The sequence below is a fragment of the Phyllopteryx taeniolatus genome, chromosome 18, assembly GCF_024500385.1.
Source record: "Phyllopteryx taeniolatus isolate TA_2022b chromosome 18, UOR_Ptae_1.2, whole genome shotgun sequence".
Taxonomy (NCBI): domain Eukaryota; kingdom Metazoa; phylum Chordata; class Actinopteri; order Syngnathiformes; family Syngnathidae; genus Phyllopteryx; species Phyllopteryx taeniolatus.
In genome coordinates, this window is record NC_084519.1 from 10,893,283 (window position 1) to 10,965,371 (window position 72,089).

The 72,089-nt window shown below is 40.3% G+C and overlaps 4 protein-coding genes across 7 annotated transcripts in view; 3 read left to right on the forward strand and 1 right to left on the reverse strand.

Moving 5' to 3' along the window:
- Positions 1–88, reverse strand: part of enpp1 (ectonucleotide pyrophosphatase/phosphodiesterase 1) — a 23,804-nt gene extending 23,716 nt beyond the window's left edge. For 2 of the 3 annotated variants that reach the window (XM_061753478.1, XM_061753477.1), the window contains exon 1: positions 1–88. This exon is cut by the window's left edge and continues 96 nt beyond it. In XM_061753478.1, the coding sequence (XP_061609462.1) occupies positions 1–24 (24 nt within the window). In that variant the 5' untranslated portion in view covers positions 25–88. The other variant, XM_061753480.1, reaches the window with a different exon arrangement.
- Positions 89–7,911: 7,823 nt separating this feature from the next.
- On the forward strand, positions 7,912–31,538 carry kcnk3a (potassium channel, subfamily K, member 3a). Its single transcript, XM_061754643.1, has 2 exons — positions 7,912–8,312; positions 28,085–31,538. The coding sequence occupies exons 1-2, from the start codon at positions 8,030–8,032 to the stop codon at positions 29,002–29,004; spliced, it is 1,203 nt and encodes a 400-aa protein (XP_061610627.1). The 5' UTR covers positions 7,912–8,029; the 3' UTR covers positions 29,005–31,538.
- A 9,792-nt stretch (positions 31,539–41,330) lies between these two features.
- On the forward strand, positions 41,331–49,371 carry slc35f6 (solute carrier family 35 member F6). Its single transcript, XM_061754637.1, has 6 exons — positions 41,331–41,530; positions 43,868–43,940; positions 44,089–44,260; positions 45,873–46,088; positions 46,874–46,984; positions 47,914–49,371. The coding sequence occupies exons 1-6, from the start codon at positions 41,454–41,456 to the stop codon at positions 48,399–48,401; spliced, it is 1,137 nt and encodes a 378-aa protein (XP_061610621.1). The 5' UTR covers positions 41,331–41,453; the 3' UTR covers positions 48,402–49,371.
- Positions 49,372–58,373: 9,002 nt separating this feature from the next.
- On the forward strand, positions 58,374–62,860 carry hlx1 (H2.0-like homeo box 1 (Drosophila)). Of its 2 annotated transcripts, XM_061754676.1 has the most exons (4): positions 58,374–58,903; positions 59,795–59,974; positions 60,096–60,280; positions 62,154–62,860. In XM_061754676.1, the coding sequence occupies exons 1-4, from the start codon at positions 58,465–58,467 to the stop codon at positions 62,496–62,498; spliced, it is 1,149 nt and encodes a 382-aa protein (XP_061610660.1). In that variant the 5' UTR covers positions 58,374–58,464; the 3' UTR covers positions 62,499–62,860. The 2 variants fall into 2 exon arrangements, with proteins under 2 accessions (XP_061610660.1, XP_061610661.1); XM_061754677.1 differs by lacking the exon at positions 59,795–59,974.
- The last annotated feature ends 9,229 nt before the right edge of the window (positions 62,861–72,089 follow it).

A 72,089-nucleotide genomic window follows, 5' to 3' on the forward strand; every position in this document is an offset into this window, starting at 1 on the left:
TTCCTGCTTTGACGCTTCTTCCATGGTGCTCGGCTGCTCCACGCACACGCGCTCCACACGAGTAGGAGACAGAGAGTGAGTGTGTGTAAAAGGGGTGATTAAAAAAAGGGGGGGGGGGGGGGCGGACGTGGCCCTCGGTGCGCGAGCGTAGCACCGCCTCTTTTCTTTTACTGACGTCTGCAAGGCTTTTCAGAGTTGAATGGGAACTTCCATTATTTGGATTTTGGAAAAAATAAAAAAAAGGGCATGTCACGCGAGAAGTTGTCTTAATTTGGAATTTGAACAGGCTATTTCTACGTTTCTGTTCCGACCAGCAAAAATGAACTAACAAGGCGTTTGAGTGTGGTCGCCCCCTTGCGGTCAATCTGGAGTACTGAGATCCCTTCGATGCAGATACAATTTTTATTGTTATTATTATAAGAGTAGAAGAAAGTGACCCCTCCAAAACTGTTCAATTGTTAGGGGGTGTTAAATTAAAATATATAAAATTGTTTGAGAATATTGTGTTAAGATGCGAAACAGAAAAGGGGGAACTGAAACTTTTCCTTTATTTTATTTTTCTGAAACTAAGCACAATATTTGAACTTGTGCACTTTTTACTTTTCATTTACTTACTCTTTTTTTTAATTATTTTTTAAATGCAGCCCTACTTTTATTAAAAGAGACAATATTACAGATTGCCTGATTGAGTTTGATTACTCTGGCAGCATTTCGAACGTGTACATCGCTTGCTCATGTTTAAAATCTGTTAAACTAACATATATTATTTTAATATTTTCGAGGACAAGAGTGGACAATTACATCCGTTTGCTACTACATTTTAATCATGTCATGCGCAACCCAAAATTAAGTATAAACTATAAGGCATTTCAGAAAAGGACAATCATTAAGCAAAACATAGCAATAAAGAAAATAATGAGATGTTCCCTGTTCAGTAATCAGTGCGATTTTTAAAGCAAAATTGCCAATATTTAGCAAATTCTACCAGGGTGTGTAAACTTATCAACACAACTGTACATATCGGAAGTCATACATATATTTTCAATTCTGTGCTTGGCACTTGACAATAAAGAAAAAGGTTTTTGAATTATACCTTTTGAATTTGATTTGTTACATTGTGACGATAATATCATGTGAATTGGAGCATCCACAAGATGGCAATATGGCCTCACTGATACGCGTGGGACTAAACTTATTTCCTACTCTTCGTGCATTCACGGTGAGCAAGAACCCTCAGTAAAAAAAATAAAATAAATAAAAAAGAGGACATTACATGATTGCTGAAGTCACAAGCAGAATCCTGTCAGTCTCCTTCCCATCCAGCCGCACCACGTGATAACGTGATAATGTGCTGGAACTTCTGATCTCTGACCTCCTCCTTTTCTTGACTTCACACAAACATCCCCTGCTCATCTGCTCTCACTGGATGTTTATCTGTGCCCCGCTGCAAATGCGTGTGTGTAGATGTGTCGATGTGTGTTTTCCTGCGATAGCCATATAGTGCAAACCATATGGCCGACCACCCGCTGTTTGGCATGCAGCGCTCCTCTCACAGCTGTCCACAGCCCAGCCGAGCAACATACAGTACGACCTTCCATGTGGCAAGTGCACAGTACAGCACTTACTGTTCTCACCTCGTGTTCTTCCCAGCTCATTATAACCTTTTGTTAAAAGACCCTTTCAAGTGAATTCAGAGATTTGTTTCTAAATACATTATCCATGTTTGAAGATAATTGCTGAAAACATGCAAAGACTGAGTGCTATGTAGCACGTAATTGTGGAGGTCTTGTGCCAAACTGTTTTTCACCATTTCAGTTTTCCTGATTTTTGGGGCCCTGAAAAAAACCAAATGTCTTTGTTTATCTACAGAAGGGGTCACCAACCAGCACGGTGCCCGCGGGCACCAGGTAGCCTGCAAGGACCACATTAGTAGCCTACGGGCCTGTTCTAAAAATAGCTCACCAGTGAGATGTGTCTACTTTTTATGTTGCTATCCTAAAAAAAAAAAAAAATGTGCCACTTAACAGTGAGCTACATGTAACTTTTTTTTGGTTGCTATTCTTTTTCAAATCATGGTTGCCTTGGCTTAAATTTGGCAATTACAAGTATAGTTTAAAAGTAAGTATTGTAGCATAGTGTATGGCCAAACCATCATAGTTGTGAATAGAAGCTAACGGGCACAACAACGATTGGATGATTTACCTCCAAATAATTTGAGCAAATTTGTTATTTCAGAAGTGGATCAAACTGGTAGCCCTTTGTATTATTCAGTATTCAAGAAGTAGCATTTTTATTTTATTTTTTTCAAATTTGACCTTTGAGCTTAAAATGTTTACACCCTGCTCTATTCTATCAGCATGTGATAGCAACAATTTATGAAGCTTGTTACAGTAGCTTAAGTCTTTAAAGTTGATTGGCCTCTTCAGAGAGACAAGCAGAGATGCTTGGACCCTGACTGAAACCCGACTTTTAAATAATACACCTGCGTGAGCAGCCGAAAGGTGTGTTTAAAGAATTCATCAGCTGACAGTTATAGTCGCGTCCTCCCCAAGAGACTCAGTGTAGTCACTTGTAAATCTGCCGTGAATTATTCAATCGACGCGTCGCAATCCTCAGCACACTGTATTGAATGCTTCTGCCAGCTTTGGATTCATAGGTTAGCACTTCTGTTTGTTTAGGTTGTTGTCCCCAAATATATACAGCATAATAGTAAGTGCAATGCAACGATTTTCATATAAACCTTTCCACAACTGGAACATACTGTAAATATGTTTTAGCACTACTGATTTGCACACGTGCCGCTTTGGAACCAAACAATGACAGTAAACATATAGTCACATATAACACCTGTACTGTTACTCTGGAAGTTTTGTATTATAATGAAAAAAGTGGCACTTGAATGACACAATTACTACTGCGAACAAGGTATGCTTTATCTTTAATACAATTGCATCAAATGTTGCCTATGTATGCTTCCCAGGGGATATCTGCTGCATTTCTTGGGGAAACATGGCTCCATTATCAGGTCAAAATGTCACATTTAAATCCATCAGTCCTTTTTCTTCAGCGTTTGTCCGCAATAGGGTCATGGGTCATCATTCATCACATCAATATATTTTACATGGATGAATGGTCATCATTTTGGAGACATCAATACTCCCCAGAGCATGTAAGCATGTAAAAATGTCAATTATTTCTGTCTGTTTTCAAATTGACATGATCTTAAAGCTAATATTTAATGTTTTTTTATGTATTTATTCAGTGACAGCTTTAAGCATCTGTACATTCTGTCCAATGTAAATAATAATTTGTGATAAAAAATAGTAGCAATAGCAATAAAGTGCCTATAGTTTATGTAATTTTACGTTTGTACTCTACTGCAACTGAGAGACGGAGAGAGAGAGAAACAAGTAGAAATTTGAACAGAGCTTGGTGCATCATGGGAAATTCCATGCCGGTCTTCGAGGCCTGTGGAAGCATACGTAGGTAATGATTCACGACATACTGAAGACTTAGCCAGACCTGAACACATAAACTTTAAAGTCTGCTATTGTATAGCGATATTGTGATGGCTACCAGATATAAAGAGCTGCAATAAAATAAAAAGACACTTTGTAATATAATAAACATCCTTTTTGTAGTCTGTTCCAGAGCAACTGATAGTCATTAAACTTGTATCTAATAATTATAATTGTATCTGAGGGAGTGATGGGAAGTAAAAAGTACAAACACTTAGTTACTGTACTTATGTAGATTTTTCAGCTGTCAGTGCTTTTTACTTTTACTCTTTACATTTGAAAACAGATTTTCTGTACTTTCTACACTTTACTTTGTCAAAACAGGCTCGATACTTTTTTTTTTATCCTCTGCGGATGATATCACGACTTAAAAAAGATGTAAATAGGGTCACAGCTCTATTTTGACTGATTGATTGAGAGCTAGAGGATTTAGAAGGTGAAAAAACAAGGACAGCGGCGACATGGAAGAACCAGCGAGCATTAATAACGATGATGCAACAACTTCGGAGAAGCAAGATATTCCCCAACCATAGAATTGTTTAATGTTGTCCGCTCCAAGAATGATTCACGGTGAATGTGTTTTATCTTGTGAGAGCCTAAAAAACTCCAGCTTCCGGTGTTCAACAATTGTCCGTCTGTTCTCAAAAAACACATACAAGTAAATTGTATTTTGTCAGTTATTATTAGCTAATTTAGCATTTTTTCATTAGTCAATTCACAACGTTAGCAAAGCTATGGGAACACATTGTTTTGATGACGGAAAAGCTAACGCTAGCTAGCTCTCGTTTTAAAAACAAAAACATGTATCATGTTTTTTTTTTTTTTTAAAAAGAGGGAAACTATTGTGTGATGCGAAGAAGGTTTATTTGTCATTGTGCCATATTTGGAAAACAGTTATTGTAAAATATTGACTGTAAAAAGGCAATATTATACTTTTACTAAAGCACAGAGTGTAATTCTGCCGCTGTTGGTAAGATTAAGAATGGAAAATAGGTCGAGATAGGTGTCATGCTTGTTGGAAGTGTAAACATTTCTGAAAGAGAAAGAGAGTGACTGAGTGGGACACACACGCACAGCCTGAACGCTTCCAACACCTCTTAAGAAATGTACACACACTGTGCAGAATTGTAAATTTATCTTTGCAGGAGTTATAGGCTGTGTCTGCGGCTGCAAACACAGTCAACGCAGGTATACATTGTATCATGAGGCCTGCCAGCCACACTCATAGTCATCCAGTGTTTTTTGTTTTTAACCAGTCTGCTCTCTTTGTTCTGAAATAGGCTCATGCAATGACAATGACAATCAGTTGATTTTTGATGAAGTATTGTTGCTGAAACACACACACACACGCACACACACACACACACACGGACGCACACACACACACACACAGACACACACACACACACACACATTATGTGACAATCAACATTGAACTACAAGAACTCTCTTGGAAGTGAAACATTTGTGAAGGGTAGGTTAGAAAATAAACAAAGAGTATTGAGACCATTTATAAAGGGAGGTACACAGATACCGACCGATAATCCTGTTCAATATTTACGATCGCAAATCGTTATGCGCCTGGTTAACACCACGATTGTGACATCGAACGGACCGATAGCCATTTAGGAAGCAACTTGAAGGACAGGCTGTTGCCAGAAACACATTGAGGAGCAATTGGTTGTGTTGAATGTTTGTTTGCATGACAAAGTGAAGAGTTTGAACCTGAGATTAAGTTACCAAATAAGATAACAGTTAGCCTAGCTTCCTCTATTTCTTCTTCTTACTACTGTATTTTCTGGCAGTAGCAGGCCTATGGCACCACAGTGCCTCTCACAGGTCAGTCTTGGCACTACGGCAGACATCTGGTTTGGAGGAGGAGACTTGTAGGAATATGGTTATGCATGCAGTGTCCTGTTCATCTGTTTGTTTATCTCGAATACACCAAATATCATATTCTTCATGTGTGGGGTCTCTCACATTTAAAAACATCAATTAAAATATTAAAAATTGGAATGCGTACCAGCTTAAGCTTTATGAAAGTGGCATATGGCAATTTTTTTATTACTTTCTTCAAAGTCAGAAGTTCACATACAATAAGATTACTGTGCCTTTAAACAATTTGGTGAAAAACAGATGATATAATTTCTTTGGAAGCTTCTGATAGGTTTATTGACAACATTTGAGTTAATTAGAGACACACTTGCGGCTGTTTTTTAATTGGGCACGCATGAAACACGCTGCTTCTTTTTGTAAGATCATGGGAAACTCAAAAGAAATTAGCCAAGACATCAGGAAGAGAATCACAGACTTTCACAAGTCTAGTTCATCCTTGGGTGCAATTTCCAGATGGCCGAATGTGCCATGTTTATCTGTGCAAACAATTATATGCAAGTACAAACACCATGAGAATGTCCAGCCATCATACTGCTCAGGTGTACCTGACCCATTGGGGTGCCAATAAACAAGGCTTATAAGTAGAATTAGCCAGAATTGGATGTATGTTAGAAATAATTATCAGCTGACAGCAGCAGCAGAGGCAGAGTCATGAAGGCAGAGCAAATGAGAGTGTTTAATTAAATGTCAGCAGGAAGCTGTGGGCTATGTTGAAGTTCATATAATGAGATGTAGGAAGCTGAAGGGCACCCCTCCCAGGATGCTTTGCTACTTGGGAGTGGGCGGGGTTAAGACTCATGGCGGGATGGAGTGAGAGACTTTGATGGCTCCTGTCTCAGTGGCTTTGTCTTAAGGACGTCCTCATATTATGTCATTACATCGTGTTCTCTGCAGCCATATTTGAGTCAGCCTTAGAAACCTCGAGCACTGATGACGCCTACAAAAAGTAGCGTGGAGTGCACTTTGTGTCTATAGCACTCAATATACTTCATGTCTAACCAGTCCAGCAGCAGAAATAGGCGACAAGAAAAGAAAAAAAATAAAAATAAATTATTGGCCTTAAGGAGTAAGTAAATGAGTTCATTTACTGTAAATGTAGCTTTATAGTATTTTGAGATGTCCTGATCCTTCCACACACATCGTACTTAGAAATGAGGCCAAATGGTTCAATGCTGGGTTATTAATGCAAGTTGCTATTGGAGAAAGGCTTCACGTTGGCCACTTTTTCAGAAAGCCGAAATCGGTGGAGAGCTTCATTAATTAAGTGTTGTCCCGCAACGATCCAATTTCTTCGCAGCTGGCGTGACCATCTGCTTCTTGGTCACATCTCTCATCGATGATCTGTCTGATTACTCACTTCGGTCGGATGGCTGCCTCTGGAAAGACTCCTCCTCATCTCAGAATTCTCCTTCGATGATAATGAAGGCCACTGTACTCTTAAGCACACACACTGAATGAAAAACATTGCCCTAATCAAATCTCTGAAGTCTTAAGGCAGTTCATTGTGCATTGTTTTTGGCTCAGATATGATATGTCAGCAATGGCAACAATTAGAAACTGTGATTTATGGTGGTCCTCCACTCTGAACACCCACAGGTTCAAAGAGCATCCAAGTGCCACCACGTTCACTGTTGACATTGCTGCCTCTCCAAAATCGCAGTAATGAGGGCCCAAGCTTTATTCCCTGTTCCGGGGGTCAGAACCTGTCACTGGAAAATTCTGTTCTGATGCTTCAGCGATTGCACAAAGTGCTCTTGTTCATGAGAGTCAACTAGTGATTACGCAGTGAAGGATACACAGGGCTGGCTGGCCTGCAGCTGATGTCCTGCAGGTCTGCATGATATGCTGCACGCACTCGACACTGCGCTCCCCTTTTTGTAGTTTTGGGCTCTGGGTTCTAACTGAAGAAATGGTGGGAGATTTGGGGGTTCATAGAGAAATGAAGATGCCGATGCTATTTGCTAAAATAACAACAACATTGCAGTGTAATGAGATACATTCTCAGAAAGCAACTGGCAATGTACAGTATCTGCACATAAGTAAAGGAAAAGCTTAACCGTATGGGCGCTTTCAAAGCTTCTGTTGTGATCAAAGCGTCATGGATTAATCAAAGTATTGATTGGGCTTGTGCCTGCAGAACTCCAGGATGTGATTGGAGGATTTAGGCGGGCTCAGTCACAGTTGACTTAACTGACCCGGTTATTAAAGGGGGAGCTATTTCTGGCACGGCTCATGGTGTGGAAGTTAAGATTAGTATTTTAATTTCTAATGACATTTTTTTTTATACAATAGAAAATCCTGGTGTAAAAAATAAATAAATAAAAAAATACACCAGTGCACGCAGTGTTTTGAAATGAGGATATGTTTTTTTGCTTTCTGGTCACATGTGCCATTGGGGGTGGGGAGTCCGTGGAGGCAGGGCCGGGATGCAAGGTGGGCTGGGGGTGGAGGAGTGGTGCTGAACGGACAGCTCCCGCCTTATAAAGTCCACGCGACGCTCTCCCCCCTCCAAGAAGAGCAGCACAGCCATGAGCCAGCCCAGCTCACCGTCGTCCAGACCCGCGCTCGCTCTTTGTCCGTCCCCCTGACACGTAGTAGCAGCAGCAGCAGCAGCCATGAAGAGGCAAAACGTGCGGACCCTGGCCCTCATCATCTGCACCTTCACCTACCTGATCGTGGGCGCGAAGATTTTCGACACCTTGGAGTCGCAGATGGAGACGAGCCAGAAGCGGGATGTGTCCCTGCGCCGGGCCGAGCTGCTCCACACCTTCAACTTGTCCACGGTGGACTTTGACAAGCTGGAGAAGGTGGTGCTGCAGCTCAAGCCTCACAATGCCGGCGTGCAGTGGGAATTCGCCGGCTCCTTTTATTTCGCCATCACTGTGATCACCACTATAGGTACGTCAACCGTCCTTTTGGGAGGAGAAACAAAACAAAACAAACAAAAAAGTAGTCGCCATATGGTAGGTTGAAACCGGTTTTCAAAACACGTGAGCTTAAAAACTCTTGAAATGAATACTACGCACCACAGGTGTCCTCTTGCAGCACATCATGTGACCACCACAGTGATTCAAGAAGTAGGGAAGAAGTCATCTTTATAGGAATTTTTTTTTTTTTTTATCTACTGTCAATAGAAATAATAATTAGGACAAATACAATTTTACATGTAGAATTAAAACAGACAGAATATTCAATCATAATTATATATAATAAATATGAAATGATTGCTTAAACTTTGCATTTAACATGCAGCTCTGGAAAAAATAAGAAGACTGCTGTATCAGGGTATCTGAGTTTGCTATTTATAGTTCTGTATGTTTTTTATGTTTATGTATGTTGGATTGAAAGGACATTTTTAATAAACTCCTAACAACATAATTCCCAAATTCAAAATATTGTCATTCAGAGCATGTATTTGCAAAAGAGCAAAAAAAAGGTCCTCTCTCTCTCTCTCTCTCTTGCTCGCTCCAATATTTAATGTATGTATGTTTGTAACTGTCAAAAACAACACAGAACTTTATCCAATGCCTCAAAATCAAATGAAATCGACATTTTCTTGGAGTAAAAATGATGATGAAATGATGAAATAGTGTCCTTGTATCAACATAATAGCAACATGTTAACAATAGCATCAAATATACTTGAACTCCAGGGCAGCCATGCAAACATGTTGTGTCTGGCCTCACAAAAACAGAGATGAGAGGACACCTTTATAAATAGACAACATTGTTCCACATCAGAGCTTATTGAGCTTGGAGCATTTGGATGAATTACAGCAATGGGGGTCACCTTAAAGTCAAAAATGTCCTGCAGCTACAATGCCTCTTTAAATACAAACGCACCCAAATAAGAAATTATGCTGCTCAGGATTTCTAAAATGTGATTAGGAGACGCTCACATGTTGGTGCGTCTTCTCTTTTTCATGTGTTATTCCAGCTCAAAAAAGCCCTGCAGACATTTTTATTGAGCTTGCTTCTTTATATATTGAGCCTTCTCCTTTGGTGACTTAGCCTCTTTTAGTTGTTTTGCATCACATTACCCTCAAAACGAATTTTACTGCTAGGGCCGTTTATTATAAATGAAACCAGAAGGCGCATCATTTGTTTCGTCTTCATTTCATGACTTACTTACTTTTTTAAAGCGATTGTAAAACCTTCCAGCAGAGAATTTGTGCTTATGTGCTTAATCTTTCATCTTCAGCACCGTCTTATCGGCGAGTCGTCTTGTGTTGAGGGGCCAAGGCAGGGCTGACCTGTGACCTGTGGCCTGTAACCCAATCAGACGCAGGCGGCTAATTGCATACAAACCAACCGCGAGTCTTCTGTGACTGCGAAGCCCGCGGGTGCTGCGAACACACAGCGATTGGTGTTCCAAGCTTCCATTACATATTAATGAGAACACCGGAGCCCGACTGTTCCGTTGGCCTTGTTGCGCACAGTGTTGATGCTGTACTCACTGTACTCACTCAAGATCAAGCCGCAATGCCCAACTGTCAAGCGGGTCACATCTAAGCACTGTACACCGGTCCTCCTGAGCAGAACACAGAACCAACATATAAAAAATAGAACCTCATTTTCCTTTGGATATTCTTTGAAGTTCAAATAATCATTTCAGAAATGAGGTCTTACGCATTAGAGTCTCCCCTGAGGTGTCACAGTTGATGCGAGGACTGTGTGATAATCGCACAAAATCTTGCATCCATCCATCCATTTCCGATACCTATTTTATATTTTCTATACCAATTGTCCTCCTTAGGGTCCCGGCGGGTATGCTGGATCCTATCCCAGCTGGAATCAATCACAAGACGCGTGGACTAACAGCCACTCGCACTCACATTCGCACCGATGGACAATTTAGAGTAACCTAAAATTCATGGTTTTGGAATGTGGGAAGGAGTCGGAGTACCTGAAGAAAAACAATGCGAGCATAGGAAGACCTGAGACAAGAGTCGCACCTAGAACCTTAGAACTGTAAGGGAGACGTGCTAACCCCTTGGTAGCTGGCATTGGTTGTGATCTACTATGCACTTAACATGCTGTACATAAGTGAAGACAAGACAAGACAAGACAAGACAAGACGATCATTCATCATGTTCCTGGTGTCCTTTGTGTCCTTTTACATGCAAAGGGTTGAGGCCACGCGAGCAGGAAGACAAATGAGTTTTGCGCGGGGAAACGATCCCAAGATTGCAGGAGATTGGGCCAGCGACGTGTGTGTTGGAGAGCTTTGTGTGGTAAACATGGAAGCTTAGGGGGAATTGCCTGTGTAAGGAAACCGGCAAAATTACATACGTGTACATGGTAACTTCTGTGCAAATATTTTGTATCCAAACAGGGCTTCACTGAATGCATTCGTCACTGGAAAGATAAATTACTGATAATGCTTTTGGCTGCATGCTGTGCAAACTGAATTGCATTATCTATATGGCATGTTAGCGTCAGTGATAAAATATACATTTGTGAGTTTGTTGAAATGACACTTTAACTGCTGCTTAATGTGCTCGGTTGTTTCATACACCACTGAGGGAAGGACCTTTCTCTGATATTCCAAGTCATTAAAGCACTTCTCATACATTTTATTAGCATGGGCAGTGACTAAAAAAAAAATAATAATAACGAATACAATAAAATAATAATAAATCCCTACAATCTATCCATCTCCCTACATTTGAAAACAGAAACACATTTGTACGTTCTACTCCTTACTGTGTCAAAATACTTTTTCAACTTTTTTCAACCTCTGTGGATAATGACAAAACGTAAAAAAATAATTAAAAAAAAATCGCGGTTGAGATGTTGATTGATTGAGATCTTATAAAAACAAAGGACAGCGGTGACATTGAGGAGCATTAACAAGGACGGCAACAGATTCTGAAAGGGAAGATATTCCCATCCATGCCCTTATTCAAAACAATTGTTTGATGTTGTCGGCTACAAGAATTATTTGTGGCAAATGTGATGTGTCTGCCATTCAAAAATTCCCTGTCCAGTCGGAATAAACACTTTTACCAGAGTATTTGTTTTACAGCGCTTGAGTACTTTGGCCACCTCTGTGAAGGTTCAGCTGTGAATAAATGCGAAGCGTGCTGAAAAAGAACAGACACGTGCGGCAGCGAGCGCTCTTTCGGTCACGTAATTGAATGTTTCTACACGCCGAATCATCGATGAATAAAAAATGTTAACTTTGTCCCTCCTCTATTATCATTAGCTGTGATTCAGGCGCAAAAAAACATTGCTAGCGATTGCATATTTAGAGGGGCCAGCTATGCATTTTTAATGGTAATTGCTTACATTAGTATCATCGTTATTATTCACTCATCAATGGTGGTTAGTGCAGTACGTGGTTGAGTGCACAGAGACTCTTAACTATTCCTCCCCCAAATTCGTGCAGAAGGTAATGGTTATCAGATGTTAAGCTAGCTACGGCTCGCCGGTGTTTGCGGGAAAGGTTCTGAGAATTGCTAATTGTGTGTAACTGTTGACCACGAAAAATAGAGGACGACGGGAGGTTCGTACATCACAGCACGTCACACAAACTACTATTACCCCGATATCATGCAAATATCCTTCCCACGAGGTTGTGAGCGAGTTCGGAATTACAGCGGTGCCTTGACTTAAAAGAGGTTTTAGATACAATTATACCCTTTCATTCATTGATTTGTTTTTCGTAGCGCTTATCCTCACTAGGGTCACGGGCGTGCTGGAGCTTTTCCCAGCTAACTCTGGACGAGAAGCGGGGTACACCCTGAACTGGTCGCCAGCCAATCGCAGACAATTATATACAATTCAATTAATTAATTCAAACGAGCCTGACAGGCAATCGTAGCATTGGGGTGAATGCTTGTCTCTTCGTTTTCATGACAGCACATCCACAATTTTTGTGCACTTACAATTATTTACATTTACATTGTATTTCTGTGGCAATAATAGTTTGTATGATTTCATACCGCTGTGTTAAATGTCAAGTTGCATTATTGAGGTTGATAAACTCCGTACTGAACACTAATGGTAATTATAACACACAACACAAATGATTGATTCATTTATTGATTGAACATACGTATCAACCTGTATGTATGTTTCCATTATAATTGTATTTAAAGGAAAACAGTACTGTATTAGCTGACCGTTTTCTTTTTTTAAATTTTCTACAATGCTTGCCCTCATTCGGGTTGCAGGTGCGCTGGAATGTATCCCAGCTGACGTTGGGCAAAAGGCAAACAACCATTCACACAAATGGACATTTTACAGTTTTCAAGGAAACTAACATGCATGCTTTTGGAATGCTGGCCAAAAAAAAAGAAAAAGAAAAGAAAGGGTACAAAAGCACAGGAAGAACATTGAAATTCCCTATAGGAGGGGCCTGACCGGAGACAAGCGATATGAATAATAGATGGATTATTAGTACTATTAGTAGTAGTTTTATTGTTGCTACTGTTGTTTTATGGGCTGGTATTGTTCCCTTTTATACAAGTAGTTTGGTGAGATGAAAAGGGTCAAAATAGATTTTAACATGGAAAATGTGTTTTAAGATTTAGACACATTCGTATATCACTGCAAAAAGCTTGTAATTTGCTGTTTGTATTGGATTTCACAAATCTAATGCATTTTGATTCAAGTTTACTTTGACTTAAAGTTCTGCTTTGATGTTTTTCAGGTGGTTTGGGACTTCATTTCACTTTATACCTTCAATGTCCTTGGAAAGTATGACGTAATGGAAATTGTTACTCTTGTGTTGTGAATCATAGGTGCTGTATATCAAAGTTGATCATGTAGATGGGAGTGACTCTCCTCGCTGCTGCTGCTCACTTCACGTGACTCACATGAGTGGCGATTGTTTACCTCTTGCACGTCTGCTTTATGCTCTGCTGCCTCAATGGAAAGTTGCCTGACTCGCTAAACAAAACATTTGTATTTATTAGACTCCGCAGTCCGGCCAGATCGTCGTGATTGGAATTTAACCAAACCAAATAGTGCGCGGTAGTGAGAGCTGAGTGTGTTTAACTTGAAGCTCCCTTCTGACCTTATTCCCGGTTATAAATATACACCTCATGACGGACATGAAGAATAAGCTTTAACTAACTGGCTCCTCTGAACTCTTATTTTTTCTTTTTCATGTGAAAGGAAGGAATCTCATGCCCTGGAATATGACTCAAGTGCCTCCACACAACCAAGAGCTTTTAGCTTTAATGTCCTAATCTTGCCAGTGGACATTTTAAATCAATTATAAAGCCATGTCATCGCGCCCCAAGAAGAAGCTGACAATTTTGCAGCCATAAACATAGCAGATTAATGTTCTGCTCACGCCAAATATTATTATTATTATTATTATTATTATTATTATTATTATTATTAGTAGTAGTAGTAGTAGTAGTAGTAGTAGTAGTATTGTGGCGGCACGGTGACCGACTGGTTAGAGCGTCAGCCTCACAGTTCTGAGGACCCGGGTTCAATCCCCGGCCCCGCCTGTGTGGAGTTTGCATGTTCTCCCCGTGCCTGTGTGGGTTTTCTCCGGGCACTCCGGTTTCCTCCCACATCCCAAAAACATGCATGAATTGGAGACTCTAAATTGCCCGTAGGCATGACTGTGAGTGAGAATGGTTGTTTGTTCCTATGTGCCCTGCGGTTGGCTGGCAACCAGTTCAGGGTGTACCCCGCCTCCTGCCCAATGACAGCTGGGATAGGCTCCAGCACGCCCGCGACCCTAGTGAGGAGAAGCGGCTCAGAAAATGGATGGATGGATAGTAGTATTGTTGATGTAATTTGCCCTCAGAAAAATTTAACTCAGTCTCAACTTTCACCATTTCTCTTGTCGTTCCCAAAGAAAGATAAGCTCATCACTCCAGGCATGTAACATGAAGCTATGTGCATAGAAGCCTCCCTCTGCGTTCACATGGCTGTCTGTCTCCCGCCGTTCTCCTCTCGTGGCCCGAAAAGGAAAGGTATTGGGAACGTGAGTTGTGCGTAGACACTTTGGTTATGATTCCCAGAACAATGATTGGATTAAAGCTGCAGTTACTGGTTGCTGTAAGAAAACGTTTACAAGAAAAGTTTAGGGTTCATAGAAACATTTAGGTCTCGTTCACAATGGAATAATTGCAGGGGAAATGTTTTATATGTTATACAAGATGAACAAAAGTAATAAAATAAACAAACAATAAGAGGCAGGAAGTGCTAGGAAATCTGTGTTTAAGGAGCCTTAAAAGCACAGGATGTAAATTTGGATGCTCTTCTAAAACAATAATAAAAGACATTTGCTCGTGGAGTGAAATTGCATGAGTTGTTAGCTCCATAAAACAAACACACCTGCCAATAAATTTAACAAAAGAGAGTCTTTTAAGCAGGCTTTGTTTTATATGTGTACAAAGCCATTACTTTTCACAGCGCTCTTATTTCTGGTCAAAACAATCATACAATTTTTTTATTTTATGAGCATGTAGGTTATGGGTGTGCAAACGTTTTCCACCATGGGTTGCATACAGGAACAAAATGAAGCAAAGGGGGCCACTTTGATGATGTTTCATCTTTTGTTTATTAAACATGTTAAAACAACATTGTACTGTAGGTCAAGATATGCAAAAAAAAGGGAAGAAAAAAAACAGCTTACATCTCAGCTTTGGTAAACCAAGGAATTATCAGCAGCATTATTTTAATTATATTTGATTAGCATTTAAAATTTTCACTTTTTCTGATAACATGACACATTTTTAAAAAAATACCAAAATGCTCCCTGGGCCAGACTTTGGACACACTACGTGTAAAGCATTGTTGTACAGAGTTAAACTACAATATGCATTCACTTATTTTCTACCAGTAGCTGATGTTATATAACCAAAGCTATAATTATTAAGATCAATAAACCTTCCCAGAGCGCCTCTCAAAATACAGTCGATGAAAAAATACAAACCCCAATTCCAATATAATTGTGTAAAATATAAATAAATACAGAATACAATGATTATCAAACCCTTTTCAACCTACGTATATTCAAATGAATACATTAAAAAGACAAGCTATTTAATGTTCAAACTGAAAAATGTAGTTTTTCTTTTTTTCTTCTTTTTTTTGGCAAATATTCATATTTAATATTTGATGCTTGCAACGCGTTCCAAAACAGCTGAGACCCCTCAACGAAAAACATCAACAAACATCTGTTTGGAACATTCCACAGGCGAACAGGTTAAGTGGAAACAGGTGAGTGTCATGATTGGCTAGAAAATGGTCGGTACACATGTTGCACACACAATCGTGAGCTGTTTCACATGAGCTGCCACTTATGTTTTGCAAATTTTGTAAGAAATGTGTGTCTGAAAGGCTAAGATTCCCTTTTCATTTTAGTGACTGATGCTTCCCAGATGCAATCATGATCAACCTTAGTTTGAAATGTCTTATATTCCACTGAGGAAATGTTTGAATACTAACGGGAAATGGATGTGTATCGTTTGTTTCAATGTGTTTGATAAAGCTTTTTTGTAGCGATAAAAGATAGATTATCAACTATACATAGACTATACACCCACTTTTTGAAAGTAACATTTTATTTTCTCATGTTCAAATGCATGCAAACACACAAGTGAAAAAATAAAATAACTACTCAATACTAAAATGGAAAAACAAAACACTTTAAAAATAAATGATGAAGGCAGAGAACTATTTTAACAAATGTAGTTGGCGCAAAAGTGTAAAATGAGTTTTAATTTTTTGTTTTACTTTGCTACCAATTGTATGTACCATCTGTATGTTGTTGCTGGAGTCTCACTGCTTTGTGAGCCTGCCCAATTTGCGTCACTTGCAATATGCAGTATATTCCTCATCTATTTAACAGTCCTTGTTGAGGTTGCCTCCCCAAAGAGCCAAAGAAAAATAAAACCACACATACAGACTTAATGCGAAGGACCTGAATTTGAATCCAGAAGCTACTTGCTCCACTGGACCACTGTGCTACTGCTGAGAGGATCAATAACTTTGCTATCTAGTTTATAAGCAGCGGGACAGGATCATAATGAGGCAGGCAACACGTTGGACACACCGCACTTTATTTCTCAACTCAATTTTATCTATAGAGCACTACAAACAACTGCACCTGAAACAAAGTCCTGTACAATAAACAAAAAGCAAACATACATGATAAGACAATTGAATATACAGTAGATAATTTAAAACCAATAACAACAATAATAATAAAAAAGTAAACAAATACACCAAAACAAGGGCAGAGTCTCATTCTGTGTTGAAATGAATACAAATGGGATACCTATTTCATTTTCCAATTAACAAGGGAGCAGCAGCATTTTAAACCAACTGGAGATGTTTGAAGGACAACTGGCTGACTCCAAAGTCCAGTGCATTACAATAATCCAGTCAAGATGTGATAAAGCCATGGATTACTGTTTTAAAGTGCTGCTGGGTAAGAAAATACTTTTTTTCATGTGAAAACACTAAGTATAGCTGCATATAAATGTATATTAAACACAACTTCCTCTAAATACAAAACTGTGTTCTGTTGTGGAACACATGAAGGTTTCCCTTTACAATGGGAGGCTTAAAACATAAATACGAGTCTCTGTGTGATATAAAAAGCAAATACCAAGTCGCACGACCACCGTAGAGAATTCCTCTCTGGGGAATGCACGGTATCATGAACTGCAGCTCTCACACACATTTTTTTATGGTATGGGTGGGTGGGGGGTTCCATATTAGCTGACTGTTTTGATATGTTGCCCGAGGCACTGAGCTCTGTCTCCAAACTATTTCAATGATGGGAGAAGCACGGTTACAGTAGCTTTTACGCCTCCCAACCCAAATATCACATTTCCACACAAAACCTTGTAGGTGCTACAGTCGCGTCAGAGGTGAAACAGACAAACAACAACAACAAACCAAAGAACAAACTATTCTTTCAAGTGACATTTGTTTTATTATTATTGTTGTCACGACCACATTGAGTCATACCTCAAATCAAAGGTTTTGATGAGGGCTTTCCAAATATCTATTTATTTTGTCAACGTTCTCTGATGAGGTAATACTCCCCAAACCTGCTTTTTTTTTGCTTGAAAAGTTTACCATCACGATCACAACTGGTTATGAACCTCACATTTTCATCAATACAAAAACCATCGGTATTCACCGTATAGTTTATTTGGCTATGACGCAGTCTGTTGACAGTGTGATGCACTTTGAAAAGGGTGATGTTACTCGTTTGTTAGCAGGGTTAAGCAAAAACTGCACAACAGGTTTCTGAGAGTAAATGTGGCACATGGGCAGAGAGCCAATAAATTGTGGTGAGGACCGGATATACATAGGAATCTATACAATCATCGAGTTTCAACGTTACAGTGCACCTGCATTGGGTCCAAAGCACCTACAAGGCTGATGTGGAAAAGTATAGAATTGCATGTCAGTCAGACCGAAATGTTTTAGATTGCTTGGCCTTGTGGGTGTTCTGCACTCTACTGAGAACTATTCTAGGTCTGTGAGTTTATTGTTTAGCAGTTCATTGCCATCCCACTGATGACAACTTGTGTTTCAACCTAGTCAACTTTAGACGATAACATTCTCCTATAGTACTAGACTAAGTTCAGTACTCGGGTAAACTTCCTTCTCTATTATCACCACATGATGAGCTTTGCTCCAAAATATGATAAATTCTACATTGAAAAAATAAATAAACTAACCTAACCACACCTTCCTATTGTGGACAGACTAAATGATCATTTTTTGAACATGTTTAGAGTGAGTGAGTCAATTACGTATCTTACCATGCTAAAATAAAATGTTTGTCAAATTTGTAGGTCTGCATAAATGATTGTAATTTTCTCAGAATAATCCAAATGGATAAGAATTGAACAAGACTACATCATGTCTAGTCCAAGTTGCTCACAGCACCGGAGTGGTCTGGTCTGACTGCAGTGAGCGGCTGCAGTTCGCCATCTTATATACTGTCTCCAAGGGGAATTTGTTTTCCAATTTGTCTTCAGCATCTGCTTAATATCGCAGCAAGCCAACCTGAATGAAGCGGACTGTCACACGCAGGGGCCTAATGATAATAACAATAGCAGTCACAGGTGAGTTGTGTTTACCCTTGAGCGCTGCCATTGTAGTGCAAGCTTATGAGTGCACATAAAGTCGGTGGGAAAATAGTCCTTGGGCTATAACAACAGACTGTGAGCCTTTTCTTTCCTCATTCTTGTCTAGGGGGGAATTGGTGACAGAGTGCGCATGGCATTTAAAACAGCGGGTTTTAAAACAATAATTGCTCAAAAATCCATGCATTTTCTCTATCGACCGGCAGAGTAACAATCCACGCTTGCCTCAGTTAATTACCCATACAAAAGGTGAAACGCACTAGTGCATTCTGAGGATTGCGTCATTATGAAATGCGTTTTCAGTTGACAGGATTACGCCAACACTAAATAACCAAATCTACAGAAATTTTTACAGAGGTGATGTATAGGCCAAGGGGCAAGGCATGACATTTTGGAGCAGATTTGAATAAAGGTGCAGATTGAGCAATTTAATTTCAGTGACCCACTGTCCAACAGGTGGAGTCAGAAAAGTGGAGTGAGAAAAGCTAGCTATGTGTGAAGTTGACACCTGCTTTGTAATGTGCTTCACTGCCACCTACAGGAGTGGAGGGGAACAGATGAGCTTAGGCTGTGAATTTTACTTTACTTTCTTTTGGGGGTTGAGGAGTGGATGTTGGGTCTTTAATTATGAGTTTTAATTAATAATAATAGACTGAAACTAGTAAAGAAGTAAATTCACGATACCCTCATTTTTTTTCATTATTTCTGTTGTTTACTAGCCTGTCTAGTTCCAACTGATGCATTCAGTAGGGCTTCTTTTTTTTTTTTTCAGTTTCCCTTGCAGGAAATGTAAATGATATGATTTGTAAAGATTTTACTAAGAAGATAATTGAATTATTCATTAGTTCTTCAGACTTATTATAACATACTGTATATCATGATACAGAATACTCTTTGCATGAGCCTCTCCTCAGGTGTAACATTAATGATGTATTAAAGAAAAAGGCTATGTCCAATATGTCAACTTGTCCATTTGTATGAAGTCTTGCCACAGATGGATATTCAGTTCCTGTGACCCAGTCTGGTCAGGTGACGCTGCAGATTGAGAGGAGGTGGAGCAGTTCCGCTCCCCGTCTGCCAGCACTCGCCATCTGGGCCGCCCAAGGCAGTGGTCGTCCCACAAAAAGTTGTCAAGACGACCTGGCACACACAGTTCAAACTGGATGCATGCATTTGTTACTTGTATCTAATTTTTTTCTCCTAAAATATTATATTGTTGCGATTGGCTGGCAACCAGTTCAGGGTGTACCGGGCACTCCGGTTTCCTCCCACATCCCAAAAACATGCATTAATTGGAGACTCTAAATTGCCCGTAGGCATGACTGTGAGTGCGAATGGTTGTTTGTTTCTCTGTGCTCTGCGATTGGCTGGCAACCAGTTCAGGGTGTACCCCGCCTCCTGCCCGATGATAGCTGGGATAGGCTCCAGCACGCCCGCGAGCCTAGTGAGGAGAAGCAGCTCAGAAAATGGATGGATGGATATTATATTGTAGGCGGCACGGTGGACGACTTGTTAGAGCGTCTGCCTCACAGTTCTGAGGAGCAGGGTTCAATGCCCGGCCCCGCCTATGTGGAGTTTGCATGTTCTCCGCGTGCCTGCGTGGGTTTTCTCCGGGCACTCCGGTTTCCTCCCACATCCCCAAAACAGGCATGGTAGGTTGATTGACAACTCTAAATTGCCCGTAGGTGTGAATGTGAGTGTGAATGGTAGTTTATTTGTATGTGCCCTGCGATTGTCTGGCAACCAGTTCAGGATGTACCCCACCTCCTGCCCGATGATAGCTGGGATAGGCTCCAGCACGCCCGCGACCCTAGTGAGGAAAATGGATGGATGGAATATTATATTGTATTGGTGACAGTCCAGAATGCCACCCAGTACGCATTCGGTTGGACAAAGGTTTCCCAATAAATAGGAATGCTTTCTACATTTTTTTAAATATCCTCTGTTTCCTCATCCGAAATCTTACGACTAAATATGTTTATTTACACAGTAAGTGCTCAAAGATAAAACCTCATGGACATAATGCATCCAGTTCTGCTTCTCGTTTAATGTACGCAATGTAATTTGTGCCACCAGGCTTTGATGTTTATCAGCCGGCCTCTCAGTGTCTCTGTTTAATCCAGCCTTTTTCCATATTGCATTAATGCTTTCAGTAAGTAAACTGATCGGTGTTGTTATTTGCCCGGTTACACTGCCGGCGCATGTCACTTTAGGATAACATCTGCTCCCTAAAAGCCACTGCACCAGTTGAAATGCGGGCCAAAGTGTTGGCACAGATCATTAGACTCGGCTGGCAGAAACAGGTGAGCACACCACAAAACAGAGAGCACTCAGACAGGAAGCGTGATGAATGTGCGAAATGTCTAAAGAAAAGTAAAGGGAGAGAGAACGCCAAAGAAATGATACAGCAAAGCGGCAGCTATTTTTTTTGTACACCGAATTTCCATAAAACATAAGGCGTGAAATAATAGCATTTGATTATATTGGGCTTGGCTCAGAAATTTTGCCGCTGTTGTTGTTTTGTTGTTCCATTAACATCAATACTCCGCTAGTTTTATCTATGTAGTGCAAGTGTATTTCAGATCCACAGAAATATGTCATTCAGGGACAAAGGTAACTATTTATGAGTGTTTTCCAATCTTTGGGTCCCTTATTTCTCAGGAATAATCACATAGAGCACAGCAACGGTCTTGTGATTTAGTATATTTTCATTGCATGTACTGTATGTGTTGGCAGTGTTACAAAAAAAACTATTTCAAATTCCAGTATCTCATTACACAACATGCTCTTTTCCGCTTTCTCTTCACTTTTTCCTCTCCAGTCTGCCCACACGGGCGCACTTTGAAAGCCCAAATGGAACACTTGAACCATATCCGCCAGTTCTTTGAGCTGACCTCTTAAAAGCCCGTGACTCAAATATTTGCTTTTGCTTAAATGGGCCTTAAAGTTACATTTTGTTTGTTTTGCTATTGCTACACTGAATCAACAATGTAGATTTTTTATTATTTTTTTTTCAACATGAAATGTGTGACAAATTGTCACGGTGCGTACAATTTTGAACAGAATCATCTGCACCAACGCAAGCAGTAACAGTACCGGGTGTAAATTGTACTGACAATCTAACATCATAAGCTACTGTGTATAAAATAAAGATGGAGATGAAGCGAAAAGTGTGTGCTGGCTGTTCCACCATCGCAATAGATCACCAAAGTCTGGAGTCGCCATGGCAATGACAGAAGCCTCTTTTACACAAAGGTCCTGCTTTTTACCCAGAATCCATCAAAAGTGGTATATTGTCGCAAGAAATTGTAACATGGTTAATGACATATACCTACTCTGTGCAAACAAATTTAAACAAATATTCATACGTCTCAACCACTTTATAGCTGGTCAGCTTTTTAACTAATGCTAGCGAATAATATGCAGTAAACTTTTCTAATACTCGGTGGGGACTGGGTCAAACTGGCATCATTACTTTTCTCATGCAATTTACACATTCTCACATTTCGCAATCAGGTTATTTCTTTTCATCGTCTTGTTTGTTTGCTTTTTCTGTGACCTATGTGATAAGTTCTTTTCATTTTGTTGTAGCCTACCGAAGGTGTATTCCTACAAGCCTTCAAGTAGGGGTCCTATGTGGGGGATTTCTCGACAGCGACACTTGTGGCCGTGTCTAAGCAATGATTTGTCATTGATATTGCCCCTTTCCTCTCAGTGCTTTAGGCCTGCACTTCTCAAGCTTTTTAGTACCGCCTAAAAAAATAAATAAATAGTTCTCCAAGTACAACCATCATGACCAACATTAAAATACAGTCGCATAGTTAAAATACAGTCTTCATCAAAAAACGTGACAGGTTTCATGCCTTAAAACATATATTTCATCCGTTGTATCATTGTACACACTTTGAACATTAACACTTAACATTTAATTAAGTGTTTATTTCATGTACCACTAGAGGGAGCCCGCGAACCACTGGTGGTACTTGTACCACACTTTGAGAACCAGAGCTTTAGGCGATCGCCTGGGTTGCCGATGCTGTTGCGACATCTCTGAGCACGTCTGCCTCACACCTCTGAGGTTCGGGGTTCGAATCTCAGCTTTGGCCTTCCTGTGTGGCGTTTGCGTGTTCCCCGCGTGCTAGCATGCATTTTCTTTAGATATTCCGGCTTCCCACAGTACCGCAACCCAAAAACATGTGTGTTTGGCTTATTGAATACACTGAACTGTCCAAAGGGCTGAATGTGAGTGTGAATGGTTGTTTCCCCTGTGATTGAATGTCAACCAGTCAAGGGTGTAACACACCTCTCGCCCAAACTCAGGCTCCAGCTCACATGCGACTCAAATGAGAACAGGGGTTAGAGAAAACTGATGGGTGGATATTTTTTCCATGTTTGGTGTAAATCAAGCCCCCCTTTAGTTTTTCTAAACCACTTCTATATTTCCCTTCAAAAGGCCTCGCATCCTGTGTGTCCACCCCCAAAGCCGATGTTGATGCAAACCACCTCTCAGTCCAGCTGTGTTGGAACTTTTTAAAACAAGTCTGCATCCAGCGTGTATCAGCTCCATAAATCATGAGATTTATTTAATTAGTCAGCCCCTCGTAGAGATCTCACACTTTACTTGGAATAGCTCGCTTACTGAGCTCATGGAAAACTTAATGTCCGCCAAGTTTTCCTCTCGAATCCCCTAAAAAGGAACCTGAGGAGTACGCACGGAATTGGACCTTGTTTTATTTTTGCAGTGAGAGCGAAACAGAAGCCTAAATGGTGGGACCCACGAAGACGAATCAATTAATATTTATGTGAATGTTGTTGTGGTCCAAACTAGTGATACTTTGGTGTTTGGCTATTTTCTGTGCAACCGAGTTAAAGTGAACCCAGACAGAAGATTTGCCGAAGTGTTAACTCCTTTGGTGTTACATCAGACTGCCATGATTAATATAACCTTTTATCCGGCATTGCTGATGCACTAGTTCTGTGCTGAAGCCTTATCAAGCCATTACAACCTTGACAAATGTTATTTCTGTGCCATAACACATTAAAAAATATAGCAACTGTTGTTATTCTTGTTCGATAGTCCTAGAATTCACTGTGTTTGCTCACATGCTCTTTTCAACAGCAGCTGCCAAGAAGGTCTCAGGTCAAAAGTCAGAAACGTAATGGAGTGAGATTTAGGGATCCAAGGCTGTGTTTAAGTGCCAGAGTAAACATACGACGGGGTCGTCTGGAGTTGGAGGTGTCTGTGATTAAGAGACGAAGTCTGTCTGTGGGTCTAAATGTGGGAAAATCTGCTATCATAGTCATCTTTTGCACTCATGTCGTTCTGTGGTCAGACTAATAGTCTGTGGGGTAGAGCACTGATGTCTTTGGCCCATCACAGCTGGAGATGAAAGCAAACAAAAAAAAGCAGAGTGGGCCCACGCTCAAAGACAGCCTGTGCTGAAGCGATATGAACATGATCCGTGTTTATTTGCAGTCGCGGGGAACATTCCCTGATATGTGCGGCCTTTTAAAGGGCAGCGTAAACGTAGATAAGAGTGGCGTCACAATTTTTCAGACCACCTGTATGGTCAAGAACCAGTCCGACAGCTTGCTGCACGTTACCAATAACAACCATCCTTTTGTTGCCTAATTACGGATGAACGGGAACAGTTAAATACAGTAAATCAAATTAAATCGATACAATCAGCTACACTCATCATATTGTCAGGTGTACAATAATACATACAATTCTTCACCTTTTGTGTTCAAATGTGTGTTCCTTAAAGTGTGATGACACCACCATATAGATGCTATTCGTTAGCTCATCTATGGTGTTTCCCCATTAGGTGTTAGCATTAAGCTACTGGATATAAAGGCAAAGTTATGAGGTTGTTTAGCTCAGCAAAATGTAATTCTCTTTGTTTGATGTTGACATGAAACTTTAACTGGGAGTGGCATTTAACAGCTTGAAGCCTCCTTTGAAGACTTGGTCACCATGCCAGACAGCTGATTGTTGTGAAGGGAGATGGGTTGAGTTCACTGCCACCATAGAGTGCTCTTATCTCAAATATTTGCTCACAAGTCAAAGCAAAAAAATTGGCCCATCGACAACTTGTATCTCAATGCACAACTGCGATTTAGACCCAAATTATACCCCAAAACATGGGTTTTATCTTCTTCTGGAGTGGCATCACTCCTGGCACAGGTTGACTATACATAAATATAAATAGGGAAGAAAATACGAAACAGACATTAATATACAGTATGTTATAGGGAAAAGGTTAAATACTCACATATGTATCATATTATTTAGAAACAATGTTAAAAATTATGATTACGATTCAAATGCTAAGTTTTTCAGCTGTTAAAGCTCCCTGAATAAGTTTTCCCCCCTTTACTAGTGAACACTGCGTTTAATTCGATCAGTCATATGAGACGCTCTATCTTTTAATTACGCTGGTGCAATTATGCACTGAAAACAATATCCAGAGAGCTCCTGTTTCCACCTTTGCCTCCCTGTCGAAAGTGGAGCCATGTGTTACGCACACTTTTGGTTGTCCTACTATACAATCTGGCAGTGCACGCCTGGTCGACTTCCACTTCTGATGAAATGATTAGGCACTGCTAAACCAAAGAGCACCATAATTGCTAATTTTCCTTACGCACATACACGAACACATTACAGTTCATGTGCATACATTTTTTTAAGTGTTTCCAATGGGTGAACCTTCTTATCTGGTGTAATGGTGGTCATGCGAGTTAACCTTGATTAAGCCAAGGCACATATTTTACATTGGAAAAATCTCACGGCAAGCCTCCAAATAAAAATGCCACAAAATGTATGATTACTGAAATAACGATGATCTTGTCTGAATTTACTCTCAAATTGACTAAATCAATGTGAAAATTGGGTCTGTTAAGTTGAACCCAAAGCTATTATTCTATTGTATGAATGACAACAGGTGCATACACAGGTTAATTGGGCCTTCTGTCATCTAGTGCAAGAGTATTTATTTATTCTCCCTGTCACTATAGTTTCCTGACATAGATTGATGAGCAAATATACATTATCGGCAGTGAAAATTTTTTTTTGCACCAATTAAGTGAAATTGGATCATTTCCCGTGGGACACCTGATGGTTTCAAATGGCACATGGCAGTCACCAGTCTAATGTATAAATGTCTAATTTGCTGACCGATTATTGTTATAATGTTGCAATTTTTTTCCCCATCTAATTTGTTATGGCCCGCAACCCTAGTGAGGGGAAGCGGCTCAGAAAATGGATGGATGGATGGATGGATAATTTGTTATGATAGCAGCCTAAAGTTGTTATGCTATTATATATAAAAACATAATTTTCATATTCACTTACTAAAATGTTTTTTTTCTAAAATATATATATATTTATTTAAATGTATTGCAACTTTTACCACTTTTAATTTAATTCTTGTACTTTTTTTTTTTTCTTACTTTTTTTCTGAATTTCTGTTTTCATTTCATTGCCCCAATATGCTTTCATATTTCTGCACCATTTGTCTATGGAAAAACTAATAGTCCTCAGAAGTGTCCTGCTTGATGAACAGGTTCTGGACCATAGTTTGATGTCAAGAACAAACCAGGCCCAAGGTGCTCAATGAGAATATAATGGACGTGTGCAAGTGTGCTCGAGACCAAACTGACCAATTCATGTGATACCAATCTCTTGATGTCTTTTGCAAGTACACACTTAGACGTGCCTAATTAATGAGTGTAATAAAGACGTGGTGTGCAGTGGGTGGTGTTTTGTCTTGAAGTACGCATGGTAGCTTTTATCTATGTGACAAACAAGCACTGACCAGACCAGAAAGCTGAACCCAGCGCTAGTGATTATATTATCAATTTAGAACTCTGAGTGAGGGTTAATACGCCACAGTGCTAAATTAAGCTGTGCACCCATCTGCTGAAATGAATATGGGAGTATTAAAATCAGTGAAATAAATTAGAGGGTAAATAAAATCTTCCAGTATGTTATATTTAATAACCATTTTTTAATGAATATTTTCTCTCACCTCTCTGAAAATGATTTGCTGTGAAGGTCTTAAATGAAGTCTGTCTTCAGGATTTAGCTTAAATGATCCCCTACAATGGCCACAACCACTAATGAGAGGCAGCAGTGAGGAAGGTGAGAGCGGTGACTCGGGTGCACCTGCGCTCCACTGACATTGATATGCATCTCCTGCTTGTTAGTTTTGCATAATCAATGATTTAAAGGCTCTTAGCACAAATGTTATGCAATTTTCATGTTGCCATTCACATGATAATGACAGAAAGTGGGTTAAGAGACAAGCCTCAGGCTGAGGCAGAGTCATTGATACGCTTTTTATAGGCTATACAAATTGCGAAAATCAGCAAATTTTAGAATTACGTTTCACTCAAGTATAACCTTTGTTTTTCCACCATCTTTCCATGAAATTTGGGCAGATAATTGTAGCAATAGTCAAATATCCATTCACATTCGCTTTCACACTTGCAGTATAGGGACTCTTCAATGAACCTACATGACATACATAATCGACTGTGCGAGGAAGCAGAATGCCCAGAGCAGAACACGTAAACTCCATAGAGGAAGGCCGGAGCCAAAATCCGAACCCCGAACTTCTGAGCTGCGTGGCAGATGTGCTTAACCACTTCTGCCACTTTGATGCCTATACCACACATACTGTATGCAACATTAATACAGACATGCATTCGCTTCTTATCCAATTTCACTTAATTGGTCAGAAAAAAATTATTTATTTACAACAAATAATGCATCTTTGTTCATCTATCTATGCCAGCAACATATTGTGACAGTCAGAACAATTCAATATTTTGCCACTAAATGACAGAAGGTACAATTAAACTGCGTAACCTGTTGCCATTCATACAACACAACTGTTATTAATTTTCATTGTTTCGGAATACAGTATATACCTTTTGGGACATTTTACATGGGTGGTCTGCCTTGGGAGTTTTGTAATGTAAAATACAATATGTGCCTTGGCTCCATAAAGACTGGAAAACACTTACATAAAACACTTATATATATGAACGTTTGCCTAAGGTTTGCTACTTGTAAAGTACAACTGATACCGAACAGCTTAAGAAGCAGACAAACTTAATGATCCAGAATGCATAAACCTGGAGAGGACTGTGTGCTAGTACAAAGGGGTCATTTTTTTTCTCTCTCTCTCTCTCCTCTACAAAACAAGAGCCTAGCGACACACCGACTGGTGCCCTTCTCATTTGAGCTGCAAAAAATGCAGAGGGATAATTAGGTCCAAAAGCACTGATTAGGAGAGGCCACTCTGTAGAGAACAATCGTCAATGAATTATTCGAACTCTCCCTCCTGTACACGACACAAATACTCGGCCACACTGCTGTGCATTCTAATCTCTAACTCCATTCAGAGGTTGTGAAAGGAAGTTTTTGAATTTATCACGTCTCCAAGGAGTACAAAACAGATTTCACCAGGTTTGACTCTCTTCCAGGCTCCCTGTCTCTCTCACAGCCTCGTCATCGTTGACAGTAGATTGAATTAGTTCCGCCCCGGTAACTGTCTTTCTTTGTGCCTCTCTCCCGCAGGATACGGCCACGCGGCCCCGAGCACAGATGGAGGGAAGGTGTTCTGCATGATCTATGCTCTCCTAGGCATCCCTCTGACCTTGGTCATGTTCCAGAGTGTGGGCGAACGCATCAACACCTTCGTTAGGTTTCTTCTCCATCGCCTGAAGAAGTGCCTTGGCATGAGGCGGACTGAGGTCTCCATGGTCAACATGGTGACGGTGGGCTTTATATCGTGCATGAGCACCCTGTGTGTGGGGGCGTTGGCATTCTCCCACTTTGAGGGATGGAGCTTCTTTCACGCCTACTACTACTGCTTCATCACTCTCACCACCATCGGCTTCGGCGACTACGTGGCGTTGCAAAACGACGAAGCCCTGCAGACCAAGCCGGACTACGTGGTCTTCAGCTTCATCTACATCTTGACGGGCCTGGCCGTGATTGGAGCCTTCCTCAACTTAGTCGTCCTCCGCTTCATGACCATGAATGCCGAGGATGAGAAAAGGGACGCCGAGCAGAGGGCTCTACTCGCTCATAACGGCCAGGCCGGCAGACACATGCGCTGCGCCGTAGACCAAGCGTCTACTTCCTCCACGGCGTCAGGGTGCGTCGGAGGGAGTGCGATGGGAGGCGGCGGCGGAGGAGCGGCCAGCCGGGGACTGCGTAACGTTTATGCCGAGGTGCTCCACTTCCAGTCCATGTGCTCTTGCCTTTGGTATAAGAGCAGAGAGAAGCTGCAATACTCCATCCCGATGATCATCCCACGTGACCTCTCCAACTCTGATAGCTACATGGAGCAGGGAGAAGCCTTCTCCAACCCCCTTCATTCCAACGGCTGCATGTGCGGTCTCCAGCCCCACTCTGGCATCAGCTCAGTGTCCACTGGTCTCCACAGCATCAGTGTATACAGGAGACTTAATAAAAGAAGGAGCTCCATCTAGACAACTGGGAGAAGGCACAATTTTAAGACCACTTGGAAGTACCATGTGGTAAAGAGAGTGTGGTACCGGATTAGCTCTGGACATCAGGAGATCACAACTTTGGTCCTAAAGAGACTCCCGGTGTTTGCGTCTCTGTTGTTCAATAGAGCAGTCATGAAACAGGTGTCACAAACTAAGCACAAAGTCATTTACAATTAGAGGGCAGAACTCAATGTAGACGGGCAGTAGCTTAGCTTGTCTGCCTCACAGTTCAGAGGTCAGGGGGTTCTAATCGTGGCTACGGCCTTCCTGTGCCAGGTAATCCATCTTCCTCCCGTATTCTGAAAATGTGTGTCATAGGTTCATTAGAGACTCTAAATTGTCCATAGGTGTGGATGAGAATGTGGATGATTGGTTCGTATATATGTGGCGTGCGATTGGATGTTGACCAGTCCAGGCTGTACCTCGCCCCTCGCTAAGTCAGCTGGGCTAGGGTCCAGGTCACCCGCGACTCTACTGAGGAAAGCGGTGGAAAAAATGGATGGTCTGACCTCTGCCAAGGCCAAATACAGTAATGCTGATTTGGATCAACACCAAATTCTACACCTTTTTGATACCTATCTTCTGTAAAACACAGATCATTTTTATTCTGACTTAAACATCTTTTTTGTTCAAAGTTAGGGGAAGTGTAGGATTATAAAAAAGGTAATTAAGTACAGTGGAACCTCTATAAAATGGACCCCGATATAACGGATATCGGTTAAAATGGACCATCAGGACCGAACAATGTGTCCAGAAATAGTTTCTATTAAACACTTTAACTGCCATTGGCAAAGTGTGTTAGTTCCAGAATTGGGCGCTGTTGTTTACTGGCACTGTGGCGCAATTCAGGCAGTGAACGGGACATGGGACTGAGTATTTCCGGTTCACAGATATACATCCATCCATCCATCCATCCATCCTTTTTCTGAGCCGCTTCTCCTCACTAGGGTCGCGGGCGTGCTGAAACCTATCCCAGCTATCATCGGGCAGGAGGCGGGGTACACCCTGAACTGGTTGCCAGCCAATCGCAGGGCACATACAAACAAACAACCATTCGCACTCACATTCACACCTACGGGCAATTTAGAGTCTCCAATTCATGCATGTTTTTGGGATGTGGGAGGAAACCGGAGTGCCTGGAGAAAACCCACGCAGGCACGGGGAGAACATGCAAACTCCACACAGGCGGGGCCGGGGATCGAACCCACGTCCTCAGAACTGTGAGGCTGACGCTCTAACCAGTCGCCCAATGTGCCGCCCACAGATATACAATATACTGTATTTTCGCGATCATAAGACACACCGTATTAAAAGGCGCAGTCTCAGTTACGGGGTCTATTTCTGTATTTAACACATACATAAGGTGCACCGCATTATTGGGCGCAGGCATGGTAAAACATATACTAGCTTAAAACATACGCTAGCATGCATGCAAGTGTATGTTTTTCAAAAGGCAGTGGAGCAAAACTGAGTTCGGTTGTACTTTATTGAAGTATTTAACAAAGTACTCACATTATTTTTTGATCAATCCTCATCCAAAAAGCCATCAAAGTCCTCATCTTCTGTATCCGAAATGAACAGCTGGGCAAGTTCTCCATTCAACATGCCGGGGTCCCTCTCGTCATTGTCGGAGTCAGTCTCGTCGCCGGGGGGCTGTTCACCAATGATGCCGGCGTTTTCCTGCTTCCTCCACTTGCGAATCATGCATTCGTTAATCTTGAATTCTCTCACGGCTGCTTGATTCCCATGTTCCTCCGCGTAACTGATAGCTTGCAGTTTAAACTGTGCTTCGTAAGCGTGTCTCTTCGTAGGTGACATTTTCGGGGGTCCTTAGCCAAACCGATGATGTTTGCACATATTGGCACTACATACCTACTGGGGGCGTGCCTTTAGCGTCCTCTTTCACGTGCACCCTTCCCCCTTTAACGTCCGCATGCTGTGCTCACGTCCACCTTTCCTCTATATAAGCAGCCTGTCGGTCAGTCAAGTGGAGCGCTCATCAAAGTCAGACAACAACATATATAGATTTTGGAACTCCGCGCACACATAAGGCGTGCCGCGTTATAAGGTGCCCGTCTATTTTGGAGAAAATTTAAGACTTTTAAGTGTGCCTTATGGTCGTGAAAATACGGTAACTAGATCCTGTTCCAAAAGATGTGCCTCCCGTGCCTATGTGGTGGCCATGTTGAATGTGGGGCATTGACGTGGCGGCCATATTGTAATGGTTATATCTATTGTATAATGTATATAGAACGCCATGCAGAGATAGAGTGTCATGGCTGCAATGTTAACGCTAAGGAATACAAACACAAGTCTTTGGAGTCTGGAATGCGCTATTTTTGGTACAGTAACAGTTTTGTTTTGTTTTTGTCAAAATGTTCGCCTATAGCAACAGATTTGGAATTAGGAAGCCCACTAATTCCCTGCGGCTCATGAAAGCGATAAAATGTGAAACTTTCAAACATTTTCAAGCTTTTTTTAAAAATATTTATTTACAATAACTTTTTACTCTACTTGGCGTTTTAAGCCATGAAAAAAAAATACAAAACAATAATTTGTACTGTAGAGTAATATGGGTGCATAGGGCCTTAAAAAAGTGCTTCAATGTATCGGACTATCGGCTATATCGGACGAGCCCCCATTCCCTATTAGTCTGTTATATCCAGGTTCCATTGTACAAACGTTTTAAGTAGGTCCTTGACCAATATCCCACTCAACCAAAACACAAAAATTAAACAGTGATTAAATTGTTATCTCAGTGGCAAAGGTTATTGATATTGAACATTTTAGAGGGTTTTGTTATTCACGTTTGGTTGGTCATTGTGATTTTCTGGTATCATTTGTAAGACATAACAATGGTCAAAAAAGGACAAAGGGAGCAGGAGGTATCACATGTAAATATCACCTTTCTTAAATTGATATGTTTTAATGACTCGTCGTCATTGGTTCCAAAAAGACTCTGGTTGTATATGTTCTACACATTTAAAAGACAAAATGTGAAAACTGGACATATTTGGACACCTTAACTGACATTACTGGGGGAAATATTGTTTTCTGTATACATAGAAACAGATCTGAGTGTCTTTTCCTTTGTGTTGCGTTCAAGCCAAATTTTTCAGTGGGCTTCATCTTTTTTCTCTGAGATACTTTATGTTAAAGTTCAGAATGATTGTTCAGGATCAAATATGGAGGTAAGGGACACTAGTGACTGTGTTTCAACCACTGGGCCCTGCCGTCACTCCAATCAGACCTCACAATTTTATACAAATGAATTGAATATGAATGAGTATGAATTCCATTATTCTTTGTTTCCTCTTCTGTATCTGGCTCTTGTTTACTTGTTGCCTGTCAATATATTTTCTTATATCACAGTTCTTGCATGTAAACTCACTTTGTACATACTAGAAAGTCATATCTAGTTCACTGCTGCACCTTAGAAGATTGTTGTATGCTTTGACACTGGAAGTCAGTGCACATTTGTTTCTTGTTGTATGGAAACCACTTTTTTTAATTATTATTTAAAACATATGTATAATGTTGATGACTGAGATTATTGGCAGTAAACCTCATTAATAAATGGCCTCAGAGTTTGAATCTCATGCACTTTGCTCAAATAACACACATCAGACTATTTCAGGTCTTCATGCAGTGTCCTTTTCCCCCTCAGCCCTGTGATTGTTTCGATTTCTTTATTTTATTTTTTACAATGTTCCACTAAACAAGTCATGCTAACATTTATTTCTGACACATCTATTTTTCTACGTACAGATACTGATTAACTGCAAAACACCATTGTACCCGAAAGAAGGACAGCAGTTAACGTGTGTGGGTGTATATTAACACAATGAGTTAACTTTTTTTCCGAATAAAAACATGTTTTGGTTTAAAACAATACTTCATGGATTCAAGTTTCATGTGGTCCGTTCATTTGTTTCCTTCTCACTTCATTATTGGCTGAAGGTGTGGTTATGTCAGAGTTGAATTAGAAAGCCTACAAAACAGTAATAGTATCTCCTCTGTTGGTAGTGTTTTTTTTTTTTTTTTTTTTTTTTTTTTTTTTTTTTTTAATAATAGCTATAAGGGTCGAAAATGTAAGTTGGTCACACTGAGTAACCTGAGCTTCATCACAACACCCTAGCACCACCCTCGGTCGTCATGGTAACAAAAGCTGTCCTCTGCATTTGCATGTGACAGAAACCTACCATACCTCTGCCAAAAATGACATTAACTGTGCTTTAATTCTTTGTCCTTGTATAGAATGTCATGAAACCTTTTATTAAGACACCTGACCTACGAACTGTTTGAAATTTTGAAAAAATATATACAGCACTGTAGATTATGACATCAAGAGATTACATGATGCAAATTCACAGATAATGTCAACACTAGAGTACTCTGCTGTGACACATTTAATAACTTATTTTGGCACAACGTTTGACAATTAAATCACAAATAAAAATCTACTAATGCAAACTTAAAATTATTTATTGGTGAAAAATGTTAAGTATTCGATAATACTAGCGCATCAGTCTGGACTCCTTTCACGTTTGATGACTGTCGCTATGGTTATCACCACTGATGGTTCAAGTTCACAAACGACATCTGCAGATCGAATTCTCCACGCGTGACTGGCTAAGCACTTCTTTGGGTGAGTGTTGTGAGTATAAGCTGTTGTTGGCATACATCACACATGGTATCTTCCAGTGGCAAACACTTGATAATCAACACAATAAAGATATTGCCTGATTTTAGAGAGGAGACAACAGACGTATTTGTTATCCAGCAAGGCGAGCGAGGTGGGAGAGGAGGGTACTGATTCTCATTAGCGCTCAGAGAAAAGAGCTCACTTCTCAAGATTATGTTTGAAAGCACTTTCTCTCATGTCATCCTTGCGAAGGAACAATACCACTTGTACAATCAATTGCCATTCTTCACTAAACAAATACAATGTCTGAACGAGTACATTAAGATGCGAAAGACCAATAAATCTGCGGATGTTGATTTGGTGTGTGATGGCCTTCCTCCAATTTCTTTCAGTACCATCACTTCTGCATACGAAGTGATGGTACAAATGTATTCGCTCAGCATTACTTCCTATGACAAAATGTGCTTTGAAAGTACTGTAGAAGTCAACCATCATCACGGAACAAATTGTGGTAAGTAGAGTAAGGCTTCAACAGGTATCTTACACTATTTGGAGGGTTGGGATAAGCAAGCCTGGCTATGTAACATGACTCTTACAATGTAACACGATATACTGTACTGTGTTGTATGTCCACCATGTACACAATTATGGACAGTGTGATTGACAACTGGTATTGGGCTGTTATATAAAGGTCACGGTCTCTGTTTTGTATAAATACAAGGTGGTTTATTTTCCGGAGGGATAGAATAGTGGAATGCGCCTCAAGGGTCATAAGCTTATTCTGAAAGTATTTGATTATTATGACTGGAAAATTGTGAAAACAATTGGAGGTTGAATCCATATCTCATTGTAATGTTGTTAGGCATGTGCAGGTGTGTCACAATTCAAATATAATACATTGCACTGAAATAAATGGCTAAAATATATATGTTTAAAGCCACAAAAATGTCATGCAGCAAAGAGGACTGTAGAGGGTATCTATCCTCTTATGTGATGCTGCGACATCCGTGCTGTTGCATAACTGTGACCTCCAAGCATTGTTGTCGTTGAATCTGGTACAGTTCTCCTCTTACCCCCATCTCCCATACATATCTTCTGTAATTATTCTGCTTACATGGCTTCAGACACGCATGAAGCCAGCTTTGTTGCCATACAAGCTGTTGGCACTTGTTGAAGATGTCCCTCCGATCAACTAATGCTGACAGCAGAAAAGAGAGTATGCACAATGAGGCCTCGGAGCAACTTTAGTCACTTCATTAGAATCTGTACGGAGTCTACTCTGATGAAACTGTAAGTTGTTAATTATAGAAGGCCTTCATTTCACATTAGATTTTTATTATCCTATTTTTCTTTAATATGGTGTATGTATGTATGTATAATAGGGACAAAATCCCAATGTATCAAATAATTGGTGCAATACACAAAAATCAATATTGTTGCTGATGAATCTATAATCTCACATACTGTATGTACTGTACTGCATATCATCACTGACCAATGAAAAGTTTGACTTTATATATTTTTAATATATAAAAAATGTCTTGGTGTTTCAGGTAAAAAGAGGAAAAAAAGAAAAAACAAGTTGGAGCTAAAGTATGGGGTTTAGCACTGGTATATTTGAAGGAACTTGTAGCTGGTTAGTCTGAAATTGTACAAAAATATATATATATATTACATTGCAGCTGGGCGGCACGGTGGCCGACTGGTTAGAGCGTCAGCCTCACAGTTCTGAGGTGCGGGGTTCAATCCCCGTCCCCGCCTGTGTGGAGTTTGCATGTTCTCCCCGTGCCTGCGTGGGTTTTCTCCGGGTACTCCGGTTTCCTCCCACATCCCAAAAACATGCATGAATTGGAGACTCTAAATTGCCCGTAGGCATGACTGTGAGTGCGAATGGTTGTTTGTTCCTATGTGCCCTGCGATTGGCTGGCAACCAGTTCAGGGTGTACCCCGCCTCCTGCCCGATGATAGCTGGGATAGGCTCCAGCACGCCCGCGACCCTAGTGAGGAGAAGCGGCTCAGAAAATGGATGGATGGACATTGCAGCTGTTCTGTGTGCAAACCAGTGTAGCACTGTCTGTTTAGAAAGGTTTGCCACAACAAACAATGCAGAAAAACTGCAATGAAAATGTTATATTCTTCCACAGAGACGCTATCTGTTGCCATATTTTCTAAGCAAATGACAAGCATGGAGATTTGGGAGAGAGAAACAATGTTTTTTTTATTATTATTATTAAAATGCAGACTTAATAGCTATAATTCACAAAAGCGATCTATGGCCCATGTCTTACCATAACTTGATAGAGTTATACTATTATTTTAGTGGCATATAATAGTCAGCACAACTATTTTTACTGAGTACCTCTTGTCGTTATGCTCAGTTTTCTGTTAACAATCTATTTTCATTGAATCCATAAACAGGCTACATTTGGGCAACAGACAGGGTACACCCGAGACCAGTCACCAGTCAATTGCAGGGCGCATACACTGTAAATAAACAAGTATTCACACTATACAGGCAATTTAGAGTCTTCAATTCATATAACGTGAATGTTTTATAAATGTGGGAGGAAACCAGAGTACCCGGCGAAAAAAGGTGAAAGCATGGGGAGAACAGGCAAATTGCAAAGTTAGCTGGCCTACAACCCGAAAATAAATTTTCCCTTCAGATGGTCGTTGTCAGACATGAGTGCGTGCATATCAGGGATTGAGGGGGGAAGAGTGAGGGTGGAAAAACGTCCAACGTGAGAGCCAGCGTGTGGACTGTGGCTTCGGGTTGGCTAGGCCGCTTTAGAGTGCCTTGTTGTCGGCTGTGAGTGCGTGCACCTCACGGAGTGAAGGCAGAAGAGCGAGGGAAAATGAGAAAAGTCTGACAGGGGCTCCTTGAGAGTGTCTTGTTGTCACAGCGTGGAAAAGCCCCCGACAACCCGATGGGATATATTCCAGCCACTGGAGTCTTTTAGTGGATATATTTTCTTGGCTCAAACATGTAGTTATGTTTAGGCATAAAAAGATGCGAGATAAAGTAGCATCCATTTTTTAGCTCATACATGTAGTAGTGGTATTTGATTGGCAGTTGAGTGGGGCGTGGTTTCACCGCATTCAGCAGACACGCCCACAATGGAGAGAGAATGGCTCAATTTTTCACAATTTTGAAATACTTGAACTACTAATTTTCTTAATCATTCAAATTTGGCAGGGTTGTTAACAACACGTTTCTCTTTTGTGTGTCAAATTTAGAAGAGATTTATTTTCACTTAACTTTAAACTCAATTCTTCATTTTAAGATATTTTGGACAATTCTAGGCTTTCAGCTTTGTGGGAACAGCTTAGGGAAGACCCTTTTCTTTCACACATGCTACAAAGGTCCATCAATGCTCAATCGGAGTTGTCTGGTGAGGAATAACTTGAGAACCTAGACCTTAACCTCAAAAAACGCATTTTGAGTCCAACATCATTCAGTCTGAACTCACAAATGTTTTTGTGGCTGATGGGAGAAAATTCCCACAGACATGTTCCAACATCGTGCAGAAAGTGTTCTTCCTAGAAGATTGGAAAGCTGTCTAATCAATAATCAAACTCACAAATGTTACCTTGTAATGATGTCAGTAAGTATAATCTTGTCATCCATTGTTGAAAGCCGTCCGTCTGCGGTGTCACAATACATTAGGTTCAAAACCAAAAAAAGCAGCACCCTCTTGTTGTATCGTTACAGGCATGGTGTGTCACATGTGCAAACCTTGAGCCCTGAAGCTTGTTTTGACAGACAAAAAAATAATAATTCATTGTTTTTTTTTGTGGCACAGCTCAGGCTTACTTCTCTAGAGATGTGCACATTGATTTTGCATGTAAATACATAATGCTTACAAATGAATATAAGTCAATTATGTGGATATACGGAAGTCATTTGCTGGCTACTTTTAATTTAAAGTGACGACTAACACATCGAAAAAGAGAAGCATGTAAGGCACTGAACTAGGTATCACATCGCAGTTTTCCCCGCAGTTTCGATTGTATCGTTTTATCTCGTAGGCTGAAAAACGCTGAGAGGCTCAGAATTGCTTTTGACTTCCACTGAGATTAACATCATATCGGCAGTCCTGCTCCGGTGTCACGTATGATTAGGTGTCCTCCCAGATGATCTGCAGGAAAATGTGCCGGCCTTGTGGAAAAGATCCTCAACAGCTTGATGATCGGTCCAGATTGGAGCGGCAAGTGATTACTGTGTGATCCGTACAACCACACATACAGTGACAATGAACCATAATTGCCAATCATCGTACACTTGTATCATGACAATAAAAAGATTTCCGTGTGGTATGTTGGCTACACATTACATTTTCTAGTACATAAAACACAATATACAACAGAACCTCAAAATATCTAGGCTGTACAATTTGAAAATTAACCAAAATTTTGGGTAAAAAATTGCCCCTGAAAATCACATAAAAAATTGGAGGTTGACCCGTCATCAAGTATGACATCACGTGAGGTAGTAAGCATACGTTGCAGGACCGTTGTTCAGCGAACGTCTAACACAGGGTATACTTATTTTCATCATAGGTATGCTTGCCCTCAGAGGGCCGGTTAATATGGTGAAAGCACATAAATGTACAATTGCTTGGAGTGAAACGATATGCCAAAAAACACAGTTTGGTACCGTCATGGTTTGGTTAACATTTGGTAATGTGAGAGTACAAAATGCAAAAGAAACTTCTTATGTTTCTTGTTAACAGGGAAAGACTTTTCAAATGAAACGTCAATAGCTTCTTTTTCAGGAAGGTGCAACATCAATTGTATCTCTTCTTTTTAAGAAAATGCAGAATGCAGACAAAGTAACAGTTTAGACATTGTGGAGTAATAGTAAAACCCTGTCAGTTGTTATTGATTTGGCTTTACTCATGGAAGTTGCCTTTGTACCGTGGTGCTTATTTCCCCCCTGTGCTGCACTAATATTGACAATGGCCTGATTGTGTTTTAAACGAGTCAACAAGTTTGCCGTTCTGCCACAAGCATGTTGCTGGCCACAACATCCACTACTGAGACATTAACTAAACTGAACCTCTCGCTGGCAATGTGATTTCATTGGCTTTCATCTCAGACGAAAGAAACTGAAACATTAAACCACATTTTGAAGTTCTCTTTGTTGTGGGCTCAAGTTCGCTATAAAAGAAAACACATGACGTGGCTTGCCCCAGGTGAATTTTTAAATGTCTCAAAAGAACTTCTTCCATTTCAGCCCGCCTTTGAAACTCTCAAGGGGATGAGACACTTTGTAAGGCGACATGTTTTTGATGGCCTCCCGTGACCACGCAAAGTCGGGTTCTGGCTATTAGCGCCGTCGGAGTCCAAGTTGCATAACCAAATGACAGCCCTCGGCGGCTCGCGCGCCGTCACGACAACCGCCCCGGCGTGCTGCTGATACAGCAGATAACCATCGTAGAGCAGGAGCGGAGAGAAAGGACAGCGGGCCACGGGTCAGGCGGCACCGCGTCACCGTGGGAATTCGTCATCTCCTAAAAAACACAGAGGTTTACTCCGGGTTACAGAGCATTTTGTTAACTTCTGGTGAGATTGAATATCTTCTCATGAAACAGATAATGATTCAAATACAGTATGTGACATGATTCTTTCTATGGCCGACACACACATGACAACAAAGCAACCAATATATATGTGCATGCTTGACTGTATGTATTATTCGGTATTGTTGTTGTTGGTGGTGGTGCTTTAATTTTTCAAAATGTGAGGTGGCCTCCTCTTGGGGGCCACCAGAAGAATTCGAGGGAGCTTAATTGAAATTTTATGTATCAAAAGTACTAGTGGTATCAGTACTTGGTATCGGTGAGTACTCAAGAGGGAATACTCATGCTGTTATCAGTCTGGGGAAAAAAAGTGGTACGGAACTTGCTTAGTCACGGACATTTCTGAGGAGTGGAGAGCCGATGGCGCCTAAATACACTACCATTCAAAAGTTTGGGATCGCCCAGATAATTTAAAGTTTTCCATGAAAACACACCTTTGTATACTGTACATACAGTACACTGCACAAGTTTAGTGGTCACTGAGAAACGTTTTATTTGCTACATTAACACTGTCTAGACTGTATTTTTTATTGTTATCTGCATTGGGGGAAAAAACAGCAATGCTTTTCCTTAAAAAAAAAAGGACATTTGTTTGGTACAGTGGTAGTATCAATATAAGAAATACTGTAAATCTTTGCAAATACTAACAACTAGGGTTATCATTTTCCATTGTGACATATAACATGTTCAGCATGTATTCAGCACATGATTTGATTTCTGGAGTATGTTTCCATCTGGAGAGAATAGATGAGAACAGTACAGGTTATATGTCACATTCGTGAGCAGGTAATGCTGAATTTGCGATTTAAATAACAGCAGAAAGTCACCCGTAACGTGTGTAAAGTATGCACAAATGAGCTTTGCATGAGAAGTGTTCGTACAGTGTACAGTGGTCAGGTCCACTTAAGCCACAGTACAGGAAGGTGAGCAGCCATCGCACGAAGCCGTCAGGTGACATTTCAGAAACCTGGCTATGATGGTTTGTTCATCCACGTCAGCAGTTGACGCTAGAGTGGAAGTAAAGGGGTTCTGCTTCTGTGAGCAGGGAACCGAATGTTGTTATTACAATTCTCTTAAGTGTCCTAATTGAGAGGTGAAACCAGAAGGGAGGAAATTCAGCTGGAAATCTGTAGCACTCACTGGTTTGCACTCATACTGAGCCATGGTACTTTAAAGGGCAGGTATTAAAAAATACACTTTACTATATTGGGAAAAACTCACACTCACTACACTCTAGGTCACAACTCAGGTTCACAATGTTCACACTGTCCATCCATCCATTTTCTGAGCCGCTTCTCCTCACTAGGGTCGCGGGCGTGCTGGAGCCTATCCCAGCTGTCATCGGGCAGGAGGCGGGGTACACCCTGAACTGGTTGCCAGCCAATCACAGGACACATACAAACAGACAACCATGCGCACTCACACCTACAGGCAATTTAGAGTCTCCAATTCATGCATGTTTTTGGGATGTGGGAGGAAACCGGAGTGCCCGGAGAAAACCCACGCAGGCACGGGGAGAACATGCAAACTCCACACAGGCGGGAACGGGGATTGAACCCGGGTCCTCAGAACTGTGAGGTTGACGCTCAAACCAGTCGACCACCGAGCCGCTGTTCACAATGTGTTCAGTTTATTTTTACTTCCCCTTGCTAACTTCTCTTTTTTACACAATTTATAGGTCACATTAATGATGGATTATTTTTTTTTATGATTTATTGGTCTCATTTTCATATCACAAAAAAGTAGCATTTTAACAAGGGTGCGTAGACTTTTTTTTATAGCTTTTACATTTCTTTTTACAGCTGGTCTTTGTCTCCCCCTGGTGTTTTCCAAGATGACACTCTTGATAGATTCAAGTTTCTCTGTAAAAATGTTTATGACGGTAACCTCGGTTAGATTCCGTTAACAAGGTTGGCAATATTAAGGGGTAAAGTGCACTCCAAATCTTTGCAGGATTGTGTCATTTATTTCACTTAAAACACACAAACACGTGTTTGCTTGTCCAACTCGATTAATCAATGTAATTTATTGAACTCTACAATTCTGATTGACATTGAAGGCAGCATGTTGTTGCGGCTGTAGTCAGCTGACCGTGAGTCGTCATGTGGCGTTCAGAGTCTGCTGGGATCCCACGGAGATTTTGAGACTACTCGGTGGTCTCTCTTGTCCCTGCTTCATTGGTCCCGTTCACACTCCCCGGGATGGCGTGGACCAAATACCAACTGTTCCTCGCGGGACTTATGCTGATAACCGGCTCTATAAACACGTTGTCGGCGAAGTAAGTACACCGCCGTAGGTGGCCATTGTGCTGTGATGCTAGGCTAATGCCGTTAGAACGACGTAAGGGAGAGTATTTAGTTAACTGCACAAAATGTGCTAATAAACCATTGAACACATTGCCCTATTGTATGACAAACAAGAAGTAGTTTTAAATGATCTCTTTTTTTTAATTGTTTTTTCGCTCATCGTATTTACATGTAATTACTAATTAATTGGAGCTGCGAAGCAGTCGATAACTTCATGGGTGATTGATGTGTTGTTGTTGTGGTATGTAAGTAAGATAAGACTACTGCCACGAGGGAAACACGATTCAGACCAACTTTATCAGACGACCAAAGCTCCAGTGACTCAGTAACATTATAATGAAAAACATGGGGTGTTGGAAACACACCCTGATGCATCCCGCAGCCTGTTATGTGTTAGATCACAACAAGTACATAATACAACTGCAAGACTGGCAAGCCCTAAAATATATAAAAGAAGTTCTATTTTTTTATCAAATACTGCAAAATTCTGTGCTCACGGGAAACATTTAACTTTTAAAATGGACAGATAGTTCAGATAAAAATCAAAAGCTAAAATGTGAATGTAAAATGTTAAAAAAGTATATATCATTCAGTTTTAGTTATCACTCACCTGGGAGAGCTTCTGTTGACAGTGCAGAGTCTAAGCTTGCATATGCATAGCAAATCAGATAACATTTGACAGATTGTTGTTACCTATTTTTAAAACAAATATTTTGTAATATTGCCCTGTGATTGGCTGGCAACCAGTCCAGGCTGTACCTCGCCTCACCAAGTCACAAGTCAGCTGGGAGAGGCTCGAGCTCACCGGTGACCCTAATGAAGGACAAGCACTTGACTGTAGAAAAAATGATGGGTGCATTTTGTTATTTAGATTATTATGGGTATCTATCTTCAAAGAAAATCCAAACAGTCATCTGTCCAGCAACTATACAATTTTCTTGATCTCTGGTTCCATAGCAGGCCTTAAACCACATGTGAGCAACATTTCATGTTTGGAACTATCCATCCTTTTCAGAGCATATACTTGTTCTTTATCACTATTATTTTTTTCTTTAAATTTCAAAAAAGCAGGATATATTTTCTTGACTTTCCTGACAATGTGAGATGTCAGCGTTCTACTGTCATGACTCACACGTCTCGATCTCATTGTCGGCGGGTCAGCTGAGCAGCATCCACCCTCTCAAATGAGTAAATGAGTTTAAAGTTCAAACCACCCAGCCAGTGCAGACTTTACAAGCGGGTCACATGGCAGGCAGGCTAACGAATAAGGCTACTAACAGCTAAAGTTTCACTGCAGTCACCTGATGAGGCCGAAGCACCATGCAGCGTTCGTTGCACCCCATTTGGACTACGTTTACTGAAGCATGTTAAACACAAGGAATCAGGTGACAAAGTCTATTTTGTGATATATGTCGTGATGGGCAAAGCTTGAACAAAGTGCTTCGTCAAGACTTTTAGAAACCACATTCCCTTGTCTTGCACACTGAAACAGACAACACATCATTTACGCTTCCTCTTATGGTCTGACTATAAAACCTTGTGGATTAGTGCATTATTTCATTAAGAACAAAAAAACATCTACACATTTTTTTTAATACTCAATCGCTATAATAAAGCGTTACTAGCTACTGTATGTCTGTTCACAAGAAATGATTCTTTAGGCATACTGTAACACGTAGGAATCCTTTCACCTCAAGACCCAAATCATCAATTGGTTTCACCTGCATAGCAGCAAAAATGCATCATGTATTGTTATAACATGAACATTAAATAAACCAATAAACTAAAAATCACATAAAAAGCTGAAAGAACATCTCAATTATTAACCATTTTCCTATGCATTCAAATGTGTCCAGCCTGTTAACAATACTGTTCTCTGTGGTGTGTCAAATTTGCAAGACAGTTTTTGGTTACTTTGGGGGAACTTATACTGACGTGTGGTAAAGGAAGTAAAAAAAGCTATTTCACTTTTATATATTGTCAAAGTGTTGCATAACTAGAGACTGATCCGTATTCTGAACGGAACACCTAAAGGTTAATCAGGTCTGATGCAGACAGACAGTGTCATACCTTTATGGCCATAACATCCTTTTTCAATAAAATATAATTAAATGTCTTCTAGAAGTATGTAATAATACTTTCATTAAAAGACATAAGCGGAAAAGTGTCAATTTTTCACACTAAAGATACTAATGATTATCTGAAAATAAAAATGTGTACGTAACTCCTTTTCTCATGAAGCTGTTTGCATTGTTAACTGTGTGAAATATTAAAAAAACTGACTGCGATAATGTCTACTTTTGTAACAGATGGGCAGACATGTTCAGCGCCCAGGGTTGCCATGGTGACCCCGAACATGCATTCTCTCACCCATTTGTCCAGGTAACTGCTTTCGTTTTAATTTCAAAGTGAAACGTGACAGAAGATGAAATACCTTCTAAATTTGAGCTATTTAAAAAAAAAAAAAGACAGCGTCATCTCTTTTCTGTTTCTGATGCGTTTCCTGTTCTTCTGTGTGTCTCTCACCCAGGCAGTGGGGATGTTTCTGGGAGAGTTCAGCTGTCTGGCCGTCTTCTACATCCTACTTTGCCATGACCGACGCAGGCCTGTGCCCAACATGAACCCGGGCCAGAGTTTCAACCCTCTTCTCTTCTTCCCCCCCGCCATGTGTGACATGTTGGCCACCTCAACCATGTATGTTGGTAAGTCATTGCAGCCTTTTATACTGCCTCTTTTAATTTGCTAATGGCAATCTTCAGTTCAAGTTTTTGTTTTTTTGTTATTGTTTCATAGTCAACATTTTAAAAAAGGAGAACTGTAAAAACCAATGGTTGCAACAAAACAGGAGAGATAAGCTATGCAGCGCATCACACAAGTAACCAGTAGTACATGTAACTCCAGTAAGATTACTGTTACTTTAGAATTATACAACTCAAGTAAAAGTAAAAAAAATAGTCCTCCAAATAATTACTTGGGTAAGTAAGTAGGCTACTCAGTGATGAAACTACTCAAGTACTAAATGGTGAGTAACTTTGCATTTTTTTTTTTTTTTTAAGCAGAGCATGAGCATCAAATAAAATAAAATTTATAATGTGCAAATTCAGATATTGCCCAACGATATCACTGGTCTAAAAGAATAATGACTAACATCTTTATTAAATAACAATGATAAATAAAATCGTGACAAAATTACATAAATTCAGCCCCAAGTAATGGTCTTATACTATTTTGTCTACACCTGTTAAACACCACAATAGGCTCACCAGGCAGAAATGACAGAAACACGAACAAGGCAACTCTACAATGGATATAAAAAGTCTACACACCCCTGTTCAAATGCCAGGTTTTTGTGATTTAACAAAAATGACACCAAGATAAATCATTTAAACTTTTTCAACAACTCAAGTGATTTTTTTTTTTCCTTTTCGAGAAGGGAAGTAAAAATAAACTGAAATAGTGTGGTTAACCAGTCACGTTCAAACTCATGTTAAATGTGAATCCACACACACCTGCCACCATTTAACGTGCCAAAAATAGTACAAAATATGCACAAACAGAAACATTATTTGCTTCACTGACTGAAATTATTGAATGAAATTTTTTTTAATTGCTACGTTTTATGGTACTTGCAGTATGACCGTAGTTGGTGTGTGTGTGTGTACGTGTGTGTGTGAGAAAGAGACTGCAGCATATACCCCAAAAGATGCACATTTGACAGTTATGACCATAAAACAGGGCTAACATTTGCAAATGCAGAGCCAAAATAACAATAAAAAACATCTACAACAGGGGTGTGAAAGTTATTTTTGTCACGGGCCACATCGTAGTTATGACTTCCCTCGGAGGGCCGTTATGACTGTGAACCGTATGAAGGAATTATCACCTCATATAATTAGATATACACAACAAATTGATGAACAACTAGTTGTGAAATCAGAAGCCTCTAAAAACATGTTCCGGGATTGGAAAAAAAATGGCTTGCAATATCTCAACATCATTTCATTGGAGCACTTTTAGCAGTTTTGATTTGCTTTCGCGGGCCACATAAAATGAGATGGCGGGCCGGTTCTGGCCCCCGGGCCATCAGTTTGAGACCTATGATCTACAACTTAACGCACCATGTTTTTTCAAGTTAGAAGTGGCCTGAAATTTTGGATGAGAAAGATGTTTTTTCGTAATCTGGAATGTAAATCTAAAATGACTGCGGTAAAAGGTATTGTGCCTCGGCGCTGTATCGTCCATTTTCTTTCTGCCATTCTTCACGAAAATAAGTCCCAAATTAATGTCCCATGTATTTCTTGTCTGGGTGTGTAGCTCTCAACATGACCAGCGCCTCCAGTTTCCAGATGCTGCGCGGAGCCGTCATCATCTTCACGGGTCTACTTTCTGTGGCGTTTCTCGGGCGCCGGCTGTTGACCAGCCAGTGGATCGGAATCCTCATCACCATCCTGGGCCTGGTGATAGTGGGCCTCGCAGACTTTGTCAGCGGACACCATGATGACTCCCACAAACTCAGTGATGTCATCACCGGTGAGGAGTTTACAACTATTATTCATTCCAATCCATTACTTTAAAAATGTGCTAACTGTGGTGATTGTATGTTCAAACTAGCGGTGGGCATGATACATTGTTACACTGTTTAGCAGCAGTGTAAATCTGGTTTTCATCACGGGGCACATCATAGTTATGGTAACCCTCAGGTGGGAGTGTCACGGCGAAGCCACATACTGTAAATGAATACTCTCTAGCAGTGTAACAGTATGCCAAAAATACCAGTTTGGTATTTACCATGGGTTGAAGTGAACAGTTTGGTTCACATTGGGTACAATAAAAGGGAAAAAATGCACAAAAAAAAAATAACTCTATTTTTCGGTGTAAAAAGAAACAGATTTATTGACATTTTAAATGAAACATCAACAGCTTAAATGTTTTCTTTTTAAGAAAGTGCAACATTAATAGATTGTCTTCTTTTTAGGAAATGAACAATGCCGACCAGTGCAACAGTTAACAGTTTCGACAGTGTGAAATATGCTGTTGAAAGCATTTTTTTTATTGCATTAGCTTTATCTGAAAAGCCCACAAGTTGTTTAAATGTTGCGCTAGTTTGTTGTTGTTTTTTTTTTTTTACATATGGCTAGCCATTTCATCTGCAAATCTGAAAATTTTAGATCACTGGTGGTGAGTAAAAATGCCATGTTCCCTCAACCTGGCAAGGTTTGAATTTGTAAGAATTAAAATGCAGATATAATAAGTAATTGATGGTTAATTTGTTCAAAATTCCCCAATTTGAACCACTCCTCTGTTGAGTCATTCAGGTGACCTTCTGATCATCATGGCCCAGGTCATCGTCGCGGTGCAGATGGTCCTAGAAGAAAAGTTTGTCTACAAACATGACGTCCATCCTCTGCGGGCCGTTGGAACTGAAGGTAGAGCAATATCGACTCTGAGAGTGTGTTTTACTCAATAGCTTCAATAGTAGATAACCCATAAAAAGGAAAGTCAATACTGCAGAATGCAAAGGGCAAAGCATCACATACATGTCATCGACAACAATCTGTGTTGGGAAGCATCAGCACGACACAAATTTAGACCTAAAATTCTAACAATCGTGTATTCATATTGTACAATTGCTAAAACATCAAAGGACAAACAACATTGACCAAGCTCAGGCACAATAAGATGACACTTTTGGTGTCTTTTAAGCTCATTGTTTTGGTTTTAAAGGTGCACTGTAAACACAGATAAGGGTACTAAATTCACTACAACAGTAAGATCACACGAGAGTGTGAAAAAATGGACGCAAAAGACACAAAACAGAAAAAACAAATCACCGTCTGTTGACATTGCAACGCTGTCATTCCGCCTGTGATTTTTTATTATTATTATTGCAGCACTGTACTGTAAAGAATATGACATCACCAGCTACTCGTCGACTGGACTTTGATCATATTAATGTCGACTTTAAAAAAAAAAAAGTTAAGTTGCGCATTTTTTGCTTGCAATTTTTTGTTTTGTTTTCAAGTACATTTACAATGTGTTTAAAAAGTGTGTGTGACAGTCATATGCTTTTAATATTGGTACTATGCAGTTGTGGGACAGAAAACCTCGTTGCCGGATGGCAGACGCTGTCAAATGCTGATGGCCTCATGGCTATACGAATTATACATGAAACAAAATAGAAAAAAGTGTGTAGTGTCTTTCAGGACACCCTATAAAAAGGCATCTGTATCTTGAATTTCTGATCGCAGGTAAGGGTGGAACATGTCTCCCGTGAAGAACATGGGGGTCTACTGTAGCCTGTTTTAGATGATATAGAAAATGGACGGATGGATTATACACTATTTTCTGTGACCAGGTTTCTTTGGCTTCTTCGTTCTGTCACTGCTGCTCATCCCCATGTATTTCATCCACGTGGGCGAATTCAGCGACAACCCTCGTCAGGTTCTGGAGGACGCACTGGACGCCTTCTGTCAAATCGGATTTCGCCCTCTCATCGTGTTGGCCCTGCTGGGCAACACGGTCAGCATCGCCTTCTTCAACTTTGCCGGCATCAGCGTCACTAAGGAGATCAGCGCGACGACCCGCATGGTGCTGGACAGCCTGCGTACGCTGGTCATCTGGGCGGTGAGCCTGGCGCTGGGTTGGGAGCAGTTCCTCGGTCTGCAGGTGCTGGGCTTTTTGGTTCTCCTGGTGGGAACGGCACTCTACAATGGACTGCACCGCCCTGTGCTGGCCAGAATACCGTGCTGCGCCGGACTGGCGGCCGTGGAGGAGGAGAGCAATCCAGCAGAAAGGGAGAGACTCCTGGGAGATGGCAGGGTGCAGACGCCTGACGAAAGCTAAATAAATCAACAGTACACTTTGCACAAACGCAACATCCTCAACTCAAAACACTGTACCTTTTTATACATTTTTTTATCAAGAGGTGGACTTTTAGCATAGTAGTCTGTCTTATTTTCTTGCATGTCTTATAAAGAACATGGAAACCATTTCACAGATCATTAGGATGTTTTATGGATTATACTTGTGAGTCACTGCCTGGCTGTTTCCTAATCTTTTTATATGGTTTTTATAGTAATTATATTTTTAAGTAAATGTTATTTTCTAGAATATTTTTTAGGAATCTGACTGGGCAGGGAGACGGTGCCAAAGTGTTGCCAGCCCCCTCCCCACAAAAAAAGAGAGATTACCACCTTAAGGCACTACAGCATGTTGTACTTCATCACCACGGCGTCAGTTGTGCTAAATATTGAATTGTTATTATTGAAACACGCATCTGAGCCTGGTGACCGCTTAATGTGTGTTTTTTCAAGTTAACTTGTGTCACCTGATGACTGACCTCCTACATCAAGTTGTATAAATCCTGCATCCACTTCACTTCAATTTGCTGTAAATAAAAAAAAAAAAAAGGGATTGAAATTCAAAGGGAACTGCCATTAAATCACACTATTTGAATCATACCCTGGTGAAGAATTTGATGTACTTCAAAATCATAACGGACTTAACAAGGAAAAATAAGTGGCCAATTACTGCACTCCTGACAGCAGCAGCTGACACCTGCCTGGCCTGAGTCCGCACAACATCCTCCCCGGGGACCCTTGTAATGCTTTAACGGTGGCCAAAGGTTAAACCAAAGAATCCCTCGGGATTTGTACACATGACCCTGAACAGGATGAAGGAAAATGTGTTAATTGGCCGCATGGACACAATGATTTATGTGCAATATATGATATACAAACTATATATACCGCAGACAAATTTCTTGTGGTTTATTTGGGATATACTTGGCAAAATAAAGATGATTCTGATTCTATATAGTTATTTATATATAGTAAATCAAAAAGCCATGTTAATTTCAAGGGCCACTGTAAGAAAAAGTTTTAAATAATGTCACTTGTAAAAAAAAAATATATATATATATATATATATTTGTCTATACTGGTCAAAATGTCAACAATTACAAGTGACTGTTGAAGAAAAAGTTTGAAATAATTTGTCATTTTGCTTCTGTCCATGTTAAAATCGTAATTAACAATGTCACAGTGGATTGCCGCTAGATGGCAATGTAACGTTAACAACATCAAGGCACTCTGCTTCCTCCTGAACATTCTTAAATTGGTTGTGGGTGAAAACATGCTGTCCACATTTATCCAGGTCATAAAACAGAATGACCCCACAGCTTGAGGGAAGTCTGAAATGTACAATAATTCAAAGTTATTACACGTGGAGCCAGTGTATGTCGTTTTATGTCCAATGTCATCACCAGTTCTAAATTAGGTGGAGCGAGTATAATCATAAGTAAATGCTATAATGTAGAATCTGTATAGTATCAGTATGTGAAGCAAATTGATGAGGGGATTTAGTTTATGGCCTGTTGGAACGTAGTGTGCTGGATTAAAATACATAAAAAAGTAAACAAACTGAAGCTGCTCTAGGGACTTTGTGTAAACAGACTTCCAGTAGCTGTTTTCGGGACAAATTGTCCCTGTGAGACCAGTCTTCCCCTGAGACAGAGCCTCATCACAAAATAAGTCTGTGAATGGCTTAAAAAGATGATAGATAACATGATGGATGTGAGGAGAAATCTTGCAGATATTTGTTGTTTGTCCAACGAGGATATTTTTTTCTTAAATAATAGTACATTTTGCAGGCTATTCAATCTTAATTGTTTAAGAACATTTCAAAACCGAAAGTTCACAAAACGCTTGTATAAAGGAAAAATATTGTGCTTTTTTTTTTCATAATTTCAAACAGTTCCCACATGTTTTTATAAGATAGTCGTGATGAGCTTTTGGTCAAAATATCCAAAGGATAGAAAATGGACACTTTACACACCATATTCATTGTCTTGCTAAAATTATTTCTAGCAAGTGAGCGACTGTATGCCCCGCCTCACATACTGATGGGCCAATAGCAAGTCCAGCTTTTGCTACCAAGACAGACAGGGCGGAGCCTGAGCACTGCTATTAGTGTAGCTTCTACTAGCAAAGAGCCTAGTGTATGAAGAAAAAAGTTCACGCTGACAACTTCACGACAATCAAGCATTTGCTGCTTTGCACTGGTACAAAAATCTAACCAAAATTCCATCCATCCATCCATCCATTTTCTGAGCCGCTTCTCCTCAGTAGGGTCGCGGGCGTGCGGGAGCCTATCCCAGCTGTCATCGGGCAGGAGGCGGGGTACACCCTGAACTGGTTGCCAGCCAATCACAGGGCACATAGAAACAAACAACCATTCTCACTCACAGTCATGCCTGCGGGCAATTTTAGAGTCTCCAATTAATGCATGTTTTTGGGATGTGGGAGGAAACCGGAGTGCCCGGAGAAAACCCACGCAGGCACGGGGAGAACATGCAAACTCCACACAGGCGGGGCCGGGGATTGAACGCGGGTCCTCAGAACTGTGAGGCTGACGCTCTAACCAGTCGGCCACCGTGCCGCCCTAACCAAAATTAAATATCTTAAATCAAGGCTAAAATGTTTGTTCTTGCACTGCCAAGATTTTTTTTCTTACAAGGCATGGTTTGTGTAAGAGCATTTCACCTGCTTCAAGCAATGTTTCCCCCCCAAAAAAAAATCTTAGTAAGGGATAACCTGTTACGGAAATTTTATTACTGGTTATGAGTAATTTAGCTTTAAATAAAATAAATAAATAAATGATTCTAAAGGTGTAAGTAGTATAAGTACACTAGTTTTAAAACATCGGTGGGGTTTTTGAGAGGCTTCAGTGAAGATAAAAAGTCTAGACACCCCTGTTAAAATTCCAGGTTTATGTGATATTAAAAAAATGAGACCAAGATAAATCATTGCAAAGCTTTTTCCACCATTAATGTGATCTGTAACCTGTAAGTAAATTCTAAATTTTCAAGTTTTTGTTTGTTTGTTTGTTTTTGAGAGGGAAAGCAAAAATAAACATCTGAAATAATGTGGTTATTTCACACCCTCTTAGAACCAGGACTTCAGCCCTCGTTCCAGCTGAAGAAAAACTGCCCCAAAATATGTTTCGGCCACCACCACGCTTCACTGTAGTCATGGTGATGAGCAGTGTTATGTTTGCGCCAAACCGTTTGGTATTTTGGCCAAAATGGTTATTCTTGGTTTCAATGGACCATAGCAAAATCTCCCAAACGTTTAGGAAAATGAATTATAGTCCAATGAAACCAAGGTTGAACTTTATGACTTCCGATCAATTGAGTGAATCTCTCTCTGAATACGCTGAACGCATGTTTGAATGCCAGAGTTGTATTGAGGAGAAGAACACTGCCCGGAAAAGTTTATGGCTTTAGCGCTACATCCCATATATGTTGTACTGCTTTAGATAGTTGAGACTGTATCAACTGCATTAAGTAGTGCACTCCATTTTACATATGTTGCTTCAGTTTCGGCAGCACGGTGGATGAATGAAGTTTGGGGTTTAAATCTCGGCTCTGGCCTCACTGTTTGGAGTGTGCATGTTCTCCAGTATGGGTACACATTCGAAAAACATGTTTCTTAGGTTCATTGAAAACTGCAAATTGTCCGTAGGTGAGAATGGTTGTTTGTCCATATGTGCCCTGTGATTGGTTGGGATAGGCTCCAGCTCCTCTGCGACCCTTGTGAGGATAAGTACTACAGAGAATTGATGGATGGATATGTCAGTTCCGCGCAAGCAGCTGAATTCTTAACGATCAATCTACTTTATTGGATCTAAGGTTGCCATGGCAATGACAGAGAGGACGTTCTCCTCATTACAAGCCAAAGTCCATCAGTTTAGGCATTGTAAGATAGAGGCTTCTGTTATTCCTGCCATAGAAGAAACAGTAGGCCTAATGGTTTGTTATTATAACTTATTCCATTAGTCTCTGCACTTATTTAGCTCACGGATTTGTGTGATTTAGCCTTGTGTACATTTGCACACAGGAGCACTACAGGGCCCCAAACCGCCGCCCTCTAAGGCGACGTTCAATCCGTTTCGGTGTAAACAGATGGCTTCGCTCAAACGGACCACGTCGCTATCCTGTTTAAAAGCATCCATTACATGAGCCCCTCCGCTTGTTTACGGCACACGGCAGGTCAGCGTGAGTGTGATTAGTCTGCACCACTCCAATGTCCAGCTAATCACCACTTGATGTCTTTTACTGAGCACAGTGAAGAGTCAAAAGCCCACAACATGAAGTCATTCATTAACGGGATGTGCTTAAAATCACCTTGCAGCAAAATAACAAGTCATTTTTAAACTCTCAATCATCTATCGCGTTCATTTACTTGTCGACATTACTGCTTACAAATTGTGACACGCATGGGATGACCTGGCAAGTCGTTTGCTTTACATCCATTGAAATATAGTCACAAAATGTATATTAAATATTTGCCACACCAAATACTGCAGGGTGTATATAGTTTCAGTTACAACCTGTTCTGATCATTTTTTACGTGCGATTATACAAAATACAATAAACGAACGTGTACTGTGTAGAAACCATACGTTTTGCACTACGTTAAAAAAATCTATTGCTTAATATGTCAATGTAACCATTAAAGAGGAATAAAATCATAAATGGAATCTACAGAATGTTCACAGCATGTCATTCATGTGAGTTGCTCTGAATGGTGATGACTTCGAATGTAATATTGGATTTTTTTGTATGATTTCCTATTATAAATTTGCATAAGTACACGTTATGTAGTTTAACAGTAAAATATCGACTCATTTTCTACTTTAAACATGCTCATCATCCTACAGGTTAAACAAACTTCATGCCCGCTCTAAGAAGAACAGTGATCTTCAGTTTGACAATTTATACCAGTAAAAAAGTAAAAGGTCCTCTGTAATGATAATTAGACGCAAAAGTACGTGTCACATTCATTCTGTTGCTATGCAAGTGCATTCTACTCATTTTGACTTTTACAGTATGGAATTGCTGCTTTTATGGGAACGGCATCCCTTGCGGGATAATTGAAGCTAAAATGAAATCATGGAGCAGAGATCTTTGTAGTTTCCTGTAAGTTTTATTGCCAAACGCAATGCGGTCTGTCACGATCCACATAATGACGCATGTTAGTCCAGCCGTGACATTTAACCTTGTAAAAAGGCCATATGAAGATCATTTGAGTTCATGTCGACCTGAGAGAGTTTGACATGTTTCGTGTGCCCTCAGGGTCACTGTCAAAAAACCGCCTTGTTTTTGAATGGACTTTAGAACCCTTCAGTTCTTTCTTCTCTGCCTGTGTGGAGCTGATTGGCAGTGTGCCATACAGAAGGCCCTGCACAATGGCCCTGCTCCCATTAAATCTGCGAAAGTTCCTTCCTAAGGCAAACATTGCCAGAAATAGTAATCTTGGCTCGAGCAGGAACCGTACAGAAGGGAGCAATAATTCTCGGTGTAATAATGGAACTCATTTGATTCTGTCCAGCCTCTGATCCTGCAAGAGCTGCGGTGCGGAGCGGCTCATTCAGTTTTTCCTCTGCCCGATATGAGACTTCCTGAAAAACACACAACGAGCAATCAGGCCACAACAATGGGCTTCTGCATGTGACCGTCAGGTGTAGTGAGGACAGCGCCCACGGTGTGTACCCATGATGTTGATGTTGATGTTTTGACACTTCATCTTCTACTGTGCTAGATCGGATTACAGCGAACCCCCAAGGATACGTTCCAGACCTACCCACGTTAGGTGAAAATATAGAGACCATATTTTTTTTAAAAATATGGACATTAGCCCCACCCATGCGCTTTAAACACATTTAAACTTATGAAATGACACTTAATCTTCTTACAACACGCTCTTTCACTGTCAAGAAGTATGAGAGTATTGTATAACATCACTTTGAGGAAATAAAAAGAAGACTGTCTCGCCTGTTCTCCAAATAAGAGGCAAAGCGTGCTTCCTTCAAGCTATTTATTGGTCACTCACAGCAAACACCAAAATGTTTAACCAAACAATATACAGTGATGCCTTGAGATACGAGTTTATTCATTCCGTAACCACGCTCGTAGCTCAAATCAGTCCTATCTCAAATCATTATTTCCCCATTGACATGAATAGAAATGCCATTAATCCGTTCCAGACTCCTGAAAAAAAAAAATTCTTATGTGTTTTAAGGAGAAAAAACACTCTACAGTATTGCATTTTATAAAAACATACAGTAATGACATAATTAAATAGAACTGCAAAGAATTAAACAGTTTTTGGTCCACTTTGCATCAATTGAATGGCCATTGTGCTGCTGCCTGCCTTGGCCACCTGTCGGCATCATAAGAGGGACAGATGGATATAATAAACATGGATGTCTGCACAATATAGATGTCTCAGCTTGCCTCAGCTCCTTACAGAGGATAAATAATATATTATTGTAATTACTGTTGTATTGAATGTCTAAATGTGTTGCTGCACCATTAAAGTTAAAATAGTAGTTGTTTAAAAGTTTATATATGTGTTTCCCATTCTGTGTTAGCATTATCATTAAGCTAGTGGACTAAATGCTAAGTTATTTTGTTGTATTAAATACAAATCTAATTATCCTTGTTTTATGTTTAGTTTGACAGTAAACAAAAAAATCTTTTGAAACAATTTTTGGGTGGAATAATTGTTCACTATTTGCCAAAGTGCTGCTTATTGTTAAGTGAGGTGAGTTCACTGTCACCACACAGTGCTCATATCTCAAGTTTGGGCTCACAAGTCAAAGCAAAAAAAACAGCCAAATGACAGATCGTATCTTAGAAAACTCGTAAGTCAGATCACCTGTATCTCAAGGCGGCACTGTAATAATAAAAGTCTGTTAGCTTACTGCCAACATAATGCGAAATTCCATAGATGAGCTAACGGTATTAGCGTAGACGTTACAGTAATTACTATGTAACTACAGTAGAGCTCATGCCCGGTATTTTGTGGCACAATGTAGTACTAAACTGAAGGTGTGCAACTCAAAATTCAGACTTAACTGGATACTGTAAAAACAAACGTTGATTTCAAAATCTGCAATATATTAGGGGGCATGATGGCGGGGAATACTGAACCGTCTGGATGCACACTTATGTCGTGATCAGTCGCTAATCTACAGGGCCAGCTCAAGATGCTTTCATTGATTTCCAGACAAAAGCAGTAAAAATGTCACCTGTTGTGTAACGCTGATTGTTCAAGACAGTCTCAAGTACACTTATTAAAGCAGGCAGGAGGGTTTGACTCTGGCAGTAACCTGAGCTCATCTAACAGCTCCACAGAGGGAAGCCTTAGGAAAGAGGGAAATCATTTAAAGGTGAACTATCCAGCTGGATTCCAGCATGAAAAGCAATTTTTCTTCGTATGGACTAAAAACGAGTTATTGTCTCTCTACTTTTATGTACGTCTTTTTGTGATCATTCATACATATGCACTAAAAAGTTATGTTTATGTAAAAATGTACTCGCAATGACATATAGAGGATTTAAAAAAAAAAAAAAAAAAAACAAGTGCATGAGAAGTCAGGCTGCATGCCAGCATCCCCGATGGTTAAAAAAAAATACTTTACAAAAGCCCCATGACCGATTTTCCAGATGTTGAAAGGGAAATAATCATGATGCGAAATGGCAAAGTTAAGCCATTTTATTATTCTGTTAATTTGTCATTGTGCAGAAAACTGAGTAAAATCACGACGAAAAAAAAGTGACCTTAAAAAAAAAAATCCAACTGAACAATCTAAGTTCTTTACAAGTCAATCATCTGTAGCTATACAGTGGAAGCTCTAAAATAAAATGCCGCGAAGGTTCAACCCACTCTAAATGAAACAAATCCTGTAGACACATAAGTAAAAAATAAAAAAAAAAAATAATTAAAAAAAAAACGGAAATGTGCCATGATCCCAATCAACCCAGAAATGTAATTTACAGCGCCATAAGAAAGTGCCTGGTTGCTCAAAAATGACATTTGAACATTATCCTCATTTCAATACAATTTCTTATAAATCATTATGTAACCTCCTTTTTTCTAATTTGGAAAACTTTGATGATAGATAACATTTTGTCTACATAATTAGTAGACATATCATTTGGCTTCCCAATCGGGAAATTTAACATAACAGCAACAGAATAATGAAAGCATAAAGACTTATAATGAGGCTGGTTGGTGCAGGGACACTTAAGATTTCCTTCTTCTCCTTCTTCTTCCTCTCTGCTTCCCACTGCAAAGCTCATCAGCACCTGAAATAACTACATCCTCTTCCCTGGATTGTTTTGACTGCGCGATGGAGGGCAAACGTTACATGTCGTTTCTAAAATTAAGCCGGAAAAAAAGTGTCACTCGAAAACATCATGATAGGAGGCAGCCGGGGTCATCTGCGCTTCCGCCACCGTAGACCAAGACTAATGCGGTCTTCAGAAGCCATTGTTTCCACAAAACACGCCTCTGGGGACTCCATTATTATTATTATTCATCATTACTTCAATTATATATATTTTTTTTAAAAAGGGGGAATTCCTAAATCGTGCGTAATTAATTAATTGCGCGTATCAATGGGCCTATTATTTCCATTATTATTTTGTATTTTTTTTTCACCCCCTCCCGAAGCTTTTCAAGTTTGCTTGGCCAGCTCCCAGCGTGTGAATCTTGAGGGTCCTTGCGGATGAAGCGCGGCCTCTGAAGTTAATTGTGTTTTCGTTTTCACGGGGAATAGATTTCCTCTGTTTATTATGAGCGTGGGGACGGATTTGCGTCAGCGTGCAACTTGCTCGCCGAGATAAAGTAGCACAAATATTGAAAAAGGGAAATTCGAACAGTCATTATAAAGTCGCCCCCCTCATCCTTCTGCAGCTGCGGAAGAAATAAGGATTTGTGTTGTATCTTAAAATACGAAAGCGTGCTTCTATTTTGGAGGCGAATCTAGCGGGCGTATCCGCTCATTTAACACCAATCACAGCCCATCAAAACAGGATGAGCCGACCGTTTTCGTCCTATATAGACCTGGTAAAAAGAAAATTCACATACTGGTATATATAGGTGTACAAGAAAAATTACTATAATAGTAGGGATTGCACTCCATTGTGAAATGTAATCATTATATACCCGTTTTGATAACATACGACTGGAAAAAATAGACAATTAAAAAAAAAAAAGGCCATGGATGGGGAATATCTTGCTTCTCCCAGTCTGTTGCGTCATTATCGTTTAAGCTCCTTGCACTGAAAAAAAAAGTCATTAATTTGATCATGGACATCTGTTGTGCACACATGATTCAAATGTTGTAAACTAATGTAATTTTTCCCTTCTTCTCTTCGAAAATAATTTAAAATTATACGTCAGTTTAGCACATTCATAATCATGTGCAACCGATGTGCACGTTCGAATGAAGTCCTTTCAAAGGACTTTTTTTTTTTTTTTTTTTAGCGTTACTTGAAAATCTACTTCAGCACTGAAAAAAGTACCATACATCATTTTCGGTAGCACATGATTAAAATGTGCTAAACTGATATAATAATGTAATATATACTGTATTAGTTTAATATGGGCCTTTAATCATGTGCAACTGCTATACATGTTCGAATTATGGGGGACATTTTTTATTCAATGAACGAAGTACACATACTTTGTTACTGTACTTAAGTGTGCGTATTATGTGATGTATTTGTCAATTTAGTTGAAAATAAAAGTAAAATGTTGCAATACTCTCTGTTGAATTTACGCTTGAGCCAATTCCTCATTGTCAGAAAAGGCAAATTAGTAGATAGTTAATGACGATTTGAGTGTTTGTTCAAAGTCATCAATTCTTCTGAAGAAAAACGTGCGTGCGCAAATACGGAGCACCCATTGGCTGAGCGAGGAACCAATCGCAAGCGCGCAAGTAAGTTGCGAGCGCAACTGTGCAGTTTGGATTTCAGAGTGGCGAGAGTGTTTCGGCTGTGACAGCGACAGCTTTTGTTTCCGTGCATGTGAGGTTGGAAGTGCAAAGCTCCGGGATGTACACCACCGGGCTCAACCCGTTCTACGCGTCCAATTTCAGCCTTTGGTCTGCGTACTGCGCAGGAGGTTTCGCGGTGGACGCCTGCAAGAAACCGTCGTTTTGCATCGCGGAGCTCCTCCAGGCCGGCGACGCGGAAAACTTGCCCGGCTCCTCGGCCCTCATGGTGCATGTGGGCCCGCACCGAGGGTCCTCCGGCGGCTCCCCGCTGCGTCCCTCCCCGGTCGGGCCCGGGGGGGAGGCTCACGCGTCGGTGTTCGGGGCGAGGGTGAGCCCCGGGTCCCCGTACCACAGACAAGGACTACAGCTGACCTCTGTGCCCAGAGCTGCGCTCAACTCCTCGCAGGCTCCTGCGCCTTCAAGCAAAGACCTCAAATTTGGAATTGATCGGATATTGTCCTCGGACTTTGACCCAAGGGGCAAGGACAAGTTAAGAGGTGAGGACATGTTTCATTATTTCTTTGCACGAATTAGGACACAACCTAAACTTTCATATTAAAAAAAAAAAGATGCACATTCTGCCATGCGCACTCCAAATAAGCTTTAAAAGAATTGCCAAGTACATTTAGACCTTCTCATAGGAACCACAAAGATTACTATTATTATACAAAAAAAAAAAGATCTGTATTAAATGATGTTATTATATTGCTAATCAAGCAGGGACACATTCATTTTGAAGCCTTGTTTTAATTATAAGCAATGTCTGTTGTATTATTTACCATTGATTTACTGACCTTTAAAAAAAAAAAAAAAAAGTCATTTGAATTTGCTTAAATTGAAGATGGAAATCGGCTGCACGATTAAAATGTGGTAAACTGGCATCGTTTTGGAGGAATTTCGGGGGGAAATTGCATTTACCACATTATCATCATGTGCAACCGATGTAATGTTTAAATTGAGTACGTTCAAAGGATTCTTCCCCCCAGTGTGTGTACATATGTCTATATGTAGATTCTTAGTCATCCGAGTCACGGTAATCCACAAAACGTCAAACGATGCAACTTGGTGGTTGGAGACGATTGGATTGGAGGTTAAAGGTCATCAACAACTAAGTTGCCTCGATTCTACCTTTGCGGATTGATATGTGTAGCATGTATGTTTTGAACGTTTGGCTCCTGGGAAGGAACCACAATTCTAATTGGAAGTTTTTAAGATGACAAATGTTTGGGCAAAACCTAGTGGCAGTGTAGGGGGTCAAAGGACAAGGGTCGCCGCGGAAAGATACCGGAGAGGTGCAGCGTTTTCCCGTCTTGGCAACCTTGCCGCTCAAAAAGAGCATCGTGAGCTCTCTCCTGACTGAAGTCCCATTTGTCGCCCCCCACAAACAGATCTCACGTCCATCGTTAGCTCCAACCGTCAGTCAGGCGTGCACATCTCCGTTCAGCCTGTGGCCAGCCAGTACTTCTCCTCCATAGAGCCCGGGATGAGCGACGCCTGCGCCATGATGAGTACACTAGGCAGCAGCGGCAGACAATCAGGCCAGCATCAGTTTCAGGACACCTTCCCAGGTAGTCGCCGCACGCAAAAACGCCCAAGGACAGAAAAAAAAAAAAAACATCTGGAATGACTTTTTGCTCGAGGCTTTTCTGTAGTTTTTGACGCCTCCGTCGCCGTCTTGTCGACCCGCAGGTCCGTACGCCGTGCTCACGAAGGACACCATGCCGCAGACGTACAAGAGGAAGAGGTCGTGGTCCAGGGCGGTCTTCTCCAACCTGCAGAGAAAAGGCCTGGAGAAGAGGTTCGAGATCCAGAAGTACGTCACCAAGCCGGACAGAAAACAGCTGGCGGCCATGCTCGGACTGACGGACGCGCAGGTAAAAGTTGAGCTTGCGCAACCATCTGTGTCACTTCGTTTGACAATAGAGCAAAACTACACAAAAAGAACTTTTGACATTTTGGTGAAAACCTGGATAAAAGTGTATATCATCCAGGATTCCTTTTCCACATTTGCTTGCAGTTGTTGTTTCAACAACTCCTGTCATTTGTATTTATTATTTGCATGTTTTTATGTAATACTCGCATGCATCTTAGTGACAAAACGACATATGCAGGAAGCGGATGTCTATGAAGGTGTACATTCTGGCGCTGATCCACAAGCATTGTTTTTGCTCTGTGCTCCAGCAATGTGCCATTCTCTCTCTCTCTCTCTCTCTCTCTCTCTCTCTCTCTCTCTCTCTCTCGATCGGTTTGATTTTGCCACCTTTGCCCGCAGGCCTCAAACCACATTGCAACCGGCTGACCTCATTCAAACAAATATTTCAAATGAAACCTCCGTTTAAAACAAAACATTGTCATCATTTCAACTTGAATTGCGGTAATGATATTGCAATAACTGTCATTTCTTATATGATATTGACTTTCTTCTTCCTTTCTCTTTCCATTATCTTTATAGCTTTCATTGTTGCTGATTGGCTGTCCCAAATCACATGGTCTCTTGAGCTCTAAAAGGTTACCGAGGCAACGTGTATGCGTTTAACGTGCCTTAATATTAAACCCAGGTTACCCAAAAAAGCTCCGAATGCCCTTTTTTGTTTTGCTAATGATAACGTCTTATTATTTTGTGAATTCTTTTTTTAAATTTAAAAAAACAATCCATTTCTTTAACAAGCTGTTGAATTAGCATGGTAAGCACAATTAGTTAAACTGCAAAACACAAACGCTATACATACTTACCATTATGTCATTAAAATGCTTTTGTATGATTACTGAAATACTGTTAATCGAACGTAATAAAAGTTTCTTGGTGATTAACATGCTACATTTTTTTAATGGCTGTTGTTTGCATACGGAAGCTTACATCGCACGTTTGAGCCATAACTAAAATGTTCTACTGGACAAAACGCATTCATAACAAAAATGATTCAAATACAGTAAAATAGTCATAAAAGAGGGAAAAAACGAATTTCTGGAGTAAGTGTGACATTTTTCTCTGCACACAATACAGAAAGCTGTATCCCATTTTTGAGCAGGAACGCAAATGGTGCATTTAAGAAAACACACTCCATACCACAACCAAAAATAACTCAAATGGTGTAAAAAAAAAAAAAAAAAAAAAAAAAAAAGCCATAAAACACAAAGATATGAGATTGTTTTACTATACATCATCATTGAGGAATTAGTTTGTTCAGTGTATAAAACACACTCATAACAAAAATAACTGAAATACGTTTTTAAAAAAAGACGTGCATTGAACATGCAACATTTTTTTTCACACACAGAAACTTTTTTTACAGCAATGATTGAAATGTATTTGCTAATAACACACTGTACAACACGAGTAATTAAAATACAGACTAGATAAAAAAAATTTCAAGCAATACTTCAAATTATTGTGTTTAATGTAAAAAAACACTTCATAACACAACAGCAACTACAATATAGTAAAATAATAAAACAAGTAAAATATACTTTAAAAAAATAATTTATAGATATGAGATTACTATATACTGTATTATCGTGTCTTTAATAAAACACTCACTCCGCAACCAAAAATGAGCAACAATTAAAATGTTGCATTTAGGTTCCATTCAAGAACAATAATAAGAACAAGTCTGTGATAATACGACGTGAGAACTTACGTTGCTATTTTAAACACCAAAATAAATTAAATAAAAAAAAAAATGTCTCGAAAAGTAATATGGATGAAAAGCTTTTCTGAAGTGTGACGATGTCGGTGGTGCGTCCCAGGTGAAAGTGTGGTTCCAGAACCGGCGCATGAAGTGGCGACACTCCAAGGAGGCGCAGGCCCAGAAGGACAAGGACAAGGAGCAGCCGGACGGGACCAACGAGTCCGCCAGGGACCCCAAAGAGACCGCAGAGTCGGAGTGCGACAGCGACGAGCGCAGCGAGTGCGAGTCCGACGACGCGCCGGACGAGGACAAAACCAACGCCACGCGCGATTTGGACCTTTGTGAGAACAACAAAACCAGCGTGATCATGAACGCCGGCGTGGAGGCGTCCAACTCGGACTCCGTTTCTTCTTCTTCTTCTTCCTCTTCTTCTTCTTCTTCTCCCCCCCAGCTGCTAATATGAAGCGTTTCAAGCTCGTGGACTCCTGCGTGCATCCATGCATGTACTTCTTGGAGCCAAGTGATTTGATCATGACGGACACAATTCAAGCAGGCTTTCCCTGAAAGAAGCTTACCCCCCTCCCACCCCCATTCGACTTCAGCTTGTATGATGCTTTCCTCAGAGGGTTAAAAAAAAAGAGAGAGAAAGAAGACAAAGAGTAAAATAAGAAATTGTAAATGTTATTGTGCAAGCACTCCTTTCTTTCACGTGGTGTAAATGAAATCTCAGAATACACACAGTGTACATGTCCTTTTGTGTGTTGTGCTATTTTGGTAATATAATTTGCACTGAAAATATTGTAAATAAAAGGTTTTTTTTCTCCATTCTTGGTGCTTTATTCTGATTAACGTGCCTTTTTTCCATTTACCCATTTATATTTTATTATATCCCTGTACATATTATACTTTAAAATGTATATTATTTTAATCTTTTTTTTTGTATGGCTTAAAAACGCATTTTCACAGATATGCATCCAAATGAACTGATTATCCTTTCGGCAGTTTAATCATCATGATCGACTAAAATATTCAAATAAGCATTGACTAAAGTAATGCGTGTAGAAATTTTTAAGTATACTGAAATGAGGGGGGGGGGTCTTTTACACCGCGTATCAGGGTATGAGGGTTTTACCTCAATCACATGATTCCGATGCTCTTGCAGCAGAGAGGGAGAGAGAGTTAAAAAAAATCAGCAAATTTATAGTTTGTATACGTTCAACTGCTCCAGATAGCAGCAGTGACCTCAGTGAGTATATTTTATTTATCCAGACGCAGTTACAAGCCTTCATTCCAGCTCATCCATTTATAGTGCTGCTCTCACGCCATGCATGCAGCCTCACATGTATAAAACTAAGATGGCAAAATAGATATTCCCTATAATCACAGCTTTTCCAATGAGAATTCATACAAAAAATAAAAATGATTGCTGTTGTAATAAGTGCAGTTAACCTGTTGCACGAAGTCTTTTTTATTATTATTTAAAAAAAAAATGTTTACATGTCAATTTCATAAATCTTTTACTGGAGTTCCCTTTTTCCCACCTGAACTCCAACGAAGAAGTTCATAATAGATCATCTGAATTTAAACAACCGACGCTTAAGTTTATTTTTTTATTTTTTTATTGTTGGGAGTAATGAGCGATAAAGACTTTTCAACACTGTGTAATTTTGTAAAAAAAATAAAAATAAAATAAATCTACATTGTGCAAGTGAGAGACACACTCAAATGTACACCCATTTTCACAAGTACAATAAAATTAGAAGTTCACTGATTTTTGAAAATATTGACTTTAATTATATTTTCCCCCAAAACTTTATTGAATAATTGTTTTTTTTGTATTTGTTGTATTTGTATTATTTACACATATATCATATATTATAAGCAATATCTTAAACTTCAGGGTAACAAATTAATAAGTGCACACCATAAAAAGTGTAATATTTTCCTGAAATTCTGCATATTCATCCACCTTCATTTTTAACAGACTTATTTCATATCATCACCTGTGTTAAAGGTACGCTATGGAAAAACATGATAGTGTGTAGCGTGACGACTGGCTAAAAACAGCAGCATCAATAGTGAGTGACCCCAAACCTGGACCACCGCAAACTTTCACTACCACAGGGTCCACTTTCCTCTCTCCCCCGGAAAAAAAGAGGACACAGACCCCCAGGAAAGACGCACTTTTTCCTTTCCCATCTTGAATTTCACTTTTCATTTTTCCTCTCCTGAGTATTGCCTTTTTTTTTTGTTTTGTTTTTTTCTCGGTGAAATTCTGCCCTGGAAGCTATCAGCAATGTGTCGTGCAATGCTTGTGAAGTTTGGTCAAAATCTTTGCGCTTCATTTGTGCTGCATGAAAAACGGTTTCATATAAGCCGAAATACATATAAAGACATCTATATGTAAGACGTCTGGGTGGGTTGAGGCTGTACTTTTTCTCGAAAAGCTATAAATTACAGGCGTATTTGCAAATGTACTATAACAATAACAACCCAAACGCTTAACATAATAGTGCGAGGCCTTGATTTGTGAACTGTCTTAAGAACTTTTATGAGCAGGATAGGAGAAAGTCCATCTGGTGAGTATTTAATGTCAGCCTTTCAGCCACCATTAAAAGCTGTCCCATACGTCCCTTTTGGCAACCAGGACAGGGCAAGCCGTAAAGCAAACCAGCTTTGCAGATTCACCAATATTTGACACTTCGGCTTAAAAAAAAACAAACATGCAAAGTGTAAAAACAAATGACCTATGGTGGAGTAAAAAGGGGGGGGGGGGTTCAGTCTCGGCGAGGGGATTAACGTGACTAAAAGCTGAAGCGTCTCCAGCACTTCAAGGCTTTATCTGCATGAGAACTTGTTTGATAGGCTGATGGAGACGTTCCTGTTGTAGTTAAGTATCCGAGGAGGACTTAAAAGTGTCGAGGAGGAAGAGGAGGGGATTTAAAAAAAAATGAGCACAGCATAAGTCAGCACGTGCTTAACAACAGCTCAGTGATAAATGGAAGTGTAAATAGGTGACGCAGGTTTAGCATTACTTGCATAGTAGCACAACTATTGGGATCTTTAAAGAGCCTGCAAAATGAATTCAAAGATTTCTTTCTAAATACATTATATATACATGGTTTAGGAAAACTGACTTTGGACTATGAGAAAATTACTTTTTATACTTAACTACAGTAAAATGTCAGACAGATACTGTACTTTCAGACTTTTACTGAAGTTCTACAAGGTTATCGTAACTTGTACCAAAGTTCTTTTCTGTTAACATCGTTGTACTTTTACTCAAGTATCACTTTCAGGTACTGGATAATGGCAAGACTTCGCCCACAGCCTTGCTGCCAAGTCATGGGCGGAGAATCTTATTGTGTGCTCGGTTACTATAATATTAGCATAATTGTGACATCATAATTCAGAAAACATCACCACGCCTCCCTTACAGACACATTTTCATAAATAGGCAGATAACAAAACATTTTCCCGAGTGCTTCATTCCACATTTGATGGGTGGGCAGGCACAGAGGCCTATTTCTGTACAAAGTTAATTTTCCCTAAAATGTCCTCTTGAACGGCTTCCATTGGGTAATATTCTCCGATGTGATACTTTCATACTTTGCTGCGGTATGACTAATAATTCATGAAGCTATAAGTACATTTTTGTTGCATTCGATGGAGCTGAATTCCCGTCAGGTGGAAACTTTCAAAGTGCAAAACATGGGGTCATTTAGCAATATTTTAACATTTCAGACATAAAGGGCTCCACGGCAAGCAGATGTGTCACTTTCGGGATCATGAGCACTATATTTTATAGCCAAATGTGTTCGTCATCGATGGAGCATTTCATTTATTCATCGCAGCAAGGTTCAGTGAACGTGGACGCTCTGGAAAGCGACTTGTCTTCCTTCTGAGGTATGTTTGTTCCATCCAATGATGATTTACGACTTCAACTGTCTAAAAGGAGCTCTCAATCATCCGCACGAGGGATGACTTCCTCCAGAGAGCCACAAAATATCATTACATGGTCAGAACCTTTAATTTGCTATCAGGCCAAGAGGTTTCCAGTCACCCAGTCACATTTATATCAACTTCACCGGAGAAGCTCTCTCTCTCTGTCTTTTCTAGACTTAGTTACGAAAATACTGCTTCTTACACTTTACCTTTGTTAAATGTAACTTTGACTAACAACCAATGTGTTTCTGAACATTGTACAGCCTCATATGTAGCAACCATGCTTATTGGCACAGAAAGTCTAGCCCGTAGTACATAAACTGTCACCACATTTGCAAAAAAAAGCCACATTATTGAGTGCTTTTTTAACATGGGTGCAGTTGCCAAGCATGTTGGCAATGCTTTCAGCAACAACAACAGAAAAAAAAAGTTGGGAGTGGAACAAAAAAAAAAAAAAGAAATGCATCTCAAGTTAAATTTAAAGATGTGTTGCTCTTGGAAGCCCGGCTACACCGCCATAAACCAAGGGAGACATTTTCATGCTCCACATTTTTCATGGTTTCTCTCCGAGTTTCCTCCCTTCCTCTCTCCCCGCTCCACCTTGGCTTTGGACTCACCTACTGCTGCTGCACCGGCTGCGGCGGCCCGGCCAGCGACGCGCACTGGGGTGCTGTGGGGTGGCCGGCTCCAGATGCTTCTGGTTTTCCTTGGATGGCTCTCAGAGGGGGAGAATCCCTCGGAGAACCCGCCACCTGTACAGCACTACTTAAGCGCTCTTTCAGCACACTTCTCAAATATTGCACGGCCTACACACACACACGCCGATGGCCAGCAGCGATCAGTTATACGCTACAAGTCGTCTGACCTACCGCCCTGTGTTTTAATGTGGCGCGCATGAAGGAACCGTTTTATTGCTGCCTGCAGACTATTGACTTGTGCCAACTTTGTGTGGTAAAGGTTATAATTTGTGGACCGGTTTGGATTAATTAGCTGCCCGCCCTTTTCCACTGAGGCCAAAGTTTACTGAGCGATGAACATACAGAGAGGAGTATGGCCGCCCTCCGGATACCCACAGAGAAGCAAACACAAAAGAGAAAATGTGAAAAAGTGCTTTAATTTCACGTGACCTGTCATCAACGGCACATTTTCACTCTGCTTTGTGAACTGGTGGACTGCCTGCAGTGTGATGTACGCGCCACATGTTCAAAGTATTTTATTTTTTTTTCAAAAAGAATATTTTCCAACTCAATTACTTTTTAAAGACATCTCTAGCCACGTGAAAACACATTTGCAGGGCTGTAAAGAGCATGGCAAAGCAACAGGTGGCGCTATAACTCACAAATCATAACGCAATTTTAGCAAAGAAGGTCACTTATGGAAAGGAAACCAAACAATGGCAAAATCGAGGAAAACAGCTATCGTATGTGTTGACTGAAATGGAGTTACTCCTGTAAATAATACTTGAACTTAACAGAACAGAAATGCGGATAATGTGTGCAGATTATGTGAAAACCTTTGACCTGGCCAACCAATCAGTGGCCAGAAAAATGCTGATGTTATTATGGGCCCGCTAGTTGAGGCGAATTTGAAAGCTCTAGTAAAAGAAACAGTCCCATTGCTAAAAGTTTTGATGTTACATCGGCCAGCACTGCTGATACTGAAGGCCCTGGGAAGATTAGATTGACATGGCGGCACATAGGGGGCTGAAATCTGATTGGACAAGAAAGAATAATAATAATCATAAAAAATAAACCTAACATACTGCACGTACATGAAACAGCGGTGCCAAGAGACATTTTACCGAATGAAGAGAAAAAACTGTTGAAAATAAATTAATACAACTTCATGGAACAAATAATAGAATTTAGCTTATACATTTAAGTCTGTGCTTCTGATAGTGTTTAGGCCAGAGGATGTGCTGTGCTACAAATGAGACAGCAGTTTTCAGTTAACCAAAATTAGTTTGCTAGGGAGCGAAAGTAAAAAAAAAATAAATAAATAAAGCATAAGGTGCTAACTCAGTTCTGTTAAGCTTCTAAGTTTGAAAATAGTCTACTGCAAATGGCTATGAAGAGTCTTTATTAACAAAACGTGTTGCAGTCTTTCACAACCCGATGTGTGGTGCAATTGCAGTCACCTGTGTGCAGAAAAAGGTCAAGACTGCCTGGCTTAGTCTGAGGTTTCCATATTTCCCCTTTTTGGTGCTTATCAAGGCTCACAGATGCTCGCTAAAACTTAACACCACTGCGTGACAGACAAAGGCTTTTTGTCTGTTAATTCACTGTGTGACATGTTCTCTCTTTATTGAATTACATTGTATTCTTGAGGTCCAGGTCAAGCTCTTTAACCATGATTAACATATTCTTGTAATTCTTTATTGGATGAGTAGCCTCAACAAGGCAATTTAAGAGAAGAACGTGAGTAGAGAAGAACAATTGACACTGGAAATAATGTGAAGTAAGCAGGAAGACTCCAGTGCCACCCTTTGAATCATCACTTGTTATTTAAGTCTTCTGTTGTTTTTACATTTTACAGTAGGATGTTGTGTGTGAGTCTTTTGTTGTTTTTACTGTTCGTCTTAATGCTAACTCATTTTGAAACTTTTATGACAGTTAAAAGAGTTGTCAGCCAACTGTGGTTGAGAGGCGGGCTACACCCTGGACTGGTCTCCACTCAATCGCAGGTCACATATGAGTCATTTTCATATAATCTGATCAATAATGGTAAAGAGACTTGTAGAGAAAAAAAATCTAATTTAGTGATTTTTTTCTTATTTTCTTTTGCTGCTTTAGTTTTGTCTGGGTAAAGGTCTCCCATGCTTAAACGCCTACGCATAAAAGTCTTATTTTCAAAACGTTTGTGGTGATTTAAAAATGTAAGCAGTCATAGCAAAGGGTATCCTTACTTAATGACAGAGAAAATGGATGCGGCCCACTGAAATACACTTCTTGCATAACGGTAAAGACAAAAGTGCATAACGGAAGAAAAAAAAACATTTACGTGTTGCCCTTCAAACTCTGCAGATACAAGCGGAATAAAGATCCTAACTACTCATTAAACCCATTAAACGCGTCTTAATGCAATCGTAATAATGATAAAGACATGCCATAGTTCCAACACTTTCACAAATTCATTCATATCTCAAAAATAAGACCATTTATTTTGCTGTCTGCTGCTTTGTGAATGCAAAATGGCCGCCTCATCCTGGCACTTCAGCTCACAGATCCCTCTGGTGTCTTGCAACACGCTAAAGACAGCTTGAGTGAAAAAGATGGACCATTTTTAAAACAAAATTTTAATTTAAAATTTAAAAAAAGGAACCCCAAAGACACTAAGATGCATTTGTGTTAGTTTTCATGGAGAAATGCATATTAAGCAATGAGAAAAATCCAACATAAAAAGAAATCATGAAACTTCATGACACATAACTGTATTTTGTATAAATATTTGCAATGTTTTGTTCCGAATTCGGCAGCACGGTGGACGACTGGTTAGGTTTTCTCCGGCCACACAGGTTTCCTCCCACATCCCAAAAACATGCGTGGTAGGTGAATTGAAGACTCTAAATTGCCCGTAGGTGTGAATGTGAATGGTTGTTTGTATGTGCCCTGCGATTGGCTGGCAACCAGTTCAGGGTGTACCCCGCCTCCTGCCCGATGATAGCTGGGTTAGGCTCCAGCACGCCCGCGACCCTAGTGAGGAGAAGCAGCTCAGGAAATGGATGGATGGATGGATGGATGGATGTTCTGAATTCTTGCTGACTCGTGCTAGGTGCCAGTGTCCTAAAGACGCCAAAGCACTACCTACTCGTAAAGTTCATGTTTTTCAGGCTTAAAGTGATAATGCATAAACCGGAAATTACGGTTATTTTCCTCGTCTTATATCTGAGAAGATGTTCTCAAAGTCATGGTTGTTTTCTTGACCTGCAGTATTTGGACCACCCTGCCCTGAGGACCACAAATTTAATCAAGCATGTCACTTGGTTCATCGCTCATGAAACCCTCCACCCACCCACTGCTGCCCTGTTATCTGATGGTGCCCCTTTCTTTTTTCTTTTTTTATTATCAGTCTTAGTGTTATTGTATTCAACCTGGTCACTCTCCATTATGTAGAATGTGCATGGTGTCAACACCCTAAAGAACACACACTTCAGACCGATACTGACAGATTACCAGGGAATTCTTCTTCACGGCTCTGCTTGTTAGGGGAGGAGAGGGCAAGAGCTGGAAAATAAATAAGACGTCACTTGGGTTTGTCTTGTTCTTGTTCCAAAATAAACAGAGCCAGGCGCAGGGAACTCCGGGAGGCTTTGCGATGCGAATGCTACGTATTTCCAGCTCCTTTGATCGAAAACAATGGGGATGGCGAGAGTGCTATGCGCCCGTTACCACAGCAACCAAGCGAGTGTGAACAGGTGATTTAGAAAAACTGCTTGCCAGTTTCACATCCTTAAATTCAACTTCCTTTTAACTGATTTAGCCGACAGTTTCGGACGCGGACGGGAGATCATAATTACCGTCCTTATTTGCATCAGTGTGGTTACGCTGAGACCATAATGGTAGCGCTTGGGATTTGGTGTCTCTGTAAAAAGGCCTGCTGTGCAGAATGTCTGAGAGCTCTGAAACCGACATGTGCGAGGGGTGAGGGTTCAGGTCTCACTGGGGTTTGTTTAGGAATACATGACACTGCACAGCTGGACTATCATCCATGCATATTTGACTATTAAACTTTACACAGCCAGCTGCTTTATCTGAGGAAAGGAAGTTATTCCCACTAGTGTTGGGAATTGCTCCACTTGTTCTACTGTAAGGAATATTTAGTTTGTTTGCGCTTTATTGCGTACAGGCTGTTACATTTTACGACAGTGTTTAAAGCCCAGGTCATCCTCAGCATGCTGAAATGTTTATGGTACAGTTTTTAAATAAGGCGTTAATCCACTGTAATGTAAACACCTGTAAAAAATCACCTGCAACAACACAGAGGGCTGGAAAAAAAAATGCGAAAAAACAAAGATGTCTGTGTAGATTCTCAGTCATCCGGGCCCATGGTAGCACATAAGTTGAATCTCGAAGGCAACTGGAGTTCGTCTTGGTTGTTGAAGACATTCCACCTTTAATCCAAACACTTTCTTGCAAGGGGATTCTCCCACCGGGAGGGGCATATTTATAACTTTGGAGGTCCAAGGCAAACCCTGTCATGGGTTTTCTGCAATGATTTTGAATATTATTATGATCAACTAAAAAGTGTGAATTTGAGAAAATTCTCTTATTTCCTGAGCTGGATGAAATCCTTAAAATCCTTGTTGAGGAATATTATCGAACAAGTGCACACTTTTCGTGTAATTGATGAGAAACATTTAATGTAGTTTACCATTTCTACCACTTCTTCGTAATGAAACGCGTCTCTTACGTAACTCTACTTCATCTCTACTGCACCCTCCTTGGCTGACACTGACAGCAGTGCTACTGCAACTGGCTAGAGCGTCTGGCTTTGGCTGTTGTCAGTTATGAACATTTGGTGTCGCTGTGGAAATGTTGAACTTGTTGGTAGTTTCTAAATAAATAAACCAAAAACAAAAAAAACCCTCTTCTCTGCTTACTCTGCTTTTGCTACCCTCTTCCTGAATCAAGTCTGTACATGCGCATTAAGACGTTGGAATAGTCCATTGCACGAGAAGGGACGGGAAGAACTCTAAACGAGAAGCATTTTTCTTTTCAGTACGTGATTTAAGACTATAAACAATGAGCATCAAGTTAATGTAAATGTGCAGCTTCCTTGCTTAAAAGAGTTTGATTTATCTATCTTCTCTTTCATGTGGACTTCACTCAATGACCCAAGTTTTAAATATACAGTCAGCCTTAAAGTACAAAAAAAAGGTACTTTGTCGCATGTCCAATCCATCGATCCGTTCTCTACGCTGCTTATCTTCACCAGGGTCGCAAGTGAGCCGAAGCCAATTGACCGTTCTTCCTTTCGTCCTCTCAGGCCCCTCGTCCTTTCCCTGCCCTCTTCCGACACCCAGTTGACCTCACAGCTCACGGCGTTCATCACGAGCTGGAGTAGCAACCTTCAAGCGCCTCATCCTTGCATTAAACCAGCAGTCAAACAC

Excerpts from the sequence above, each read along its gene's own strand:
- kcnk3a (XM_061754643.1), top strand. The coding sequence starts at position 8,030 with ATGAAGAGGCAAAACGTGCGGACCCTGGCCCTCATCATCTGCACCTTC. Across the intron at positions 8,313-28,084 it reads CACTGTGATCACCACTATAG|GATACGGCCACGCGGCCCCG; the intron begins GTACGTCAACCG and ends TCTCTCCCGCAG.
- slc35f6 (XM_061754637.1), top strand. The coding sequence starts at position 41,454 with ATGGCGTGGACCAAATACCAACTGTTCCTCGCGGGACTTATGCTGATA. Across the intron at positions 44,261-45,872 it reads CACCTCAACCATGTATGTTG|CTCTCAACATGACCAGCGCC; the intron begins GTAAGTCATTGC and ends CTGGGTGTGTAG. Across the intron at positions 46,985-47,913 it reads GCGGGCCGTTGGAACTGAAG|GTTTCTTTGGCTTCTTCGTT; the intron begins GTAGAGCAATAT and ends TTCTGTGACCAG.
- hlx1 (XM_061754676.1), top strand. The coding sequence starts at position 58,465 with ATGTACACCACCGGGCTCAACCCGTTCTACGCGTCCAATTTCAGCCTT. Across the intron at positions 59,975-60,095 it reads GTTTCAGGACACCTTCCCAG|GTCCGTACGCCGTGCTCACG; the intron begins GTAGTCGCCGCA and ends GTCGACCCGCAG. Across the intron at positions 60,281-62,153 it reads TCGGACTGACGGACGCGCAG|GTGAAAGTGTGGTTCCAGAA; the intron begins GTAAAAGTTGAG and ends GGTGCGTCCCAG.